The sequence below is a fragment of the Chlorocebus sabaeus genome, chromosome 26 (genome assembly GCF_047675955.1).
Source record: "Chlorocebus sabaeus isolate Y175 chromosome 26, mChlSab1.0.hap1, whole genome shotgun sequence".
Lineage (NCBI taxonomy): Eukaryota > Metazoa > Chordata > Mammalia > Primates > Cercopithecidae > Chlorocebus > Chlorocebus sabaeus.
Window position 1 is genome coordinate 4687302 of NC_132929.1, and position 72089 is coordinate 4759390.

At 42.4% G+C, this 72089-nt stretch overlaps 1 protein-coding gene and 1 non-coding gene across 2 annotated transcripts; one reads left to right on the forward strand and one right to left on the reverse strand.

The window, feature by feature from the left end:
- The first annotated feature begins 22926 nt into the window (after positions 1–22926).
- Positions 22927–27402, forward strand: MAGEL2 (MAGE family member L2). The gene is given in 3 exon segments (XM_008017382.3): positions 22927–23188; positions 23332–25206; positions 25208–27402. Coding segments are annotated over 2 exon segments (3558 nt in total). The 5' UTR covers positions 22927–23188; positions 23332–23409; the 3' UTR covers positions 26969–27402.
- Positions 27403–42160: 14758 nt separating this feature from the next.
- Positions 42161–51214, reverse strand: LOC103246045 (uncharacterized). Its single transcript, XR_012091438.1, has 3 exons — positions 44760–51214; positions 44401–44462; positions 42161–43125 (listed from the first exon to the last, which is right to left on the reverse strand). It is a non-coding gene; the product is annotated as an uncharacterized protein (transcript).
- Positions 51215–72089: the final 20875 nt, after the last annotated feature.

Sequence of the window (72089 nt, forward strand, 5' to 3'; positions counted from 1 at the left end):
TGTTAGCCAGGATGGTCTCGATCTCCTGACCTCGTGATCCGCCCGCCTCGGCCTCCCAAAGTGCTGGGATTACAGGCATAAGCCACTGCACCCGGCCATGATTACATATTTTAAGAATGACTGAATATAGCCTACAATATGTAGGTATGCAATAAGGAATTAAAATAAATTGCTGTAACAAGAAATATAAAACATTGTTATATTTTTCACATATATTGCTTGTTTATTAAGCCTATCATTAATTACTACTACTTAGCACTGTTAATTGGTCTTATTTTTGTTTTGTAAAAAAATGTCAGGAGGCTGAGGCAGGAGGATCACTTGAGGCTGGGGGTTCAAGCCCAGCCTAGGCAACATAGTGAGACCCCATCTCTACAAAAAATTTTAAAATTAGCTAAGTGTGGTGGCACATCTTTGTAGTCCCAGCTACTCCAGAGGCTGAGGTGGGCGGATCATGTAAGCTTGGGAGATTGAGGCTGCAGTGGCCTATGATGGAGCTGCTGTACTCCAGCCTAGTGACAGAGTGAGACCCTGTCTCTAAAATAAATAAATAAAGAAATGCAGTTCGTGTGACATAAAAATAAATCATATAGAATAATACTTTCAAAGAAACCTCTATTTTATATGATATACTAAAGTAATAATGTGTATAATTATTATATGTTACATTATTATGATTTATTCTGTCTGGGTTGACTCTAAAAAGTTGGCCACCTTAGATATAGACAAGCTGATTCTAAAATTTATATTGAAAAGCAAAGGAACTAGAACAGCTAAAGAAAAAATAACTTGAAAAAAGCGAATTAAGGCCAGGCGCGGTGGCTCACGCCTGTAATCCCAGCACTTTGGGAGGCCGAGGCGGGCAGATCACAAGTGCAGGAGATTGAGATCATCCTGGCAAACACGATGAACCCCGTCTCTACTAAAAAAAAAAAAAAAAAAAAAAAAAAAAAAAAAAAATTTGCCGGACGTGGTGGCGGGAACCTGTAGTCCCAGCTACTCGGGAGGCTGAGGCAGGAGAATGGCGTGAACCTGGGAGGCGGAGCTTGCAGTGAGCAGAGATGACGCCACCGCACTCCAGCCTGGGCGACAGAGCGAGACTCCGTCTCAAAAAAAAAAAAAAAGAAAAGAAAAGAAAAAAAAGTGAATTAAAAGTGTGCTCTACCAATTTTAAGGCTTAATGCACAATTTAGCAATCGAGACAGTGGTGTTTGGCAGAGGAATAGACACACAGATCACTGGAGCAGAATAGATAACTCAGAATTAGAACCACACAAGTACAGTCAACTGATTTTTGACAAAGGCGCAAAAGTAATTCAATGGAAGGATAGTCTTTCAGCAAATGATGTTGGAGCAATTAGGTATCAGCATGCACCAACAAACCCCCAAATCTTCAACATAAGCCCCACACCTTATACAAAAATAAATTCAAAGTTCTAAATGGAAAATGTGAAACTATAAAACTTTTCAAAGAAAACACAGGTGGAAAATTATCATAAAATGGTGTTAGATGGAGAGATCTTACACACCAAAACCATAATCCAGCAAAGAAAGAACCTGATCAATTTGACCTCAACAAAATTAAAAGCTATTATTCTCTTGAAGATACTGTTAAGAGAATAAAAAGACACAGACTTGGGGAATGTATTTGCAAACCTCAAGTCCACAGAAGGATTTATATCCAGAATATATAAACAACTCTCTAAACTCAACATTAAGAAAACAAATAATCCAATTAGAAAATAGTCAAAGATTGAACCAGTAGATGGATGGCAAAGAAACACATAAACAAAAAATACAATGGTCAACACCATTAGCCATTAGGAAAATGCAAACTAATGTCACAAAAATGTATCACTATACACAGAAATGTAAAATACAATAAAATATATTGTAAATTATAACAAAAGAAAATATACTATGGACCAGGTGCGGTGGCTCACGCCTGTGATCTCAGCACTTTGGGAGGCCGAGGCAGGCGGATCACAAAGTCAGGAGTTCAAGACCATCCTGGCTAACACAGTGAAACCCAGTCTCTACTAAAAATACAAAAAATTAGCCGGACGTGGTGGTGGGCGCCTGTAGTCCCAGCTACTCAGGAGGCTGAGGCAGGAGAATGGCATGAACCTGGGAGGTGGAGCTTGCAGCGAGCTGAGATCGTGCCACTGCACTCCAGCCTGGGCGACAAAGCAAGACTCTGTCTCAAAAAATAAAAATAAAAATAAGAAAAAGAAAGAAAATATATTGTCAATATCCAAGAGAGGATATGAAGTAACTGGAAGTCTCACATAGTGCAGTGAAATGTACAATCATACATACACCACTCTGCAAAATGGGTTGGCAGTTTCTTACAAAGTGATATATATCCTTAAATGTAACCCGATTATTCTATTCTGGGGTATTTACTCTACAGAAATAAAGGCATATGTTCATACCAAAACTATGTTGCAATGACCTACAATTAGAAACAAGCCATATAGTTTTCAAAATGCAAATGGATGCAAATAGATAAACTGTGGTACATATAATCAACAGAATATTACTCAGCAACAGAAAGGAACTAAATGTTGTTACACATAGCAACTTGACTGTATCTGAAAGGCCTTATATGTATTCAGAGCAAAAGAAATATCAAAGGGTTGCATACTCTACAATACCAATTTAATAACATTCTAGAAATGACAAATTTATAGCATTGAATATAACAGATAAGTGGTTTCCAAGATTAGTGGGCAGCTGTGACTGAAAAGGCGTAAGAGAGAATTTCTTTGTGAAGAGGGAACAGTTCTGTATCCTGACTATGCTGATGGTTACACAAGTCTATCCATGTAATATTTCATAGAAATACACTCCTTCAGAAATGAGTGCATTTCAAAACTGGCAAAATCTGAATAAGGTCTGTAGTTTATTTATTAGTAGTATACCAATGTTAATTTCATAGTTTTGATTATTTTTACTATGCTTATGTAAATTAGCATCACTGGGGGAAGCTGGATAAAACAGACATAGGAACTCCCCATACTATTTTTGCAACTTTCATGTACGTCTAAAATTATTCCAAAATGAAAATTTTAAATAAACAAATGCTAATAGTAGTGCCAGAGATAGAACTATATATTTCTTTTTTTTCTTTTTTTTTTCTTTTGAGATGGAGTCTTGCTCTGTTACCCAGACTGGAGTGCAGTGGCGCGATCCCAGCTCATTGCAACCTCCGCCTCCAGGGTTCAAGGGATTCTCCTGCCTCAGCCTCCCAAGTAGCTGGGACTACAGGTGCACGCCACCATACCCAGTTTATTTTCTGTGTTTTTGGTAGAGACGGAGTTTCACCGTGTTAGCCAGGATGGTCTCCACCTCCTGACCTCCTGACGTGCCTGTCTCGGCCTCCCAAAGGGCTGGGATTACAGGCATGAGCCATCACGCCTGGCCAGAACTATATTTTTTTAATAATTATTTTTAAAGAAAAAGTATGGCACTCATCCTCTTGAATACACAATGTGCCTGATAATGTGAGAAAACTAAAATCCAACATTTTACAATAAGCAGATTATAAATGGTATATCATAAAAAGAGAAAGGATGCACTTCTGTAAGTCTGTAAAATCATAACTGTCCTCATGATATGATAGCATAGTAATAATGATAACAGCCGCAATGGCTCATGCTTACAAAACACTTAATACGTGATCCTTTCAACAAGCAACAAGTACTTGTTATTATTACCAGCATTTTACAGAGGAGGGAACTGAGAAACACAGATATTAACTCATATCCTCTTGATCACTAGCTTGTTAATGACCTCACTGGGATTTTTTCATCCAAGGTGGTCTGGACCTAGAAACTGTATAGAATTTAGAAAATTCTGTAAAATAAAATTCTGAAAGGTGTAAAGAGAACCTACTTGCAGGAGAAGAAAATAGCCACTCTCAGCATGTTGGTTTTGTGTGTGTGCTTTCATGCATTCATTGATTAATCAATAAATAAAATCATGACTGAACATGTGTGTGTGCCAATATTTGTCCTAGAAACATGGGCTACAGCACTGAATGAAGGATCCAAAGTCCCTGCCAGCATGGACCATAGAGTCTAGGGGAAGAAGATAGGTAACGCACATTTTCCAAGTACAAGAAAACTTCGAGTCACAACTCTTCGAGTAGAATAAGGGACTAAGATTAACAGGGTTGTCAGGGAAGGCCTCTCTGAGGAGATGACCCTTGGGCGGAGCCCTGAAAGACACGAGGGAGTGAGCTACGGGAATTTCTTGGTGAAGGAGTAAAGCATTTAGAACAGAAGGCATTGCCTCTGCAATTGTCCAGGTGCTGGGACTGGATCCAAGGTCTGCAAGGAGACCCATGTGGATGGAATTGATTGAGGGAGATGGAATGTAGCAGAGAGCTGCCGAGGGTCACGTCCTTCTCCCCAGCCGATATGGCTCATTCAGAAACTCTCTTTACACACCCACCCGCTTCCATTTCATGTTTGTTTTATTACTTGTTTGTTTACTAAGAAATTCAATAGTCCCTTATCCAGGCAGAACCAAATGTGCAGGTGATACTGCTCTGTCCAATCCCCTTCACCTTTCACCAGGCAAATTTCCTTGGGTGTATTTGGAAGATGCATTCTCATGGGCACCCCTGCTGGAACCTCAGCCCCGCCCAGCCTTGAGGGAGCTCAGTAGAGCTGGTGTCAATCCTGATTCTCCATTCTCAGTATACCCAGCAGAACAAGAGGAACTTCAACCCCAAAACCCCCCACACTGGTTCAAGAAGAAATTGAGGTCTCGCCAGGCTGTTGGTGAAGGGTGTAGCTGAACTCTGCCACCTTGTGACTGATTCCATTTCTCCCTTCCCATCAGATGCGTGGTTCTTCAGAAACTCTTGGAATGGGAATTTAGTTTTCAGGAGATGCTCATGACAGAACCAAAGAATGTGGGGATAAGAAGCCACAAAGAACTTTTCAACATATAGTGAAGCCCAAGGATGTACTTAACAACACAATGGAGGGCAGATAGTGAGAAGCAGGCCTGAGGATACTGTATATTTCATGAGAGTCTGAGAAGTAGGGTGGCAAAGAGAAAAAAAAAAAGATTGGGTGTGGAAAGGAAGAGCTAAGGGGTTAAATCACACTTAAGAACTAAGGGGTTAAGTGGTATGCCCTACGCACCCTTCCTCCTTGTAACTCCACTTGATTGCCTGTGACTTGTATATGACACATCCCAAGCTCCCATGAGTCCAACATCTCTTTCCTTCATCTGTCCACTGAGGATCAAAACTTCTGCACATTTGTGTACTCCTAACTCATTGGGAAATGCATCTGCCAGACCCTGGTCAAATCTGCCTCCTCTTCCCAACAGCGCAATCCAATCTACCCTCATTGTCCTCAAGCTCACCCTGTCCTCATTCATGAGGAAATCTAGACAATGAGAGAAGCCGCTTCCATGCTTTGTTCTTCTACTGTTCATAGGTGGTTTCTAGATACCGTCTCTCTGTGTTTGTGCGTTTTATTAAGTAAAAATACAGCTCTTCCACCACCACACCACATCTCCTTGAAGACAGCAACTTTCTTTCAGCTCATCCAAATATCTTTCCAATTGCTCCCTCTCTCCTTTGTAGGCTCAAGCCCGCAATAGACTTAGTGATTTTCTGTGTTGGCCGTAACAACAGTGCTCTTTGTCACGCATTTCCCATTCTGTGCTGCCCTAAGTGTTTCACAACTTGGGGGACAGATACGTAGTTCTCAGACTGATAGTAGAGTGTGGTAGAGTTAAAGTGTTTTTTACACTAAAATGAAGATGGAGCCCTAATGACTCTTAGGTTAGGGCACTGGAACCTTTTTTCTTTGACCCTGTCATGTTTTGAAGTAGAGTGTCCTTTTTGGGTAAACTTTTAATACAAATCATTAGCTGTCAAGGAAATTTCAGGGGTAAGCAGGGTCATTACAGTGGTATCTCCAGTTCGATTTCACCATGATGAATCCTCTACGCCTTTTAGGGATTCTTTGGCTAAAAGGTTTGGAAAGGACTTCTAGGCTGGAAGCTAAAAGTTCCACACTAATCATAAGAGAAATATGGATAAAGTATAAAATTATCAAACAGCTGAAGACACAGAGAAACATAAATGAATTAAACTCCAGAAACAACAAGCGCTTTCTAGAAGCAAAGAGCCTCACTGCTACTTTAATCCCCTCTGGGCATAATGCAGAAATAGGAATCTGCTCCCCACGGATGGCTGCATTGAGAAAACGGCCAAACTATTAACTAATTCGTATTGACTGCGTGTTATTTAGCGCGACAGTTTAGAATTGCAAGGAGTCTGAAGGAAGTCAAAATCCACCTTGCCAAATCACTCCTTCAGGGCTTTCATTAACTGCATAAGAGGAGCACACCAATGGCTGAGAGCAGGGCTGGGGAGGTGAAGAGTCATGGACTGTTTCCTCAACGCAAGGTACTGGCTAGGAGAAGGCTGTCATGATACAGGACGCTGAGAAAGACCCTCTAGGGTGCACAGATGCTACCTGAGTGCAAGGTGGCAGCCCACAGGGATTATGTGCAGAAAAAGAGAACTGAAGCAATCCTCCCAAGGTGCACAAAATCTTCCTTGAGTTCAATGGGCTGACAAAGACTAGAAGCAGAGAATTAAGAAGAAGAGTAATATCCTACGGCTACAGGAAAAGCCAGAAATAGCGTTGGAGAGTAAAGAAAACTCCCCATTGAACAACAACAACAACAAAACTGGCAAGTAGGTTTAAAGAAAAAAAAAATACAAGCAGGAGAGAGGAGAGGACAGCAAAAGACAGAGACAGAGAGATTCCCTGTATTCATAAAACATAAAACAAGCAGCCGGGGCTAATGCAAACAGAAATATCTGAAGTCTCACTGGTCTTAAATTTGAGCTCTGCTTAGAGGAATGTCTTCCTCTCACCCTCAAAATATGTGAAATTATCGGTGTGGAGCTGAATCTTAGTTGCAAAAAAATGTCATATCTAACTCAACTGTGTATTAGATTGTTTCAGTCCCACGTATTATTGGTCTGATAGAAGAAAGAGTGCACTTTTTCTGGGAGTAAATATCACTTTCTTCAGTCTCTATTTGTTCATACACATTATCTCCTGATAAAAAATATTAAGAAACATAGGAAGAGGTAGAAAAATGTGATGCATGAACAAGCAAGGAAACAACCAGTAAAAGAAGTCTTAGAGGTAATCTAAATGTGTGAATCGGCAAGGAAAAACTTTAAAAGAACTATGATAATATGTTTAAGCATCTAGTGCAAAAGGTAGACAACATACATGAGCAAATGAGGATTACAGCAAAAAGATAACTACAAAAAGGACAAACAGGAATGTTATTAAAGAAAAATACAACATCAAAATGACGAATTCATTCAATACACTTCATAGCAGACTGAATACAGCAGCAAAAGAGACAATCAGGGAGTGTGAAGGCGGAGTGAAAAGCATCCAAATTGAAGCACAAAGGAAGAGAGAGAGAAAGAGTGAAGGCATTGAAGAGCCATGAGGCAATTTAAAAATATATTCATAACACATTTGTAATCGGAGGTTCAGGACAATAGGAGAGAAAATAAGCAAGAAGAGTTATTTGCAGTGATAATGGCCATGCATTTTGTAAAAATGATGAAATGTATTATCCTATCTACCCAATATGCTCAGTGAATCCCAGTCAGGATAAATACATAGAAATTTACACCTTTGTTTATTATTGTCCAACTGCTGAAAACCAAAGATAAAATCTTAAAAGTAGCTGGATGGGAGAGAACATTACAATACAGTGAAACAAAGAATAATGATGTCTTATTGCAATGAGACAATGACAAAATATCTCGTTCATTTTAACATTTATTCTACTTTTTAAATTGACAGATAAAATTGTATATATTTATCCTACACAGCATACTGTTTTGTTCTGCTATGTATGTCTACATATATAGATAACACTGTGGAATAGTTAAATCTAGCTAATAAAGAAGTGCATTATCTCATGTAGTTATCATTTTTGTGAGAATAGTTAATATCCACTCCCTTAAACATTTTTCAAGAAAACAATATATCAATAGTGTATATGACAATATACACTATATCATATGTCATATACAATATATCAATAGTGTATATGACAATATATCATCATCATATACACTATTTTGTACAATAGATCTCTTGAAATTATTCCTCATATCTAACTGTAAATACGTACCCTTTGACCAACATATCCCTAACCCTCCCTTTCTTCTAGCCACTCTAGCCTCTGATAATCACCATTCTACTCTCTACTTCTATGTGATCAACTTTTTAAAATTCCACGAGTGAAAACATACAGTATTTGTCTTTCTGTGTCTGCCTTATCCCATTGAACACAGTCTCCTCCAGATTCATCTGTCCTGTTGCAAATCACAGGGCTTCCTTCTTTTTATGAATGAATAGTATTCAGTTGTGTACATAAACACAGTTTATTTTTCCATTTATCCATTGATGCACACTTAGGTTGATTCTATATCTTGGCTATTGTGAATATACTGCAGTAAACATGGGAGTGCAGCTGTTACCTTGACATCTTGATTATAGTTTTAAACATAGGCTCAGTAGTGGGATTACTAGATGATATGACAGTTCAATTTTTTAATTTTTTAAGAAACCTTCATACTATCTTCATTATGGCTACAATAATTTACATTCCCACTATCAACATATAATGATTTACTTTTCTTCACATCCTTGCCAACATTTGTTGGTTTTTTGTTTGTTTTTGCAGGGGTGGATGGTCTTTTTGATAATAGCCATTCAAACTGCAGTGAAATATTTCATTGTAATTTTGGTTTGCATTCCCCGATGGTTAGTGATGTCAAGTACTTTTTCATATGCTTCTTGGCCATTCGTATATCTTCTTTTGAGAAATGTCTATGTTTGTATTTTGCCCGTTTTTAAACCTGATTATTGGGATTTTTGCTATTTAATTATTTGAGGGTTTTTTTTCGTTTTGTTTTGTTTTTAGATGGAGTCTTGCTCTGTCGCCCAGGCTGGAGTGCAGTGCTACAATCTCAACTCACTGCAACCTCCGCCTCCCGGGTTCAAGCGATTCTGCTGCCTCAGCCTCACAAGTAGCTGGGATTATAGCTATGTGCCACCATGCCCAGATAATTTTTGTATTTTTTGGTAGAGAAGGGGTTTCACCATGTTGGCAAGACTGGTCTTGAACTCCTGGCCTCAAGTGATCTGCCCACTTTGGCCTCCCAAAATGCTGGGATTACAAGCATGAGCCACTACACCAGCCTCTTTGAGGTTCTTATAAGTTCTGAATATTAACCTCCTATCAGATATATAATTTGCAGATATTTTATCCTATTCTGTAGGTTGTCTCTTCACTTTGTGGATTCTTTCCTTTGCTGTGCAGAAGCTTGTTAGTTTGATATAATCCCATTTATCTATTTTTGCTTTTGTTGCTTGTGCTTTTGAGGCTTATCCAAAAAATCAGTGCCCAAATCAATGTCATAGAGCTTTTCTGCTATGATTTCTTCTAGTAGTTTTATATTTTCAGGTCTTACATTTAAATATTTCATCCATATTGAGTCAATTTTTGTATTTGGTGAATAAGGGTCTAATTTCATTTTTTTGCACAAGAATATCCAGTTCTTCCAACAACCTTTATTGAAGAGACTGCCCATTCCTCATTGTATATTTTGGTACCTTTATTGAATATCAGTTGGCTCTAAATGAGTGGGTTAATTTGTGTGTTATTAATGCTGTTCCATTGGTCTATGTGTCTGGTTTAAGGAAAAATAAAATTGTCTGTTTATAATACTATATCCAACAAAATTTATTTACAAAATGAAAGTGAAATAAAGTCATCATCAGACAAAGACTGAGGGGATTTGTTTCATGCTGGTCTACACTATGAGAAATGCTAAGGATTGTTTTTCAGGCTGAAAGAAACTGATAGGCCAGGCACGGTGGCTCACACCTGTAATCCCAGCACTTTGGGAGGCCGAGGCGGGCAGATCACGGGGTCAGGAGATTGAGACCATCCTATCTAACATGGTGAAACCCTGTCTCTACTAAAAATACAAAAAATTAGCCGGGCGTGGTGGCAGGCGCCTGTAGTCCCAGCTACTCGGGAGGCCGAGGCAGGAGAATGGCGTGAACCCGGGAGGCAGAGCTTGCAGTGAGTCGAGATCGTGCCACTGCACTCCAGCCTGTGTGACAGAGCCAGACTCCGTCTCAAAAAAGAAAAAACAGAAACTGATAGTAGATGGAAGCCTGGATATGCAGAAGGTATGAAGGGAACCAGAAAGTACATAATGTGTGTATGTGTGTTTCTGTGTGTGTGTGTGTCTGTAATGAAACGTGCCACTCATAGGCATTTACAATTATTTAATATGCATTATACGTGTATGAAAACAAGTTATGTGCTTAGTCTAATTCTCTTCTTAAAAGCACAATATGAAAAAGAGCTGAATCTTCTCTTCATTACACCCATCTGAAATTAAAGAATGAACGAGAAACTGCCAAAAAAGCACTGAGTACCCAGGTATGAGTACAGAAACCTCACAAGCCTTTCTTTCTAATTGTCTATTATTCAAAACTTCTCCATAGGATACTGGGACACTTCCTCCAAACTAGCGAGTAGGATCTAGAGATAATCCTCAACTACCCTGCATCCGCTGTGCAAGACCATCCAGGTGAACAGAGTGCTGGGACCCAATATGTCATTTCTTAATCCATTGCCTTAATGAAGATGGCTACTTTGCTTACTTCATTTCTGCTTTGGATGTTGCCACTTGAGTTCCCTTTTCATCAAGCAGCCAGGTGCTAGTCATTGCCCAGCGAATCTCCAGTTCTCTAGGCTTCTCCTGGAGATAGCTGTAATGGATTCCTAGTCACCAATGCCTTTAATCAGATTTTCCCATATGGCAACCCACTTTTTGCCATATGCTAAACTATATCCCTCCATGAATCTTAATGTTGCATCTAGCCTGCCTCTCCTTCAAGACTTTGCAAAATGTCATATTCTCTGCGATGGCTTCCTGTTTCTTTGTCTCCATAGCTTTTATTACCTTATAGCATGTACTACAATGTGCTTACTATATTTATTGTCTCTCTCCCCATACTAGAATATGAGCTCTAGAAGGGCTGAGAGTTTTGCCTGTATGCTTCAGTGATGTATTTCCAGAACCTACAGGACTACTTGTTATATAGTAAGTGCTCAATAAATTTCATTGAATGAAAAAGTATATGCAATGTACACACAATTATGTTTATATTAGTTTAATATATTTGATATAATATGCTTTACATATAATATATCACATACAAATATTTTTGTAATTAAAATTAAACACACACACATACACACACACATAAATATAATGCAGGTAGTCCTCATTTTGCACAATAGTGTGTTGACTGCAACTCATGCATATTAAAACAGTATTTTGCTTTGCAGAATATCTCAGCTACCATAGAATTGTGCAAAGTAAGTTGCACTTTCCCTGTGCATGTAAATATCAGTTAAATATTGTTTAAAGCAAGGACTTCATATAGATAGATAGACAGATGATAGATACATAGATGGATACATAGATAGATACATAATATCTTCATATGTATATATATATATACACATAATTTTTAAAAAGATAACTGGCTATTTAAAGTAAAAGGAATAGCTACATATTGCGGGGTTTTAAAGTAAATATAGATGTAAAATAAATGACAATGAGAACACAACAGTTGTGAGAAGTTTAACTGGAATTATACATTGTAAAGCTCTTATTAATGAAGTAGATAGTATTTTTGAGGTAGACAGTACTAAATTAAAGATGCATATTATATAACATGTAGAGTAACCATTGAAAAAACAAAGAAGATATAAACCAAAAGCCAATGCAGAAGATAAAATGGAATACTAAAATATTTAATTAGCCACAAATGTGAAACAAATGATAGCATACAGATAAAAGAAGTACCAACACAGTCAACTTATACTCTACCCTGTCAGTAATTACATTAAATGTTCCATGAAAAATGGAAGACATTACTAAAATAGATTTAAAAATGATAACCTCAGTGTGATGATTAAATTTATGCGGGAATTTGACTGGGCCATGTAGTGTCCAGATATTTGGTCAAATATGATTTTGTGTGTTCCTGTGATAATATTTCAGATGCAATTAACATTCGAATTGGTAGACTGAGTAACACAGATTACCCTCATTGATGTAGGCGGGCCCCATCTAACCTGTTGAAGGCTTGAATACAACAAGAAGGTTGATTCTTCCTCAAGTAAGAGAGAATTCTTTCTGCCTAATGTCCTTTTAACTGAGACATCGGGTTTTTTCCTGTCTTTGGATTTGAACTGACACATTGATTTTTTTTATGGTTGTGAGCCTGCCAACCTTTGGACTTAAACTACACTCTCGGCTTTCCAAGTTCTTAGCTCTTGGGCACATACTGGAACTAAACCAGTGGCTGTCCTCAGTCTCCAGCTTGCTGACTCTCGTGCTGTAGATTTTGGGACTTGCCAGCCTCCATAATCACATGAGCCGATTCCTTACCATTTCTTTCTCTCCCTTTCTTTCATATATATATAGACTTGGGCAGGTTGATAGTTAAAAGGATGCAAATAAACAGAGGACATAACTACAAAGCTTAAGAAAGCTGGGGTGGCTCTGCTAGTATTAGACACAGTAGACTTCAAAACAAGGAGTATGAACAGAACTAAGGGAGATATTTTGTGAGAATGAAGAACTAATTCACTAAAAAGACATAATCACATATGTAATGTGTATGACCTAATAAAAGAGATAACACTATATTAAGTTAAATTGCCAAACTAAGGGGGGGGAAATAGACAAGTCTACAACCATATTTGGAAATGTTAACATACTTCTTTGAGTGATCAGATTTTAAAAATCAGTGAACATACTGAAGATATGAACAGTATGTTCAACCAGCTAGACCTGAACGACATTCATAGATCTAGCTCACAACAGCAGAATGCATTTGTTTTCAAGCGCTCAAAGAATATTTTAAACAGACTCAATGCTGGTCATTAAACCAAGTTGTAATGTAAAAATGACTCAAGCCAAATCGGGCATACTCTTTTATCACAATAGTATTATATTCATAATTAATATTAGTAAAATTTGTGTAAAATATCCTAATGTTTGGAAATTAAACCACAAAATTAAAAACAGCCCATGAGTCAAAGAAGAAATCACAATACAAATTATATTTTGAAATAACTGGCCAGGCATGGTGGCTCATGCCTGTAATCCCAGCACTTTGGGAGGCGGAGGTGGGTGGATCATGAGGTCAAGAGATCGAGACCATCTGGCCAACACGGTGAAACTTCGTCTCTACTAAAAATACAAAAATTAGCTGAGGGTGGCAGTGGGCACCTATAGTCCCAGCTACTCAGGAGGCTGAGGCAAGAGAATCATTTGAACCTGGGAGGCAGAGGTTGCAGTGAGCCGAGATTGCACCACTGCACTCCAACCTGGCAACAGAGTGAGACTCCGTCTCAAAAAAAAAAGAAAGAAAGAAAGTAAGAAAGAAAGAACAAAAAGAAATAAATTATAAAAAAGAAACCCAAAATGTGTAAGATGCTGCTATAATAGGGCTGAAAGATAACTTTTATAGCTTTAAATATCTGTACCACAAAAGAGAATATACTTAAAATCAATGACATAAGCTTATACATTAAGAATGCAAAAAACAGGAATAAAATAAAAAGAAAGTAGAAAAATGTACAGAATAGGCCGGGCGCAAGGTGGCTCACATCTGTATTCCCAGCACTTTGGGAGGCCGAGGCGGGCGGATCACGAGGTCAGGAGATCGAGACGATCCTGGCTAACACAGTGAAACCCCGTCTCTACTAAAAATACAAAAAATTAGCTGGGTGTGGTGGCAGGTGCCTGTAGTCCCAGCTACTCCAGCTACTCCGGAGGCTGAGACAGGAGAATGGCGTGAACTCGGGAGGCGGAGCTTGCGGTGAGCTGAGATCGCGCCACTGCACTCCAGCCTGGGCGACAGAGCAAGACTGTCTCAACAACAACAACAACAACAAATGTACAGAATAGAAATAAAGAACTGAAATAACTGAAATAGAAAACAAACAGAGAAAATTAAGCAAGTCAACAGCTGATTCTCTGGAAAGAGTAAAAAACATGGTAACTCCTAGTAATACTAGTAAAAAAAAAATGTTAAGAAAACACGAAGAGGGAAGAAATAATCACTCGTATCAGGAATGAACAAAGGGCAATATCACATATTTTACAGCTGTTAAAGGGAGATTGTGCTATCCTCCCTTTAATAAAGGGAAATTGTTAACTTTGTTATTTAATGATTGGATTTTTAATCATTAATAAAGGGAGATTGACACATTTTAGTTAATAAACTTGAAAACTTTGATGAAATTGGGAAAAAAGCCTTAAAAACAGAATTTATCCAAACTATCCATTAAGGAAATAAAGAATCTGAATACTGTGATTTCTGTTAAAATCAATAACAAAAAGACAACCAATTAAAAAGTTGGCAACAGGCCGGGCGCGGTGGCTCAAGCCTGTAATCCCAGCACTTTGGGAGGCCGAGACGGGCGGATCACGAGGTCAGGAGATCGAGACCATCCTGGCTAACACGGTGAAACCCCGTCTCTACTAAAAATACAAAAAACTAGCCGGGCGCGGTGGCGGGCGCCTGTAGTCCCAGCTACTTGGGAGGCTGAGGCAGGAGAATGGCGTAAACCCGGGAGGCGGAGCTTGCAGTGAGCTGAGATCCGGCCACTGCAGTCCAGCCCGGGCTACAGAGCAAGACTCCGTCTCAAAAAAAAAAAAAAGTTGGCAACAGAATAAAATATTCAAAAAAGGTATACAAATGGTCTTTAAGTACATTAAAAAGTTCTCATAACGAACCATTATGAAGATAAATATGAAAACTATAAATGAAAATATGTATCTGATAAAATACTAGTACCAAAAATATATAAAAATTCTTTTCAAAATCAGCAATAAAATAACAACTCAATTATAAAATGAGGGAAAGATCTGAACAGACACTGCACCAAAGAAGATATATATAGATACATATTGATATATATGATATATGATATTGATATATATGACATAGGATATATAGAGAGATATATATGACACACACTCAATGTCATGTGTCATAATGGAATTGCAAATTAAAGCAACAAAACACCACTCACTATGCACCAATGAGAATGGCTAAAATTCAAACCGCTGACACGAATATGCAGCAACAGGAAGTCTCGTTCATTGCCAGTGAGAATGCAAGACGGCACAGTCATTTCCAAAGACAGTTTTGTCAGCTTCTTGTAAAACTAAATATATTTTCAAAATACAAGCAAGCAATTGTGCTGCTTAGTATTTTCAACCAAGTAGGTTGAAAACTTCTGTCTACACAGGAATCTGTACATTTTTAATACTTTTTTGTCCATAATTGCTAAAACTTTTAAGCAACCAAAATGTCCTCCAAGAGGTAAACGGATAAATAGACTATGGCACATATATACAATAAAAGATTATTCAGTGACAAAAAGAAATTAGTAACCTGCGGCCGGGCGTGGTGGTTCACGCCTGTAATCCCAGGACTTTGGGAGGCTGAGGCGGGCAGATCACGAGTGCAGGAGATCGAGACCATCCTGGCTAACACGGTGAAACCCTGTCTCTAAAAATAAGACCAGCCGGGCGCGGTGGCTCAAGCCTGTAATCCCAGCACTTTGGGAGGTCAAGACGGGTGGATCACAAGGTCAGGAGATCGAGACCATCCTGGCTAGCATGGTGAAACCCCGTCTCTACTAAAAAAAATACAAAAAACTAGCCGGGCGCCGTGGCGGGCGCCTGTAGTCCCAGCTACTCGGGAGGCTGAGGCAGGAGAATGGCGTGAACCCGGGAGGCGGAGCTTGCAGTGAGCTGAGATCCGGCCACAGCACTCCAACCTGGGCGACAGAGCGAGACTCCGTCTCAAAAAAAAAAAAAAAAAAAAAAAAAAAAGCCAGGCGTGGTGGCGGGCGCCTGTGGTCCCAGTTACTCGGGAGGCTGAGGCAGGAGAATAGCCTGAACCTGGGAGACGGAGCTTGCAGTGAGCAGAGATCGCGCCACTGCACTCCAGCCTGGGTGATGGAGCGAGACTTGGTCTCAAAAAATAAAAATAAAAAAAAGGTAACCTGCACATGGATGTTTATAACAGGTTTGTTCATAATGGGTAAATCTTGGCAGCAACCAGGATGTCCTTCATTAGGTGAATGGGTAAATAAATTCTGGTACATCCAGACAGTGGAATATTATTCATCATTGAAAAAAATGAGCTATTAAGCTATAAAAATATCTGGAAGTAACTAAAATGCATATTATTAAGTGAAAGAAGTCAGTCTGAAAAGGATACATACTGTATGTGTCCAACTAGGTTACATTCCAGAAAAGGTAAAACTATGGAGACAGCACAAAAATCAGTAGTTGCCAGGTGTTTGTAGGGGAGAGGAGGGATAAATAGGTAGAGCACGGAGGATTTGGGAGCTAGGAGACTATCCCGTGTTGTCCTATAATGGTGGATGTACTACATTAGACATTTGTGAAAACATGGAATGTACAATAACATAATGTGAACTACAGACTTTGGGTGATAATGACATGTCAACTGATGTTCATCAGCTGGGAGAAGCATACAATTTTGCTGGAGGATCTTGATATTGAGGCAGATCGTGTGTGTGCTGGGGGAATCAAGGGGTGTATGGAAATTTGCTGTAGTTTTGGCTTAATTCTGCTGTGAACTGAAAACTGCTCTACAAAACAAGGTCTATTAGATAAGAAGAAAAACATGAGTTATCAGGCCACAAAATGAGGAATATTAAATGTGTATTGCTAAGTGAAAGAAGCCAATCTGGAAGGCTACACATTTTATGATTCTCGCTACATATATTCTGGAAAACGCACAACTACGGAGAAGGTAAAAAGATCAAAATGTGCCAGAGGTTCGGTGGGAGAAAGCACAGGTTTTTTAGGGCAGTAAAACTATTTTGTAAAATAATGCAATGGTGGACACAGACGTCTGCTATTACACAATTGTCAAAACCCATAAAATGTATACATAAAGAGTGAATACTAATGTAAACTAGGGAGTTTGATTAATGATATTGGCTCATCGACTGTAACAAATATACCACTGTAATGCAAAACATTAAAAATAGGGGGGTTGCTGGGGGAGGGGGACAGAAATGGTGGGAGAGGAGAAGGAATACATGGGAAGTCTCTGTACTTTCGTCTCATATTTTATGCAAACCTACAACTGCTTTAAAAAATAATCCATTAATTATTGGGGGACAGAGCCAGACTCAGTCTCAAAAAAAAAAAATCCATTAATTAAAAAGAAAAGACACAAACAAAACTCACAATGAACAACATACCATTTCTCATTTACTGAAATGCCTAAAATAAAAATGGCTGACTGACTTTATCAGTTTTGGCAATAATATGGCTCCATTGGAACCCTCATATTTGCTAATTGGAGTGTAAAATTGCAATCACCATTTCACATCCAGTAGAATAACAGAAATCAAAAAAGACTGACACTACAAAATTTTGCAAGGTTGTCAAGTACCTGGAATTCTTATGCATTCTTAATTCCTAACATAATTCTTACGTTAGAGTGTAAAATGGTTTAATCCAACTATAGAGAACTGTTACAGTTTCTTATAAACAGCCGTCTATCCTACGACCCAGACATTCAACTCCCAGGCATTTACCCAAGATAAATGGAAGCATATATTTATAAAAAGGCTTGTAAAATAATTTGTAAGGCAGCCTTTTTTAATAATAGCATCAGATTTTAAATGTCTCACATGCCAACAGGTGACAGATAAATTATGGAGTTATAAATACAATGGAATACTTTTCGGCATAAAAAATAGCAAACTTCCAATATTTACATTAAAAAATGTTGAACAAAGGAATATTGACCTCTCTCTGTCTGTCTGTCTGTCTCTCTCTCTCTCTCTCTTCCTCCTATGCTGATTGCATTTTATGAAATTTAAAAACAGGCAAAATAATCTAGGGTGAGAGAAATAAGGAAGTGTATGCTTTTGGAAATAGAATAATTGACTAGAAAAGGGTGCTCAGAAATTTTTTCTGATAATAAAAATATTATTGATATCGTTTTGAGTGTTGATTACTCAGTGACAAAGCTTGTTAAATTTAATACTTTAGATCTGTGCATTTTATTGCATGTTAATTATATCTAACATATTTTAAAAGGTTTTGGCAGCACTGGTGTAATGGTAAGAGTGATGGGCTGGGCACGGTGGCTGATGCCTACAGTCCCAGCACTTTGGGTGGCCAAGGTGGGAGGATCACTTAACCCCAGGAGTTTGAGGCCAGCCTGAGCAAAATAGTGAGATCCCATTGCTATGAAAAACAAACAAGCAAAAATCACTTGTGTGTGGTGTGGCCTGTCTGCAGTCTCAGCTACTCAGGAGGCTGATGCAGGAGAATCGCTTGAGCCAAGGAGTTTCAAACTGCAGTCAGCTATGACCATACTACTGCACTCCAGTCTGGGTGAGACAGCAAGACCCTGCCTGGTGGAGGGGTGGTGAAAAGGAAAAAAAAAAAGAATGCCAATTTTCACCACAAATAGACTAGGATTTAAATCTGAATTCTGCTGTGTATTGCTAGATCTTCTGAGCCTCAAATTCTTGACATGTAAAATCAAGCCAAACACTTATGGATTTTGTGAGAAATCAATGAATAGAGTCTATTATACTCTGAGGATGGTATTTTATCAAATAACAAATCATCGATAACTAGTAGTTACACTATTTTAATCCTTCTAATTCTTTTTATTCAAACCTTGTACTTATGATATCTCCTATGCTTTTTAAATAATTTTTCTGCTTAGACTGTCCATCCGGATCACATGAATCTTTCACAGCTTCAGGTTTGTTTTCTTTCTTTTCACTGCTACAATCAGCATCACAGCTTCCCTCATCCCATGTTCCAAGCAGAAGTGCGTATTTGATTATTTTCATCCTCTGTGACCAATATGAGGTTTAAACAATGCAACAACAACACCTTATTGTACTAAAAAACTATGTTAATATCCCTACGTGACCAACAATAGATTTGTGTAATGTCCCTATGTGACTAACGATAGATTAGATTAATGTCCCTATGTGACTAACAATAGATATAGGTAGGACTTGCGTCAGATTTTTCTCTGTAGTCTTATATATATAGCACAGTGATGGGCATATAGTGAATACTTAATAAAATATATTTCATAAATAAGTAATTTTAGAGTTTATGAAAATCATAACTGATTTTGTTACTTATGAATATTTACACAAAGTCTAAAAGCTACAGAAGACTGAAAGACAGGCAGCTCTGGTGCTAATCTTACCATTTCATTTCGTAGCTCGTTAGTGACCACTCAGTGTGAGCTGGGGATACCGAGGTGAGCAAAACAGGCTCCCATCTGCTCCTAGTTCTGCAATTTTCCTACTCCCATCACAATATCCTCAGTTCTCCCTTCCCTATTTTTAAAAATCATTTTATAAACTGCTGTTATATACTGATGTCAGCCATTAAAAGTCCTTTCTAATTGGGGAACAAAGACCAACATTTCTTGGATGTTTTGTATCTTTTTCCCTTTTGTTTTCTATTCACCTTTAATTTTCAAGCTGTCACATATAAAAATGAGGAAAGGGAATTTTGACAACGCTTGGTTCAAAGGTGTTGAGGAGGAAAAACATATGCACAGAAAGGGAAAGAGGGCTTCAGGAAGCTGGAAGATTTCACAGGAGTGATTTGGGAAGACCTGTCTAAGACTTGCGGTTTCATGCCTCACTAGACTCAGGGCAATATTATGTTTTGCTGTTATTAAGGCAGTCAGTTTTCACAAAGGACCCGTGTGTCCCTTGTTTCCTCAGGTGCGTTTTGCACACAAGTAATTTGTAAACACCTAGGGAGAGCCCCAGGAACTGCCTGGGTCTGAGAGCACTGACTTTCTGAAATAAGCAGATGTTTCTTCCAGGGAGAATAAATTTGGTTTACCCTCTTTACTTGCTCCTATAGAATCAATGGATACATAATCTCTAATTTTTCCCTGCCAGTTAAAGAATATTTCCAAGGAGTGGCAATGGTGCTGGTGTAGAAGTTATTAATCTTCCATTTCTAACTACTCCTACACATCTTTTTTTTCCTTTGCATAATACCTATTTTCTTTCTGGCTTCGGTGTTGCCTGTTGACATAAATCGGAGCTCTTTTCATAGAATGGACTTGGTGGGAGTTACCACTGTGTGTCAGTGCTATTCACTGACCTCCAACATCAGTGAGAACAGCCAGACTCTAATGGAAGCCATTCATTGTGTGGGATGACTAACAGCATGGTGGACTGCAGGTCACACCTGTCATAATTCGGGAAAAGAAACAGTTAGTGGGAGAACTGAATCTCTGCGTAGTTTATACATTTGAATTAGAGTGGAAAAAATGTATGCGTTAGTGAGGATAGAAATGCCCTAGGCTAAAAAATAAACTGACTTTTCCAAAGCCATTCACAGCCAGTAATGGCCATGTAGAAGAGTTGCTAATAGCAGATTGTGAGCGTTAGGTATTTAGAGTTGGTTCCTCTACAGTGTTTCCAAACCCCCATGAAACTGAGAAATCCTATGTGGATCTGGGCCATTAACTCAAGGGAGAAAGGAAAACCATGAAACATGGTAGTATCCCTTCTGCAGAAGATTTTTGTGTGCTGTGGTAGACGGCCTTCTCTCGGGGTACACAGGAGCGATGTCCAGTAGTCCACCCTTATCCTTGGGGGATATATTCTGAGACCCCCTGTGGAGGCCTGAAACTGGAAATAGTACTGAATCCTATATGTACTATGATGTTTTCATCTGACAGCCGAGACAGCTACTAAGTGAATAACAGGCAGACAGTGTATACAGCATGGATACACTAGACAAAGAGATAATTCATGCCCCAGGCAGGACAAAAGAGAACAATTTCATAATACTACTCAGATGGCATGCAATCTAAAGCTTATAAATTGTTTATTTCTGGAAATTTCCATTTAATTTTTCAGACTGCAGTTGATTACAGGTAACTGAATCCACACAATGTGGAACTGCAGGCACAGGAGTGCTACCGTATTCACCACCCACTCATTAACCACTTCGTAGCTGCTTCAGATATCAAATCCACCATCGGTTTTCCAGTGTTCATGTTCAAGGAACCCTTGTTTCACTTAATAATGGCCCCAAAATGCAAGAGTAGTGATCCTGGCAATTTAGATATGCCAAACAGAAGCTATGAAGTGCTTCCTTGAAGGAAAAAGGTGAAAGTTCTTGACTTAATAAGGAAAGAAAAAAATCACATGCTGAGATTGCTAAGCTATACGGCAGAAACAAAACTATCTGTGAAATTGTGAAGAAGGAGAATGAAAGGGATAGATGGTATATATAAGGTTTGGTGCTGTCTCCAGGTTCAGGCATCAAGAGTTTTGTATCCCCTGCAGATAAGGTGGGGGGCTACTGTATCATCGAACACCCTTAAAAATCTGACTGTTTTGCAAAGAGTTTCCTGGGAATAACAGCATCCCTTAAATGTCCAGAAAATCACTGAAACTTTACCCCCAAATTCTTCTATTATTATTTAAGGCAATAATAACATTAGGAGTGTGTACATACCTTCCCTTGGATCCATAAATTACCAAATTTGAGGACCCCTGGCTAAGGGTACCTGGGGAGGAGTGGGGTGTACCCTTCATCATCCTCATCTGCCCCCTGGTGGCACATTTTGTCACTCTGGACTCCTGCCCTAGGCTGCCAACAGCCTATTTAAACGAAACATCCTTGATATTTAGTACTTTGTATATTTCCAGAAAACTTTTCAACTACTGAGATTATCACTTCCTCTCACCATAAAGTTGTATAGCATTGTCCAATAATACTATTGTCGTCTGCTTTATCTGTTAATATTTGATTTGTCTCATATTTAAACTGATTTTTGTCACGAGTAGTTTCCCCAGAAATTTTGTTATTGTTTGCCTGTTTTTCCTATATGTCCAAATGTATCAATTTTTGATCTATTTATATACCCATTTTGTTATCTTCAGGTGCATTATTTGGTTTTCATTTTAAAAATTTCTTTCCTGTTCTGCAACTGAAAAACACTGAGAAACCTACTCTGTTCCTGCATCCGAGCCATTCCACAGGCAGTTTTCCCCATACGAAAAAGGCTGTCTTCCACTGATTTGTGGCGTGTCTCAGTTCCGTGACTTCTTTTCCTCTCTCTCTACTCGCTGCTATCCCTTTTCTCCATGTGTCTCTAACATGCCTGTGTTCTTCAAGATCTAGTGCAACCACATTCCCTCCCACAACTCTATTTTTATGAGGAATAGCCAAGCAGGACTCCCAAGACATCATACAGGAGTGCCTACAGGGCATCTCTCCTTGGCAGTCCCACAGCACCGCAAATGCCCTGTGTCTGCCAACACTCATCAGCCTCTCTTCCCGTGTGCCTCTCCTGGGACCCTGAGAGAGGAACAGTCCTGCAACTTTCCACTTTCTCCAGACAGGGACTTGTGTGCCTTTTCCATGTCTCTGACTCCTTTATTCAGTTATAATACAGGTATCTGTCTGCTATAACTCCTGAAACTCTCTTATGTAAATACACTTTTCTCATTCTCCGCCTCACATCTTAGCCCAGACCACACCATCTCCCCCCGGTCTTGGATACCTTCCATGTTTCCAGTGGTCTGCTCCCACTCCACACTGCAGTACCGTGATTTTTCTAAAACATGGATCGGTTCCTGTCACTCCCCTGTGAAAACTCATCCATGTGGAGTCTGACTGGTCTGCATTTGGGGACTGGACAGAGTGAGAAGGGATCTTGTGTCAGCCAGGACTCCGGTAGACGCCCCTATGCAATATCCACTTGTGGTGGTCGGGGGCGGGGAAGGGGCGGGCTTGAGCCCCCTTCCCCCCTCCTCCTTACTGCGGAAAGCTGCGGAGCGAGCAGCACTCACTTCCTATTCAGCATTCAGCAGGGAGGGAGCCTCTGAACAGCCACGTAGGCATTCTCTTCTCTCTGGAGGAAAAGGCCCAGCAGCTGTCCGAGGAAAAGACCCACCAGCTGTCAGCAAAGGGACATGTCGCAGCTAAGTAAGAATCTGGGTGACTCGAGTCCTCCAGCGGAGGCCCCGAAGCCGCCTGTCTATAGCCGCCCTACGGTTCTGATGCGGGCCCCGCCCGCTTCCTCCCGGGCTCCGCCAGTCCCTTGGGATCCACCTCCAATTGACTTGCAGGCTTCATTGGCCGCTTGGCAGGCACCTCAGCCTGCCTGGGAGGCCCCACAGGGCCAGCTGCCCGCCCCGGTGGTTCCGATGACCCAGCCTCCTGCCCTGGGGGGCCCGATAGTCCCGGCTCCCCCGCTGGGGGGACCGATGGGTAAGCCTCCAACTCCTGGGGTCCTGATGGTGCATCCTCCGCCTCCGGGAGCCCCGATGGCCCAGCCTCCGACCCCGGGAGTCCTGATGGTGCATCCTGCGGCTCCCGGAGCTCCCATGGCCCATCCTCCTCCTCCGGGGACCCCGATGTCCCACCCTCCCCCTCCAGGGACCCCGATGGCCCATCCTCCCCCTCCGGGGACCCCGATGGCCCATCCTCCTCCTCCGGGGACCCCGATGGCCCATCCTCCTCCTCCTGGGACCCCGATGGTTCATCCTCCTCCTCCTGGGACCCCGATGGTACATCCTCCCCCTCCGGGGACACCGATGGCTCATCCTCCCCCTCCGGGGACACCGATGGCCCAGCCTCCCCCTCCGGGGACACCGATGGCCCAGCCTCCAGCTCCGGGAGTCCTGATGGCCCAGCCTCTGACTCCGGGAGTCCTGATGGTCCAGCCTGCTGCTCCGGGAGCCCCGATGGTCCAGCCGCCTCCTGCAGCCGTGATGACCCAGCCTCCGCCTTCAGGAGCACCGATGGCCAAGCCTCCAGGTCCAGGAGTCCTGATGATTCATCCTCCAGGTGCGAGAGCTCCAATGACCCAGCCTCCAGCTTCAGGAGCACCGATGGCACAGCCAGCGGCCCCACCTGCACAGCCGATGGCCCCACCTGCACAGCCGATGGCTTCTTGGGCCCCGCAGGCTCAGCCTCTGATCCTGCAAATCCAGTCTCAAGTTATAAGGGCTCCTCCGCAGGTTCCCCAGGGCCCGCAGGCACCCCCAGCGCAGCTGGCCACACCCCCGGGCTGGCAGGCGACCTCGCCAGGATGGCAGGCCACGCCGCAAGGCTGGCAGGCCACTCCCTTGACCTGGCAGACCACGCAGGTCACCTGGCAGGCACCAGCCATTGCCTGGCAGGTGCCGCCGCCTGTGCGCCAGGGGCCCCCGCCCATCCGCCCTGGCCCACCACCCATCCGCCCTGGCCCACCACCAGTGCGCCAGGCCCCACCGGTCATCCGCCAGGCGCCGCCGGTCATCCGCCAGGCCCCACCGGTGATCCGCCAGGCGCCACCGGTCATCCGCCAGGCGCCACCGGTCATCCGCCAGGCCCCACCGGTGATCCGCCAGGCCCCACCTGTGATCCGCCAGGCTCCACCTGTGATCCGCCAGGCCCCACCTGTTATCCGCCAGGCCCCACCTGTGATCCGCCAGGCCCCACCGCTGATCCGCCAGGCGCCTCCGCCCATCCGACCTGCCCCACAGGTCCTGGCCACCCAGCCACCTCTCTGGCAGGCCCTGCCACCCCCACCTCCACTGCGGCAGGCCCCGCAGGCTAGGCTGCCGGCCCCGCAGGTGCAGGCGGCGCCGCAGGTGCCTACGGCCCCACCTGCTACGCAGGTACCCGCGGCGCCGCCCGCTGGCCCGCAGGTGCCCCAGCCTGTGCTGCCGGCCCCGCTGTCTGCCCCACTGTCTGCCCCGCAGGCTGTGCACTGCCCATCCATCATCTGGCAGGCCCCCAAAGGTCAGCCCCCAGTGCCACACGAGATACCAACGTCAATGGAGTTCCAGGAGGTGCAGCAGACACAGGCTCTGGCCTGGCAGGCCCAGAAGGCCCCCACCCACTTCTGGCAGCCCTTGCCTGCCCAGGAGGCCCAGAGGCAGGCTCCCCCCATGGTTCAGCTGGAGCAGCCCTTTCAGGGAGCCCCGCCCTCCCAAAAAGCTGTGCAAATCCAGCTACCCCCCCCAGCCGCCCCAGACCACGGGTCCGCAAGCCGAGCTGCCCACACTGCAGCTCCAGCCCTCCTGGCAGACACCGCCTGCGGTCTTGCAGGCCCAGCCCGGACCCCCCCTAGCAGCGGCAAATTTTCCCCTGGGCTCCGCTAAATCATTGATGACTCCATCAGGAGAATCCAGGGCCTCTTCTATAGACCGCAGGGCCTCCTCTAAAGAGCGCAGGACCTCCTCAAAGGAGCGCAGGGCCCCTTCAAAAGACCGCATGATCTTTGCTGCCACCTTCTGTGCTCCCAAGGCAGTGTCAGCTGCCCGAGCACACTTGCCAGCCACCTGGAAAAACTTGCCTGCCACACCGGAGACCTTTGCTCCCTCCTCAAGTGTCTTCCCAGCTACCTCCCAGTTTCAGCCTGCCTCTCTGAATGCCTTTAAAGGCCCCTCTGCTGCCTCAGAGGCCCCAAAGTCACTGCCATATGCTCTGCAGGATCCCTTTGCCTGTGTAGAGGCCCTGCCTGCAGTTCCGTGGGCCCCACAGCCCAACATGAATGCCTCAAAGGCATCCCAGGCAGTGCCCACCCTCCTGATGGCTACAGCAGCTGCCCCCCAGGCAACTGCCACCACTCAAGAGGCCTCCAAGACCTCCGTGGAGATGCCACGCCGCTCCGGCAAGGCCACCCGGAAGAAGAAACATCTGGAAGCCCGAGACGACAGCCGTGGCCACACGCTGGCCTTTCATGACTGGCAGGGCCCAAGGCCCTGGGAGAATCTGAACCTGAGTGACTGGGAGGTCCAAAGCCCTGTCCAGGTCTTGGGTGACTGGGAGCACCCAAACACCCCCCGTGGCCTGAGTGGCTGGGAGGGCCCTAGCACCTCCAGGATCCTGAGTGGCTGGGAAGGGCCCAGCACATCCTGGGCCCTGAGTGCCTGGGAGGGCCCGAGCACCTCCAGGGCTCTGGGTCTCTCTGAAAGCCCAAGGAGCCCTCTGCCCTTGGTTGTGTCTGAGGTTGCAGGTGTCTCTCCGGGATCCAGTGCCACCCAGGATAATTCCAAGGTGGAGGCGCAGTCCTTGTCTCCCTTGGATGAGAGAGCAAATGCATTGGTGCAGTTCCTCTTAGTCAAGGACCAAGCCAAGGTGCCCGTCCAGCGCTCGGAGATGGTGAAAGTCATCATCAGAGAGTATAAAGATGAGTGCTTAGATATCATCAGCCGTGCCAACAATAAGCTGGAGTGTGCCTTTGGTTATCAATTGAAAGAAATTGATACCAAAAACCACGCTTATATTATCATCAACAAGCTGGGCTACCCTACAGGGGATTTGGTGGCATCCTATTTAGACAGGCCCAAGTTCGGCCTCCTGATGGTGGTCTTGAGCCTCATCTTTATGAAAGGCAATTGTGTCAGGGAGGATTTGATCTTTAATTTTCTGTTCAAGTTAGGGTTGGATGTCCGGGAGACGAATGGTCTCTTTGGAAATACTAGGAAGCTCATCACCGAAGTGTTTGTCAGGCAGAAGTACCTAGAGTACAGGCGAATCCCCTACACTGAGCCCGCAGAGTATGAGTTCCTCTGGGGCCCTCGAGCATTCCTGGAAACGAGCAAGATGCTTGTCCTGAGGTTTTTGGCCAAGCTCCATAAGAAAGATCCACGGTGCTGGCCATTCCATTACCTTGAAGCGCTGGCAGAGTGTGAGTGGGAAGACACAGATGAGGATGAACCTGACAGCAGTGACAGTGCCCACGGCCCCACCAGCAGACCCCCTCCCCACTAATAGGTGTAGCAGAGATCTCGCTCCTGTGTTTCCCTGGCCAGAGGCCCCTGACAGGGTGGGGGGACATTTTTGTTTCTGGTGTTTGTGTTCCAGTTCCACGCGTGCAAGTTTGGATTTTCAACTTGGTTTCGTATCTGCCAAAGCTTTGTGCATTTTTCATGTGGTGTTGATTTCAATCGGCTACTGTTCTGTTCTGTATTTTGGCATCTGTATTTTTAAGTGAGATCTGTGGTTCTCTGTTTTGTGTTATAATTGTTATGTTTTGGTATCAGCTTTGTGCTGGCTTTGTGAAATGAATTGAGAAGCTATCTATCTCATTCTGGTATAGTTCATGTAGCATTGTAATCGGTTGTTCTTTGAATGTTCAAATGACTCATCAGTAAAAACTGTCTACAGAGAAGTAAATATCTATATCTATATATATAAATATACTTTCAGCATAACAGAAGTGTTTGTCTTTATTCTAATTTTTACACTAGATGGTGGAAGCCAAGTTTTGCCGTATTCTCTGAATAGACATGAATACCAAGACTGCTCTCAGTCATAGAAAAAACCACGGTGATGGAATTGTTTTCCAAGGGGAGTACTCCATTCATCTTTATAAGGATGCAGTGATTTCAGTGGGTGGTAAAACATAAGATTTCCATTAAACCAAAACAAAACTTCACAAGTCAGTGAGGCTGAATCAGGAAGGGGTTGTATACCTGGTCTCCTTCAATTCTCACAATACTCTTTCAAAGGAGACGTTATTATCTCCATTTTGTAGGTGAAGAGATAAGCCTCCAGGAGATTAATTAAAGCACAGACGTCAGTGCCCAGCCAGTAACGTTGTTATTAGAAGCAGAAATGTCCTTAAGGGTATATGGGGAAGAAGGGCCCTCTGCCTGCAGGACCACGAATAACCAGGTGGTCCGGCTGCATGGAAAAATTGGCCAAAGGGGCATTTGTCAATCATGTGTCCCGTGTGGGGATGTCCAGCAGTTCAAATTTGGGTTTCATTAACCCACTGCTACCGGGATGGAAACGTGCTCCCTGCAGGATATCCAGGCTTATAACAGGGAACAGTAAAAAAAACAGGCTTCATTGAACTAGAAACCCTGCAGATTGCCGGCAGCAGTGGCGGGGTTAGGGGAGGGCGTGGCGGGGGGATTCCTAGCAACACAGAGTTCTAGGGGAAGGTCCTGGGGGAAAGGGTCAATTCTTACATGTAGGGGAAGTCAGCCGGCAACGCCTGAAGTTGCTGAACAACCGCGGTCAGCCCTTGGCTATGAACCTGGTCTAGGCAGGAAAGGGACATGGGAATGAACTGGCCTGAGTGTTTTGAGGAAGGATATTCAAGCACACACCAGGTTGGCGTACACAAAGGGACGTTCCTGTGGTCATAGTCTCTTCCCTTGGACTGGGGACTATCAACCCTGCCTGCCACTGTCTTATCAGAAGGAAGAAATCCAATCCCGTATCCCGCTTCTAGGGTGAAGCCGAAGTCCCAGATGAGGTTAGTAGCCATGGTGGAATTCTCTTGCCACCTAGTGGCAGATCAGAGGCGCCACCACAGCTGCTGTAACAGCAGCCCCTCCCATGGTGCTTAGCTTCTTCACACCATGTATATACTTGGATTGCAGCTACTCCTTGCTTCACCACTTTTGCTCATGATTTTATCTGTATATGTGCCCAGAGATTCCTTCTTTTCTCTTACAGGCCACGGTAGCATCTGTTTTCACGTCCAATCCGCTCTTCACTCGACGATTTCTGTCCTTGGTCCTACAGCGCTGCCCCTTAGGAAGCTGACTAGGAGAGGAACCCACAAGATGCAGACTCTACTCCTAGCACCTGCAGAGCTGAGCCTTCCAGGACAGTGATCCCTGCCCCAGGACCTGCCAGGCCGCAGGAGGTCTTCCTCAAGTTGTCTAAGTGGTCAGGTACTCCAAAAACTGGGAGGCAGTTTCCTATAAACTCCTTGGGTCAGAGAGTCCCGCGCATTTGTCCATAAGCAATGTTTAGTTATTTTTACAACAGCAAATGTCTGTTGAAGGAGACAGCAATGCCCCAGCTGAGAACTGTCCCCAAAGGAGGTTTAGCTGGCCCAGTAAAGTGGCATATTGGTCTAGTATTTCTTGTTTGTGTTTAGTTCATTTATGATTGCTTATAAAGTTTTCTCCAGACCATAAACTCATGGAATGCCTGAGCAAGATGCTCTTTGTGGAACCAAATTTGGGAAGTAGCTTCATGGGACTTCGGTGCCATACCTAAGGGGGGCTGGTTCTGCTCCGTGGCAGAGAGGCTTGCTTCTCAGCCACAAACCTCACTCTCACACGTGACACACATCTAATGGCCTTCTTTAAGTAATGCCAAGGACTGAAAACCTGAATATGTTTATATTGTAATGAGATGCAAATTGTAACAATGAAAAATGTGTTCATTACCAACGAGTAAACTAGTTATTCCACTGAAAAGTTTAAGAAAGAGCAGCTAAAAGGACCGTGAAAAGCAGAAAACGAAGACCAGGAATATAGAAAAATACGGGGTAAAAAACAGTGGAAACGAATTCAAATCCCACTTATTTGAAAGTGCTAAGATGCAGAAAATTTAGGACAAATTTTTTTTACTATAAAATTGAGCAAAAAGCCCAAACCTAGTAATAGGCAAAACGTATCACATGAAAAAAAAATGGCAAATAAATGTTGAAAGTGTTACACCTCACTAATATTTAAAGATAGAGATATTAAATCTATATTCTAGTTTTCATTTATTAAATTGGCATAGATTAAAGTAAAACCTCGTGCAACATCCAACGTCAATGATATTGTTATGAAACTGGAACCGTTATACACAACCAATGAAAGTATAAGTTATTACAATTTGCCTGGAAATCAATGCAGCCAATTCTGTCTTCAAAATGCTTTAACAAATTACTACTATTTTACCTACAAATTCTTCATTTGGGAATATGTTGAATGAGAACAATCTGCAGAGAAGGCAAAGACTTCTTCATAGAGAAAGCTGTTTATGAGCATGTGGGAGATTTATCAGGGTGTGTACATGACCCCCTCCGCAATATAAACCTAGAATCAGGGAATACAGCGAGTTTCTGCTGAAAAAAACACAGCCTTCCTCAGAAAACAACTTGCAGTTGTTTCAACACACAGAAAATGAAAGGCTCAGCATCCACTATTATGGGCTGTAGAGATGTGTGCAATCTGTGCCTGAAAATTTTAAAACTAGGTGTTAGCACACTCTTGGCAAAGCCATAAATGATCCCAGCAAAACATATTATTTCTAGCAAAGAAAAAGTGCAAAATAGTTCTCAAAGTGATGAAATTCAGTGTACTCCTATGTAGAGTGTTCAACTATAAGCAAGTTAATATTTTAGGATATTTGTCTTAAGAAGATGATCTGAATTTTGGAATAATTTTACTCAAAGACATTACTCCTGAGAGCAACAGAGGAAAGGACCGGTGGTTTTTGAAAGCCACCAGTGAATCAAACTTGTCAGCAAACAAGAGTTAAGGATTGTGGCTGTGATTGACGGAGCACTTTCTAGATTCAGGTGCCAGGGCCCTGTGGCCGCAGTAATACCCATTTTACTGGGCATGTAGCCCGCATTATTGGTTTGCCCTCAGAGTTATAGGCATCCCCAGAACTCGGCAATTCACACCGAGGGTCCTGATACTCGAAAGGATACATCATTCCTGCGCCCCGCCCCTAGCTCCCCAGGCTGGAAACCTGGGCATCTTTTTCTCCCTGATTTGATCAGTTGTCAGGTCTTACCAGTTTTGCCACTTTGTACAGTCAGTGTTTTTCTCCTCTCCATCCCTGTGGACACGGTATCCTGCCTGAACTTGGCAGTTTCCTTTTTCATGGTCTCTGCCTTCAGTACTGCCCCTTCATCAAATCTCCACAGTGGCTGCTCAGTGGCCTCTGTGCCGCCGCCACACAGCTGTGCACACCTCAGAATGCCTGTCCCTGCCTAAAGCATTTCAGGGCCTTCAGTGTTCCTCAGAGTAAGGTGCCGCACCCCTCAGCTCACCTTCCACACGTGGGGGGACCAGGACCAGCTGGTTAGAGTTTACCTACAGAGAAATCTACAAACGAGGCCAGGGGTCCCTCTGCTGGACAGTTCAAAGAAGGCCACCAGGAGAGTCCTAAAGGGAAAAAGTCCCTGATACAAAGGGCCCAAGCTACATTTTCCTGTGTGCAAGCAAATTTGTTCTTTCAAATCTCCCAGAGGGTTCCATTGTGAATTCCACCTAGGGACATATACAACACTGCTAGCGCAATAGTACAATCCTCTAATCTGTCGACATTCTGAAAGTTATATCCGCCTCCTTTTGTTTAACAGATGACACTTACGACGAGCCTTCTTCATTATCCGCTTCCTCCTGCTCTTATTAGAGACACTAAGTAGATCATCCTGGCTGTGTCAGTGGCATGCCCTTCTTTGTGGAAACGGTCTGGCTCTGCAAGCCGCCCATTCACCTCCAAATGAGATTTGCTTTCTGTGCTACCTCTTGTTCTGAGTGAATTCAGCCTGTGAACTGCTGTTAACAGGATTGATGATATCCAGTCCACCAGCAATCGCCACAGAACATTTTCTAGACCCAGGAGACTTCCTGGAGCTGCTCTTCGATGGCTCAGAATCTTCCCCTGAAACAGCCCCCTGGATGAGGCCCCAAAGGTGTGGAATCGAAATATTGGCCTTGTTGGCTTCTGCGAGACAGCCTCAAAAACGTTCTATTTTGTAATAATCATAGATTCACAGGAAGTTGCAAAAACTATGCAGGGTAATCTCATGTACCCTTAATCTAGTTTCCCCCAGTGTTTAGACCCTGTAAAGCTGTAGTACAACATCAAGGACATGGACATTGTACCATCTGCACGTTCAGCTCAGCTCAATGCCATCTTATCACATGTGTAGATAGTGTAACCAGCACTGCAATCAAGATACAGCACTCTTTCACCCCCACCAAGATTTCTTCCATGCTACTCCTTTATAGCTGTGTCCATCTATTTTCCCTCCATCCTTAACCTCTGGCAATCACTACTCTGATCTGCATCTCTATCACTTTGTAATTTCAAGAATGTGCTCTAAAAGCAATAATACCTTTGAGACTGGCGTCTTTCACTGAGCATCATGCCCTTGACATCCATCCACATTTTGTCTGTGGCAAATGCCTATGGCCATACTTGCTGTATCATTTGATAGATCTATGGCTACTTATTCAAAGAGCTTTTCAAACTATTTTCCAGAGGGGCTGTAACATTTTATATTTCCACCAGCAGTGTATGAGAAATTCAATTTTTTTTTTTTTTTTTGAGACGGAGTCTCACTGTGTCGCCGAGGCTGGAGTGCAGTGGCACAATTTCGGCTCACTGCAAGCTCCACCTCCTGGGTTCACGCCATTCTTCTGCCTCAGCCTCTCGAGTAGCTGGGCCTACAAGCGCCCACCACCACGCCCAGCTGATTTTTTGTATTTTTAGTAGAGACGAGGTTTCACCATGTTAACCCAGCTAATTTTTATATTTTCAGTAGAGATGGGGTTTCACCACATTGGACAGGCTGGTGTTGAACTTCTGACTTCAGGTGATCCATCTGCCTTGGCCTCCCAAAGTGCTGGGATTACAGGTGTGAGCCACCATGCCAGGCCCTATATTATATTTTAAATTTTAGTTTCCACCTATTCAACTTAAAACTCAAAATGGTTGAGTTTTGTATGTTGATCTTGTAGCTTTCACTAATATGTAGCAAACTCACATATTAGTTCTAGGATTTTTCATATATCCTTTGGAATTTTCTTTGCAGACCATTGTGTCATCTGCAAATAGAGACAGTTTTATTTCTTCCTTTCCTATTTGTATACTTTTTAAAGTAAAAAGTTCGTTATAGTGCTGGATTCCCTGTGATATGTTGAATAGGTGTGGTGAGAGCAGATATGCATTCCTTGCTCCTGATGTTAGGAAGAAAATATTCAGTTGTTTGCTGTGAAGTACAATGTTAGCTGTAGGTTTTGTGTAGGTACCCTATATCAAGTTGAGAAAGTTCCCTTCTATTTTTATTTTTCTTAGAGGTATTTTTTTTTTCTTTTTGTCGTGAATGGGTATGAAGTTTTGTCAAATGTATTTTCTGCATTGATTGCTATGATGATGTGATATTTTTCTCTTTAGCCTATCAATATGGTGGATTACTTTCATTTATCTTTTAGCATTGAATCATCCTTTTATTTCTAGAATAAACACAATCTGATAATTTTATATGTATGTAATTGCTGAATCCTCTTTACTAATATTTCGTTAGGATTTTTACGTCCACATTCATAAAGAATATTTGTTCATAGTTTGCCTTTTTTTGGCATTGTTTTTGTCTGATTTTGGTATCTGGGCACTACTAATTTTATAAAATAAACTGTTCCCTTCTTTTCTGTTTTCTGAAAGAGATTGTGTAAAGTTGGTGCTAATTCCTTTTTAAACATTTGGTAGAATTCTCCAGTGAAACCGTCTGGGCATGGAGATTTCTGTTCTTCAGAAAGCATGTGTATAATTTCTCAGTGAAGCACATTTGCATCATTTCAGCATTTGTTTCTGATGATTTCTTTTCTCATTCAAGTTGAGATTTTTCTAGTTCTTGGTGTGAAAAGTGACTTTTTATTGTATCCTAAATATTTGGGGTATTGTGCTATGAGACTCTGGATCTAATTACAATCTTCTCTTTCAACAGACTTTCCTTTCTAGGAGACTGTATGGGTGGGAAATCAGGACCCCGCCTCAGTAGTGCCTGGTAGGGGAACCAGTCCAGGACCCCTAGGTGGACTCCATGGACACCCAGTGTGCGGAGGGTGTGCTCTCTAGCACAGAGCTGGGGTAAAAGTTCAGCTTCTGCACTCTGCCTTTGCTGACACCACCCTGCTCAGAGGGGAAGAGCCCCCTTTTCATTGCTCCCCTGTGAACTCCAAGGACAGAAAATGGGGAGGCAGGCCTCATTAGCATGGGAAGTCTTCTCACTTGGCATCCCTTAACAGCACCCCAGCAGGGAAGGTGCAGGAAGGTCAAAGTTCAAGCTCCCCAGGTTGTCTCCATGGACACCACACCGCGGAGGCTTGTTACTGCCCGGTGAAGGTGAAAGTTCCAGATTCTCACCCCGACACCATCCCAGCAGGGGAGGGCTTCCTCGGCCTCACCAGGACAGGGTGGAAGTCTAGGCCCTCCCCTCTGGCCTGCTGAGTGGGTCGAGGGTGGGGCCACAAGTTTTCCTGTGGGGGTTTGTCTTCAGTAGGGAAACTAGCCTCCAAAAATTTTCTGTCTTTCTTTCTCCTTTCATGGTCTTTTGGCTGGTGATTGTAGGTTATTCAGCGGCTTTTTGTGTGTGGTCTCATAGGAGGGGATATTGATGGATTGGGAAGACGACAATTTTAAGTGTGCCCGGAACAGAGTGAATATCAGAGTTGAATAGGCTGGAATAAGGCTGCAGGTATAAAAATCCAGAAAGCCACAGCCTGCCTACAAAATTCCCTTAAACAGTCCAATCTAGCTGATGCCTTTTCTACTGAGCTTAGTCTGCCTCCCCACGCATTTCTGTAAAGTAGGCAATGACCACTATTGTCGTTACTCAGGCTTTTCTCTTTTGGGTAACTGCTTTATCCAATCTCCTATTCTCCAATTCACAGCTGAATTGGAAACTGAGCGTGATCATCTGTAGAGGGTGTATTGGGGAAAAATATTCCATGCAGATATTGCATAAATAATCTTAAAATTTATTTTGCTGGTACTCAGACACTCATGCTTGTCAATTTCATGTTAGGAGACTAAACTTTATCTTTTAGACAGAATCCAACTCTATCCTTCCCAATACCCCATTAATGAGAAATGGGGCTTGGTGGCTCACGCCTGTAATCCCAGCACTTTGGGAGGCCAAGGCAGGTGGATCACTTGAGGTCAGGAGTTCGAGACCAGCCTGGTCAACATGGCCAAACCTTGTCTCTACGAAAAATACAAAAAAATTAGCCAGGTGTGGCGGCAAGTGCCTATACACCCAGCTACTTGAGAGGCTGAAGCAGGAGAATCACTCGAACCTGGTAAGCAGGGGTTGCAGTGAGCTGAGATGGCGCCACATGCCACTGTGCTCCCGTCTGGGCAATAGAGCAAGACTCTGTCTCAAAAAAAAGGCATTAAGTGTGTGTAGCATTCTCTGTTGCCTCCTGTTTCCACTCTTTCCTCTCGATCCAATCTCCTTTGCTGATAGAGACTTGATTTTGTAAGGATGTTTACTGTCCAATTTATTCATTAAAGTTAATCTCTTCCTTCATCCAGGGTCAGTTTAATCACAATAAATTCAAGTATCATCCTCCATTCACGCACATGTGGCAAAATCTAGTCGGAAGGGTTTGGAGATATTTTCCTCCATAATAAAAGCATTGTTTTAAAAAGAGATGGCCGGGCATGGTGGCTCACACCTGTAATCCCAGCACTTTGTGTGGCCAAAACGGGCAGATTACCTGAAGTCAGGAGTCCGAGACCAGTCTGGCCAACACAGTGAAACCTTGTCTTTACTAAAAATACAAAAAATTTGCCAAGCGTGGTGGTGGACGCCTGCAAACCCAGCTACTGTGGAGGCTGAGGCAGGAAAATCGCTTGAACCTGAAAGGCGGAGGTTGCATTGAGCCGAGATTGTGCCAGTCACTACATTCCAGCCTTGGTGACAGAGCGAGACTCCGCCAAAAAAAAAGAGAGAGAGAGAGATTTGAAAATAGCTTGTCTTCAGCACTGAATGCTCTAATATCTGCATGGGATTCCTGGAACTGCTCTAGTAACACACAGTCATGAAAGAAACATCACCAAAGATCTCAGGAACAAAGGCAGAAAGCACCCATGGCTTCAGTGATCTGGTTGAGCCACTGTATCAAGAAATCCTGGAATACCCTACCTGTAGGGCATTTAAAAAGTAATTTTAGTTGAGTTTTATTTTACTTATAGCTACAAGCATCTTAATTGATCCTAATTATTCCACAGTCTGATTTGGGCAAAAAGTTACGTGCTTCTCCTCCAAGTAGCCGTGGATTCCTGGTTTCACGCACCAGCACCACTTCTTTGACTTTGGTAGAGTCCCTAGGTCAGGTGGGTGCTGGGGAGGCTCCAAGTAACCTCAAGACAAACATGAGCTGGAGTATCTCATCTCCCTAGTCAATTTTACTCGAATAGAAATTTTTTGAATGCAAAATACCATGCAGAAACATTATTTTTATTTATTTATTTATTTTTTTTTTTTTTTTTTTTTTTTGAGACGGAGTCTCGCTCTGTCACCCAGGCTGGAGTGCAGTGGCGCAATCTCGGCTCACTGCAAGCTCCGCCTCCCGGGTTCACGCCATTCTCCTACCTCAGCCTCCCCAGTAGCTGGGACTACAGGCGCCCGCCACTGCGCCCGGCTAATTTTTTTTCTATTTTTTTAGTAGAGACGGGGTTTCACCATGGTCTCGATCTCCTGACCTTGTGATCCGCCCGCCTCGGCCTCCCAAAGTGCTGGGATTACAGGCGTGAGCCACCGCGCCCGGCCAACCAACGACCATAAATTACAACGAAGCTTGATTCACTTCTGAATCACTGTTTACTTTCAGCCCTTGTTTTTTTACATAGTATGTGGGACTCAGAGGCTTAATGGTTGCAGCAGGTGTAAGCGTGCACATAGGATTCCTTCCACCTCCCCTGAGAGTGAGGGTGTGGTACCTTACCCGAGGGTGCGCCAGCCATGCTCCTTTGTGAGCCTGCATATCCTCATTTTGTGTGACAGTGTTTTATACTGGGGGATAGTGGCATGCATTGCGTTTCTCTACGGCTGAGGAACATCCTCTTTACTCCCACCGTGCAGTTGTGCTGAGATCTTTCTCCCCCCGCCCCCCTCCCACCCCTATCCCCCGCCCCAGAGATGGAGTCTTGCTCTGTCACACAGGCTGGACTGCAGTGGGCTCCCTGCAACCTCCGCCTCCCTGGTTCAAGTAATTCCCCTGCCTTAGCCTCCCAAGTAGCTGGGATGACAGGCATGCACCACCATGCCTGGCTCATTTTTTTGTATATTTAGTAGAGATGGGGTTTCACCATGTTGGCCAGGCTTGTCTCGAACTCCTGACCTCATGATCCATCTGCCTTGGCCTCCCAAAGTGCTGGGATTACAGGTGTGAGCTACCGCACCCGGCCCATGCTCAGGCTCTTTCTGTCATGCTCTGCAATTGCATGCTCGGAGTTCTGGCACCGAGTTACTGAGTTCAATCCCCACCTTAGGGTGCACATTTCCAATCTGCCTAGTGCAGGGTGTGAGAGCGGAGTCAGTCATAGCTGTGGGCTTCCCATGTCAGGCCAAGAACTTGGGAGAGTCCCACAGCCTGAAAGCAGTATCTCTGAAAATCCAAAAGTGGTAGAGAATGAAGGAAAATAATTGCAGCCACTATAAATGCAAAACAGTTTACAAATCTTCCAAACATATGAACCCCAGACTCATTTTCTCACGCACGTTTATCATACTCGTATTGCATGGCAACACATGGTAGACATATTTCATGGAGTATCACATTCAATCTTCTCAAAAACCCTGGAAGGTGTTTGTTCCCATTTTATAAATGATGCCAAAGCTTGTGAGTTGAGTGCATTTCTGCAGGTCACTTAACCGGCGATGCTGGAATCTAAAGCCAGCTGGAACCACTTTGGAGCCAGTGTTAAGAACACCGGTGCTGCTGTTCTCTGCTTCTCGTGATCTGTCTCCCGGGCCTCTGCTCCAGTGTGACTGTGACTTCTCTGAGAGTGGTTTCAAAAGTCTGGCATTGCCTCTTGCCGCTGCTTTTCTGTGGTTCTCTCCCCTTGGACATGCCACTCACTGTTTAGGCTTCTGGGACGACAGGACTTTGATTTGGAAAACCAGTCTTGTCAAAGGTTGGGATAAATGACTGGCTTGTTTGGGGAGATTAATTTGAGTTAAATGAATAGAGTAAAGAGCAAGGAATTGGAGACTTAATTTGCTTTGTTGTCCTTTTAACTGATTATGGGTTAGTGTAAAATACGTTTGCTTATGGCTTCCAGGAAGGATCCCTCAGGAAGCTCAGCAGGTGGTTATGAGCAGGCTGAACAGCGAGTGAACCCAGGTTGATGCAGCTAGTCAGTGCTGCTGGGGCCAGCTGTCCTTAGCACCGTATTGACCACTTTTCCCATACCTTAGCAGAGAAGGAAGTGACCGTCACCCTATTTCTAGGATAATGTGATATTCTTAGAAGTTTTTGGACCTCATAAGAAAAGATACACCTAAGGGATGTGTTTTCCTTAAAATCATTAAGAAAAACCATTATTCAAAATTAGTAGTCGTCTTATTTCATCTTATTTTATTTTGTTTCACTTTTTATTTTATGTTCAGGGGGTACATGTGCATGTTTGTTACGTGGGTAAGGTGCATGACACTAAGGTTTGGGGTATGGATGATCCTGTCACGAATGTAGTGAGCACAGCACCCAAAAGGTAGTGTATTAACCCTTGCTCCTTCTCTCCCCCTCTAGTCATCACCAGTGTCCATTGTTCCCATCATATGTCCATGCACACTCAGTGTTTAGCTCCCACTTAGAAGGTGTCTGGCTGGTTATTCCTGCATTAGTTCGCTTAGGATGATGGTCTCCAGCTCCATCCATGTTGCTGTAAAGGACAAGATTTTGTTCTTTTTATGATTGCATGGTATCCCATGGTTATATGTACTTTATTTTCTTTATCCAGTCCACCTTTAATGGGCATCTAGGTTGTCTCCATGTCTTTGCTGTTGTGAATAGTGCTGTGATGAACATACAAGTACATGTGTCTTTCTGGTAGATGATGTATTTTCCTTTGGGTATACACGCAGTAATGAGATTTCTGGATGAAATGGTAACTCTGTTTTAAGTTCTTTGAGAAATCTCCAAACTGCTTTCCACAGTGACTGAACTAATTTCTATTCCCACTAGTAGTGTATACGTGTTCCCTATTCTCCACAACTTCTCCAGCATCTGTTATTTTTTGACTTTTTAATATGGTTTTTGCCATTTAAAGTAATGACAAAACCCACAATTACTTTTGGACCAACCTAATAGTAGCCATTCTGACGGATTTGAGATGGAATCTCATTGTGGTTTTGAGTTGCATTTTTCTGATGATTAGTGATGTTGAGCATTTTTTCATACGTCTTCCTTTGAGAATTGTCTGTTCATGACCTTTGCCCACTTTATAATGGCATTGTTTGTTGCTTTTTGAGTTATTTAAGCTCAATTCAACAAGCAACTGAACTTAAACTGTCCGAAATAAACTGTATGAAATCAAGATTTGTATAGATTCTCAATATTAGACTTCTGTCAGATGCATAGTTTGTGAATATTCTCCCCCATTCTGGAGGCTGTAATTTGTCTGTTTATTCTGTTGACAGTTTCTTTCCCTATGCAGAAGCTCTTTTGTTTAATTATATCCCAGTTGTCGATTTTTGTTTTTGTTAAAATTGTTTTAGCCTACGGCCATACCACCTTAAAAACACCCGATTTTGTCTGATACTGGAGACAGCTATTTCAAGGTATGGGGGGGAAATCTTTGGATGCATTTAAATAATTCTGAAAAAGCAGGTGAGCCACTTGTCTTTACAGTAGAGTTTGTATGGACTGATTCTACGAAACAGGTGCCAAAATGAATCAGATCTGGATTATAGAATTTCCTGAAAGGTTTATGTGATGTTTCATGAAAGGGTAGCTAGTGCTAGTTGCATTCCTAAGCCTGGAAGGTGTGTACAGAGTATAGTGCTGACTGAAATAAACTCATGGGCTCTAGGCGAGTAGGAGCCACCAGATCGCAGGGTGCCCTTCCTAGGGGTGTGTGCTGAGGCCTAGAAAGATAAGTTTGTCAGAGACATGGTCCATCGTCACTGCTCATGTTGAATCCTGAGAGAACACTTTTGCAACTCCACTGCTGTACTGAAGTCTGTAAGCTTCGATTGTGAGACTTCTGATAACCAGGAAGTACAAAGAAATGCTATAAGGAAACTCATAGTCACATAGTGACGCTGATAACTCCCTGATCTTTTCAGAAGATGTTAAGGTGAAATATCCTGTCTGAAACCAAGGTCTCGTGAAAGGCTTCTTAGCAATATCTTACATTTTCAATTCGGGTTTTATGCATCCCTATCGTATTAATTAAAAAATCAACTTATTTAATCTGACACGTAAAGGGCATGAAAATATCATTTCTGTCTTTAAATGAAGAAAAATATGGTTGAATAGAAATTTAATGAGTTTTTTTTTTAACCCATCAGGGAACTAAGGTTACAGGGCAACCTGCCATCCTGAAATCCAGGGAGAAGGTTACTCCAGGGAGATACAGGATGTAAGATACAGAACAGAAGCCACTGGGCACCTTAGGCTAGAGGAAGCCCTGAGAGCAAGCTTTAGACAGGAATACCGAAATCTCATCCCATCTTGGGGGAGGGAAGTGCACCCAGTCCAATGTCACTCCAGCCTTCTTGTGTCCTAAACTTGATGATCTAGATGAAATGAGGTCATTCTTTGAAAGGCACCAACTACCAAAACTCACTCAAGGAGAAATGTCTTCCTAAAACACCAGCCCCAGATGAATTCCACCAATATTTTTGTTGCTGTTGTTGTTGAGACGGAGTCTCTCTCTGTCGCCCAGGCTGGAGTGCAGTGGTGTGATTTCAGCTCACTGCAAGCTCCGCCTCCCAGGTTCCTGCCATTCTCCTGCCTCAGCCTCCCGAGTAGCTGGGACTGCAGGCACCCGCCACCACGCCCGGCTAATTTTTTCTGTATTTTTAGTAGAGACGAGGTTTCACCATGTTAGCCAGGATGGTCTCGATCTCCTGACCTCGTGATCCCCCTGCCTTGGCCTCCCAAAGTGCTGGGATTACAGGCATGAGCCACTGCGCCCAGCCTCTACCAAGTTTTTAAAAAGAACTAGTACAAATTAACACATTTTTTTTTTCTGGAAAGTATGAGGTTGGAATACTACTTAACTCATTTTATGAAGCTAGCATATTCATATGAACACTACCTGATTCATTTATAAAGCTAGCATTAACCAAAACCATATAAAGACATTACCAAAAAAGGAGACTGTGGAGCAATACCTCTGATTAATTGAGACACAAATCTCCTTAACATATTTTAACAAATCAAATCCAGCGATATATATGAGGAAAAATATAATGCGACCAAATGGGGTTCATTCCCGGAAGGCAAGGCTGATTCAACATTTATAAATACTGATGTATATAATTCATCCTATTAACAGTATAAATAAGAAAAAATATGATCATGTCAATAGATGTAGAAGATACACTCCACTCAACAAAATTCAACACCCATTCATGATATACAGACTTGAAAACCAGAAATAGCAGGGATCTTCCTTAACCTAATAAAGTGTTTATATGAAAAATGCACAGTTAATTTTATTCTAAATGATTAGAGAAAGAATGCTTTCCCTCTAAAATCAAGACAGCATGACGCTGGTGAAAGAGTAGCCACATAGATCAATGGAGCACAATAGAAAACCCATAAATGAATGAACACAAATACTGTCAATGGATTTGTGGCAAAGGTGCAAAGGCAATTCAGTGGTGAAATAATACTTTTTTGCCAGGCACGGTGGCTCATGCCTGTAATCCCAGCACTTTGGGAGGCAGAGGCGGGTAGATTACGAGGTCAGGAGATCGAGACCATCCTGGCTAACATGGTGAAACCCTGTCTCTACTAAAAATACAAAAAATTAGCCGGGCGTGGTGGCAGTGCCTGTAGTCCCAGCTATTCGGGAGGCTGAGGCAGAAGAATGGCATGAACCCGGGAGGCGGATCTTGCAGTGAGCCGAGATGGCGCCACTGCACTCCAGCCTGGGTGATGGAGCAAGACTCCGTATAAAAAAGAAAAAAAAGAGAATACTTTTTTAACAAACGATGGTGGAAAAATCGGATGTCCATATTCAAAAAGTGAACTTTCACACAGATCTCACATCTTACACAAAAAGTGACTCAAAGTGGATTATAGAACTAAATATAAAATGCAAAAGTATAAAACTCTTAGAGGAAAACAGGGGAGAAATTTGCATGGCTTTGAGTTTGTTGATGAATTTTTAGATACTATAAAAAACACAACCCATAAAAAATTGATAAATTGAACTTTATTAAAATTATTTTTTCCATCTGTGAAATTAACTCTTGAGGGAATGAAGAGACAAGCTTCAGCCTTGGAGTATATATTTGCACATCACATATCTGATAAAGGACTTGTATCCAAATACACAAAGAACTCTTACAATTCAGCAAATAAAAACAAATAACCAAGCTCATAAGTAAGCAAAAGAATATCTCATAAAACATGTTCAAGAACCTGTGAATAGTGTACAGCAAGTCCTTGTTTTAGACTTTTTTCTTCATTATATTATTCACTATTTACACAGTTTGAAATATAAGTGTCTAGGAGTTGTCTTTTCTCACGAAAAAGAGGGAAGTGATCTAAAATCACAAAACTGAAGCCCGAGAGTAAGATTACACATTTTGCACACATGCATATCACTATTTTTCATTCTAAAATGAGTGTTTTTCTAGATCAGAGAAATTTTATTTAATTCCATTTTGTAGGACTCTATAGCAGAGCCTCTTCGATATGAACCTGTTTAATTTGTATAATGTTGATAATCATTTTCCACTCACAATAACAACAACAAAGGTATTTTGTACTATATAGTCTTCAGAAACAAACTGCAGTCACTTGAGTCTCTAACTCCAAGGTCTGTGAAGTACAGTTTATCGGGCCATCTAGTGGCCACTACATCAATCAACAGCTTTTTGTATTTTCTACTACTGTGAACAACTACAGGCGTCACTACATTGATACTAAGTCTACAAAAGCTAAAACTAGGCCTCCCTGCAGACTGTCTATAACTGTCCTGAACATAACAGAATTCATGACCCATATGTTTTGTTAACGTAACCATTGTACTGTATCTTTGTGGTTCTGCGCCTTACACGGGGCCTCGGTGGAGCTGTGGCGTCTTAGCAGAGGGCATTAGCTGCGGAAGTTCGCCCGCACACCCTGACTCAAACGACGGATGAATAAAACGTACATTTCCATACAGACATTTTGTTTTGCCAGTCCAGCTGAGTGTCCGACTGCCTGCACACCAAGAGAGGTTTGTCACTGCTGCTGGTCCTGAGCGGCTTGCACTTCAGGCATTTATTTAGTATACAATTAACAACAGAAGCTTTGAGTAAACACACTGGAGGATAATTAACATGGTTAAGAGAGTAGTTTTACGAGCTTAGGTACCATGGTTTAAAGTAAATACCATTAGGGGGCAATTTCCCTGGTTGACCTCCCCCCATTCCCCCCACCCCCCCCCCCCCCCGCCCGGTACCCCAACACTTCCACGCTCCCCCCCACAGAGGGCCATTTGGCTTAAAGATTAGTTAATGGAGGTACCGTAAACACACTTAACTGGGGAACCCTCTATTGTTCCTAGTATTTACCCTATGACTTAATGCTCTAAAGAAAGAACCGGCTGCCTTTAGCCTGTTCAATTGCAACAAGTTATGTAATCTTTTGGCCTTTCAAAAGGTTTGTGATTATTTCCTATAACTTTCCCTAATATTCCCCTTTAATATTTTTGCTATCATCTTAAGTGAATCACAACATATCTTAATATAATTATTACATGAATGTATAGTCCGTATTATTTTTAGACCTGATTAATTGAATGTTTCAGTGGGATGTATCAATTTTTCCTCTTTCCATTATAATAATCTTGTTTAAGTCACTAACATGTCTTGCCTGGAAGATTATTATCTCCTAACTGGTCCCTTGTCATCCTCTCCGTATCCTTAAAATTCTTTCTCCAAAGAGTAACTCAATTAATCTTTTAAAAAAACATGTGTATCATAGTAAGATCATGGATTTTCTCTACTTAAAATGTTCCAATGAGGTTCCATCACAATTTTAATGAAATGTGAACTCTTCTTCACTGTCTATACAGTCCTATGGGATCTGGTCTCCACATTCCTCTTTTAAACTTCATTTCCTACCACTCTCCCCTCCATTCACTAGAAACCAGGTATATTATTTTTTTGTCATTGTTGTGTATTTGTTTCTTAAACACATTCTCCCAGACGTTGGGCTTTGGGTACGTTGTTTGTCTAACTGGAATAATTGGTTCCCACATACTCCCACATGAGTTGCTTCTTCTCTAAAACCATGGGTGGTTGCAGATCAAATACCATGCCCTCAAAAATGTATTCCTTCTTAGTTACTCAGAAATTAAACACCAGCTGCAATCAAAGAAACTCCCAAATCTCAGTGGCTTAGTTATATATTAATTAACCATGTACACTTCAGTATGGATAATGGGGAGTGAAGACTGAGAAGTTCTGTTCCATGAGCTATTCAAGGACTCACTTGGGCATCAATCCTTTTACGACTTGGCTCTCCTCCTGGTTCTCAGAATCCATGCCGTTCACCTGTCAGAGAAAGTAAAAGAGTGTGGAGGATTATGTCAGAGATTTTTATAAACTGTATTTGGGAGTGGAGTACTTGATTTCTACCTATATTAGCTGGAATTCAGTCGCATGACCACAACTAACTGCAGCTATGGATGGTAAATGTAGGGCAGCTGTGTGCCCAAGGGAAAACAGGATTTGATGCAATCACAGCGTTTCCCTCTGCCACGTTAGCCCTTGTGTTTATCAAATATCCACTTTACCCTTCCTTTTAAATGTTGAACACACTCTCCCTAGAGGAGACAATCCAAAATTCACCTATGTATTGAATCCAGCTCAAAGTTCAGGATTTCAGAATTACACTCGGTCTTCTCCACCAAGTCCTGCTGTGGTTTGTCGAGGTCAGGGACCCAGGAACTAAAAAGATAAATTATGTTTCAAACAGCCAATAGGGGGGAGGCGAGAAATAACCATAGTGAAAATTCTCATTCGGAAAGGAAAAGGAGGCACTTTACCGTTATGGACTCATAGGAATTATGGAATCTTGCTGGTACTTGATGATGTGTCTGTGAAGCAAGTGGGAATTAGTATTCCAGTGTAGCAAATATATGGCACAGAATTGTAGTTGCTACCTTTTCAGGTGAGATGGGATAGAAATGGAGTCCCTGAAATAAGAAGTATGTTTCTGTACATTTCAATGCTGAACCAAGAAAGGACACATGGCTTGATGATACATTGAAATATTTATCTGGGTTTTTCACATTTTTTCCTCTCCCTCTCTCCCATGTGTACTCTGAGGATCAGCGCACTTGTAGACATGAGTCACCTACTTTGAAGGAGCAACCAGAACTCTGACTCCAAAGAGTAAAACTTGGTATCTGAAAAGACAATGAAAAGAAATATTCGGTTTCACACTTACAGAGTTAGTTTTAAAATGGCCCTAAGAGGTGAAGAGAACATGCTGATGGAAGAAAGAAAGGAATGGATAAAATTTGATCTTGAGACATGAGGATAAAGCTGAGGTTGATGATAGGATACAAATGGATGTTCTTTTACAACACAAACCTTTTTTCTTTCTTTCTTTCTTTCTTTTCTTTTTCTTTTTTTTTTTTTTCGAGATAGAGTCTCGCTCAGTCGCCCAGGCTGGAGTGCAGTGGCGCAGTCTGGGCTCACTGCAAGCTCCGCCTCTCGGGTTCACGCCATTCTCCTGCCTCAGCCTCCCCCCGAGTAGCTGGGAAGAGGTGCCTGCCACCACACCCGGTTAATTTTTTTGTATTTTTAGTAGAGACGGGGTTTCACCATGTTAGCCAGGGTCATCTCGCTCTCCTGACCTCGTGATCCACCTGCCTTGGCCTCCCAAAGTGCTGGGATTACAGGCGTGAGCCTCTGCGCCCGGCCACACAAATCATTTTTATAGCAGGATCCTGACTCAGTGCTCAGGTCTGTTTCTCCTGGGACTTTCTCTTGGGACAAGTCAGCCCATCAGTCATTGAGCATCTTGTGCTTATCTGTCCTTCCTTGTTTTGTATCCAGTGATTCTGGACACTTGTAGATAATTCTAGGACCAAGGGTGAGTTATCTGAATACAGTGGGAAATGGTAGCAGAATAAGCACCTAGTCACAGTCAGTTTAGAGCGACTCTTACAGAAAGTAGCCTCTGATTCAGCATGAAGAAAAATCTATAAAGCAAATGAAAACAAAAAAAGGGGCAGAGGTTGCTATTCTTTCAGATAAAACAGTCTTTAAACCAACAATGATCACGAAACACAAAGAAGAGCATTACATAATAATAAAGAGTTCAATTCAACAAGAAGATTTAACTGTCTTAAATATATATGCAACCAACACTGGAGCACCCGATTAAAAAAAAACATTTTGTTAGAGACCTAAAAGACAATTCGATATCCACACAATAACAGTGGGAGACGTCAACGCCCCACTGACGGTATTAGATAGATTATAGAAGCAGAAAATTCACAAAGTTATTCAGGACCTAAAACTCGACACTTGGCCAAACAGACCTAACAGAACAACAATAGAATATACATTTTTCTCGGTCGCCCGTGGCATATACTGTATAATCAATCACACACTAAGCTACAAAGCAATTCTCAACAAATTCAAAATAAATGAAATCATCCCAACTACCTGGTCAGACACAGTGCGGTAAAAACAGAAATCAATACCAAGAAGACCTCTCCAAACCACACAATCACATGGAAATTAAACAATCTACTCCTGAATTTGGGTCAACAATAAAATTAAGGCAAAAATCAAGACTTTTTTGAGACTAATGAAAACACAGATACAACATACCGGAATCTCTGGGACACAGCTAAACAGTATTAAGAGGAAAGTTTACAGTGCTAAATGACTACATGTAAAAGTTAGAAATATCTCAAATTAACAAACTAAAATCACGCCTAAGGGAACAGAAAAGCAAGGGCAAGCTGATGACAAAGGTAACAGAGGAAAATAAATAACCCAAATCAGAACTGACCTGAATGAAACGTAGATGAGAAAAACCATATAAAATATCAAAGATACCAAAAGCTTATTCGTTAAAACAATAAATAAGATTGGTAGACTGCTAGCTAGACAAAGAAAGTAAAAAGATTCAAATAAACACAATCAGAAATGACAAAGGGGACATTACTACTAATCCCAAAGAAATACAAAAAAATCCTCAAAGACTATTATGAACACCTCTATGTACACAAACTAGAAAACCTAGAGGAAATGGTTAAATTCCTGGAATTGAGTCTGAAAGAAATTGAAAACTTGAACATACCAATAATAAGTTTCAAAATTGAATCAGTAATAAAAAAACACACCAACCCAAAAAGTCCTGGACCAGAGAGATTCACAGCTGAATTCTATCAGACATATAAAGAAATTCAGTAGTACCAATACTACTGAAACTATTCCAAAAAATAGAGGAGGAGGGACTCCTCCCTAATTCATTCTGTGATGCCAGCATTATTTTGATACCACAATCTAGTAGAGACACAATGAAAAAAGAAAACTTCAGGCCAATATCTCTGATAAACATGAATGTAAAAATCCTCAACAAAATATAAGCAAAATATGAATCCAGCAGCACATCAAAAAGCTAATCCACCACATTCAAGTACGCTTTATTCCTGGGACGCAAAGTTGGTTCAACAGATGCAAATTTTTAAAAATGTGATTAATCACATAACCAACTAGAAACAAAAAAAACATGATTATTTCAACAGATGCCGAAAAGACTCTCAGTAAAATTCAACATCCCTTTATGTTAAAAGCCCTCAATAAATAAGTATTGAAGGAACATACCTCAAAATAATAAGAGCCATCTGTGACAAACCCACAGTGAACATCATACTGAATGGGCAAAAGCTGGAAGCATTCTCCTTGAGAACTGAAACAAAACAAGGATGCCCACTCTCACCATTTCTATTCAACATAGTACTGGAAGTCCCGGCCAGAGCTATTAGGAAAGAGAAAGCAATAAAAGGCTCCAATAGGAAGAGAAGTTAAACTATCTTCTCTTCACAGATTGTATGATTCTATACCTAAAGAAACTCCATGTTATCTGTCCAAAACTTCCTAGGTCTCATAAACAACTTAAAGTTTTAGGATACAAAATCAATGTACAAAAATCAGTAGTATTTTTATATATCAATAACATCCAAGCTGAGAGTCAAATCAACATACAAAAAAACATAATATACGTAGAAATCCAGCTAACCAGGGAGGTGAAGGACCTTTACAACATGAATTACAAAACACTGCTGAAAGAAATCAGAGACAACACAAATGGAAAAACATTTCACGCTCATGGGTAGGAAGAATCATTATTGTTAAAATGGCCATACTACCCAAAGCAATTTATAGATTCAATGCTTTTCCTATCAAACTACCACGGACATTTTTCACAGAATTAGAAAAAAAAACTATTCCAAAATTCATATGGAACAGAAAAGAACCCAAATAGCCAAGGCAATCCCAAGCAAAAAGAACAAAGCCAGAGGCATTACTCTACCCAACTTCAAACTATACTACAAGGCTACAGTAACCAAAACAGCATGGTACTGACACAAAAATAGATACAAAGACCAACAGAACAGGTTAGGGAATCCAGAAATAAAGCCACATATTTATTTTTACAAATGTGAGAAAATATTTACAAAATATGCATCCAATAAAGGCCCAATATCCAGAGTCTGTAAGGAACTTAAACAAATCAACAAGTTAAAAAACAAGCAATCTCATTTAAAAATGGTCAGAGAACGTGAACAGACATTTCTCAAAATAAGACATTCATGTGGCCAGCAAGGATATAAAAAAATGCTCAACATCACTAATCATCAAAGAAATACAAATTAAAACATCAATGACATACTATCTTATACCAGCCAGAATGGCTATTATTAAAAAGTAAAAATTAATAATAATAATAACACATGTTGGTGATGTTGCAGAGAAAAGGCAATGCTGTTGAGAATATAAATTAGTTCAGCCATTGTGGAAAGCAGTTTGAAGATTTCTCAAAAAACTTTGAACAGAGCTACCATTGGATCCAGCAATCCCATTACTGAGTATATACCCAAAAGAATGTAATTTATTTTACCATAAAGGCATATGCATGTGTATGTTCATCATAACACTATTCACAATACAAAAACATGGAATCAACCTAGATGCCCATCAACTGTTGACTGGATAAAGAAAATATGGTACATATACACTGTGGAATACTATGCAGCCATAAAAAAGAACAACATAATGCCCTTTGCATGGAGGGTGCTGGAGGTCATTATCCTAAGAAGACTAACACATGAACAGAAAATGAAATAGCTTATGCTCTCACTTACAAATGGTAGCTAAATATTTAGTACATAAGGACACTAAAAAGGGAACAATAGACATCAGGACCCACTTAAAAGTGGAGGGTGAGAGGAGAGTGAGAACTGAAAAACTACTTATCAGTTACTATGCTCATTAATTGGGTTTCAAAGTAATCTGTACACCAAACCCCTGTTACACATTATTCACCCATTCAACAAATCTGCACAAACCCTTGAACCTAAAATAAAAGTTGGAAAGAGAAAAAAAAGGACCCTCTGATTCAGGAAAGGGGTGCATACATGGTCCATGCTATATAGGACATGCCATAACTGTTGGAGTTCTCTGATAAGTAGTTGTCTTTCCTACTAGGCTATAAAGCTCTATGATGGCAAAAGTAGTGTCTCCTTTCCACATTATTTATGCCTCGGCTCTTAGTGCAGTGCGTGACTTATAGTAAGTTCTCAGTAAAATGTGTTGAATAAATGAATAACTTTTCAGTAGCCATTTATTGTTCAACTCGATGAGAGTCAGGCATCAAAGCCTGTACATTTTCTATGTTTGTACCAGGTCAGAGACAAATGTTTATAAAACATAGATGAAGTCCCTAGAACCTTCTTCAGAAACAATGAGTTGTGTTAAAATTTTTGTGCCCCAGATCTTCCAATTGACCATAAAGATGCCACTGTGTCTAACAATGAAGCCAATGTCACCATCTAGAATAGACCATTTGGTGGTTAGAGGGTGGTGGGTATCGATTCTTGGGAACCAAAGCCTAAAGTTTATGCCTCAACTGAGCTTTGAGGGAGCAAATTACATGGTATAGACTTACGTATTATGCCTTAATCCTTTGTATTGGCAGCAATCCTTAGATAAGCGAGATGGCTTTTAAGTGAAAAGTCACCTAAGACATGGATAGCATAAGGTATATGGTGAGCAAAACGACTTGATCTATGTATTTTGGAGTTCCCAGACTAGTAGGGGTGGGAGGGAAGATAGAGTAAGTAATAGGTAGGTAGACAATATAATGCCATCATACTATGACATAAGTTTAATGATAGTGGAAGTACAATGGATTATAGAATCACAAATCAGCGACAGTTAATCAATTTAAGAAGGTTAGGAAATGCTATCTGTCAGAAATGTCACTAAAATGGAAACTTGGCCAAATGAATGTTACAATAATGGAGATGAGATGTTCCAAACAGAAGCAGAGCGTGGATGTAGGCCCAGAGAAAAGAAAGATCACAGTGCATGGGGTGGGAGGAAATGGGGGAGAGGAGAAGGCAGGGAAGGATCAAGAATGATAGGAAAGATGTATTCTGGTGAAAGTATGGTGCATTTAAAGAACTGAGAGAAGATCATTGTTGCTAAAGCTTCACGTGTGCTTGCATTCGTGTGTGTGCATATGTACGTGTTCATGAGAAGGGGTTGGAAATAGAGAATAGTACATCTGGAAACACGAAGAAATAATACAATGAAAGAGAACATGCATTATAGTAATAGGTTTGGCCTTTATTCATTCTAGTAGCAACTGGAGGTCTCTGAATGTTTTAATCAAATTTACTTTTTGGAAGAGATAAAATAACAACCTTCTCTTCATTCTCCTAAATCCTTCCATCTTTTAGTGCTCTGGTTAAAAACTGTAGGGCGTAAGTGTAACTGATTTGGAAAAATCACCAACCAGTGTCAGTGTCTTCTGGGGCTTTGAAAGTAACCAAGGGCTTGCATGCATAGCATCGTAAGACCATTTGCACTAGGCTGGGTTGCCTTTGATGCCTTTGTATGGGTTCAGATTCTTAGAGAGAAAACCATCTATATCATTCATAAAGGAGACCCTTTCCTTCACTATCCTTAGGGTGAAAATGCATTCCTCCCCTTCCCTTCCAGAGCTAGCAGACAATTAGGAAAACAAATTAACCATTCTTTCCACCAACTGCTAAATCAGCTTAAACTGAGCTGAAGCAAAAGTGACTAAGAAGCCGTGGTCATAAGAGGTGGTATAAAAGCCGCTTGGTGCCCAGGATCCCATTATACAACAAGGGGAAGTGGGGGCAGACAAGGAGAGGGCAGGCACCCTGGATACAGCATTTCGAGGGAGATGACTGTGGCAAGGGACAGAGAAAATGCAAGTTACGAGATGATGAAATCTTCCCATGAGACTGCCTCTCAGATATGGGACATGGGCGTGTGCTAATGAGATCGAAACGCACAACCCATAGTTTCTGTCCCAGATTCCAAATTTTACATCTCTCTGTGGTAACTGGCACAACTCTACAGAAAATCAAAGTGGAAATATTCTTTGTGGTTTATTAGCTATTTGGTTTGTAGAGGGAAGGTGAGACATTATCAGTACCTGTAATGGGAAAGGTGAGCTCCACTCCATGGCTGTTGCATGGCGGGAGGCTACATCCAAACCATGTCCTTCTGGGCAGTGAGAAGGCGGGCACCCTGGATACAGCATTTCAGTGGAGAGGACTGTGGCAAGGGACAATGGTTAATTTTCCACCTGGATACTGTACGGTTACTCCAAAACTTTCTAATCCTACATACTCAGGACAGAGAGTCCTTCTCTTTAGGTTACAAAAATCATCCTGACTTAGGTAAAGTGAATGAATTGTCATGGGGATAATTAAGATGGCAGGGGAGCCAGACACAAGCTGTTGCAACAATCCAGTAGAGAGCAGAAACCAACTAAATGAAGACAGTGGCAGTGGGTTGGAGAAAAAAGACAGAATTGGAGAATTCAAGGAGTCAGAACTTGCTAATTACCTTGCACTCCAGGTCAAGGGGGACATAGGAAGATGATGATAGAGCCAAGTTTTCTGGCTTGAGGAACTGGATGAGAGATGGATGTTTTTAAGTGGAAAAGTGAAGAAAGAAAGGGAGATCTTGAGATGGCACAGAAGTGATAAATTCCATTTGTGATAGTGACATTTGCATTACACGTCCAGGAAATAATGTCACACAGGTAGATGTGGTTGTCCTTTGCTGTTGTTATTTATTTGTTTATTGCTTCATTCTGGACAGTATTTTTGGATGTTCCAGAAAGCATTCATACATATGGTTGTGTTTAGCTCCAAATGTGAGTGGACAGAAAAATGTGGGAGTCAGCACAGACGGTGGATGAAACCCTGAATGGGACTGAGACGCTGAAGGCTGAGTAGACAGACGAGAAAGGAGCCAGGGATGAGGACTCTGGAAAGCATCCCAGTTCAGGCAGGCAGTGGAAGAAAGACCTACAACAGAGAAAATTCAAAAACAAGATTCAAAAGAACCACAGAGGCACTGGGAAAACATGATGGAAAGGAATCCAGCCAAGAGACGATCAAGCACTGCACACAGATTTAGAGGGTGACAGAAAATCATGAATCGGGTTTAGCAGAAATAAGGACTAAGAAGAGGAATTTGATAAGAGTGGTGTAAGAAAAAGAAAAAATGAAGAAATGGAAGCGAGGGTCTAGAAATTAATTCTGAATAGAGGACTGGTAGAGGGTAATCGTGGGAAATAGATGGAAGACAAGCAGAAGTGGGTGCGTGTGTATGAGAAAGAATTGTATGTGTTTGTGTTTGTGTGTGTGTAAAACTGTCTGGTTAAAAACTCTAGGGCTTAAGTGTAATTGATTTGGAAAAGTCACTAATCAGTGTCAGTGTCATTTGGGGGCTTGCATGCATAGCATCATAAGACCATTTGCACTAGCGAAATTGTGTTCACTTGCGTGCAAGTGTGTTCACACATGTTTATGTAAGTTTAAATGTGTGTGTGTGCATGTGTCAATGTGTGTGTTTGTGTTTTTATGTGTGTATTTAAGTGTGTGTGACTTGTGACTGTGTATCTGTGTGTACACGTGTGTATATAGCTGTGTGTGTGTATGTACACGTTAATGCGTTTGTATGCGAAACTGTGCGCACTTGTGTTAGTTTGTGTGTTTTGTTTTGTGTTTGTGAGTTGTGGCTTATGTGTTTGTGTGACAGGGTGACTTTTGGTGTGTCTCTGTATTTGAAAGGGTGTTTTTCTTTTCTTTTCGAGACAGTCTCACTCTGTCGCCCAGGCTGGAATGCAGTGGCGCAATCTCAGCTCACTGCAAGCTCCGCCTCCCGGGTTCACGCCATTCTCCTGCCTCAGCCTCCAGAGTAGCTGGGACTACAGGCGCCCACCACCACGCCCGGCTAATTTTTTGTATTTTTAGTAGAGACGGGGTTTCACCATATTAGCCAGGATGGTCTCGATCTCCTGACCTCGTGATCCGCCTGCCTTGGCCTTCCAAAGTGCTGGGATTACAGGCGTGAGCCACCACGCCCAGCCGAAAGGGTGTTTTTTGTATGCACAGTGAATGTGTATTTTGTGTGTGTGCATATGTATACGTGTGTGAGTATGTGAAAGTATGTAACTGTGTGTGACTATGCATTTGTGTATGTATTCATGTTAATGTGTGTTGTGTGTGAAAATGTGAGCACTTTGTGGTTCTGTTTGTGTGTGTCTATGTTTCTGTGAGTGTGTTCGTGTTTTGTATAATGTGGGTGGCTGTGCGTGAATTTTTGTCTGTGTGTGAAAGAGCGTTTTGTGTGAGAGTGTACATGTATGCCAATGTGTATTTGTATGTTTATGTGATAAAATGTGAGTGTGTAACTGTGTGTGACTATATGTGTGTGAGTGCACATGTGTTAGTGTGTGTGTTTCTGGGTAAAAGTGTGCACTTGTTTGTGTGTTAGTTTGTGCTTGTGTGTGAATGTGTGTTAGCATGTTGGTGTATGTGACTGGGTGACTGTGTGAAATGGTGTTTTGTGCATGTACACTGCATGGATTGGTGTGTTTGTGTGTGAATGTTTTTGAGTGTGGTGTACTTTTGTGTTTGTGTGGGCGTATGTATATGTTTGACTGTATGAGTGTTGGTGTGTGTGACTGTGTGTCTGTGCATGTGAAAGGGTTTTCCTGTATCTGTGTGTGTGTTTGTGAATGTGTATGTGGTGCCTTTTTGTATTTGTGTTTATGTGTGTTTTGTGTATATGTTTGTGTGTGAAAGTGTTTTTGTGTCAGTGTGTACACATATGTGAGTGCGTGTTTGTGTGGGTGTGTGTTTTTGTGTGTGTCTGTGTGTGCTCACACAGGCACTTGGAGTAAATGTACAGGTCATGTGCTTGAATCTTGCTCTACCACTCATCAGTGACATTGCAGCAATGGGGACTTAAACTTTTTTTCACTTTATTTTTTTTTTAATTTTAGGTCCAAGGTTATTAATATATGTACAGGTTTGTTATATAGATAAGCTTGTATCACAAGGGTTTGTTGTACAGATTATTTCATAGTCCAGCTACTAAACCTAGTAAAAGTTACTTTTTCTGATCCCTTCCATCCTCTCACCTTCCCCACTCAAGTAGGCCCCAGTGTCTGCTGTTCCCCTCTTTCTGTCCATGTGTCATCATCATTTAGCTCTCACTTGTAAGTGAGAACATATGGTACTTGGATTTCTGTTTCTGCATTAATTCACAAAGGATGATGGTCTCCATCTCCATCCATATTCCTGCAATGGTCATGATCTTGTTCTTTTTTATAGCTGTGTAGTATTCCATGGTATATATGTACCATGTTCTCTCTATTGGGGACTTAAATTTATTTACAATTATGTCATAAATTAAATTAATCTGATGACAGTTACCTCACTATGATGATTTTAAGAGTTACAGCCTAGAGTTTCTAAAATTCTACTGCATTTTGTGTTTTTTCAATTCTGCTAAAATTAAGAACTTTCTACCATTTCAAGGTAAGATCCTTGTTAAGATTCTTTGAAATAGCTGAGAACTATTTCAGGAAAGCAAGGGTTAGGGGCCATACAAGAGGGCTTTATTCTCCTTGATTCTCTTCAAAATGCAGTCCCATACGACTCATTCATTCAAGTACTCATTTATTAAGTAAATTTTTGAATATTTTTGCTGTGTTCTGGGAACTACTCCAGGAACTTTTGATATATAAAATGATCAAAATATAAAACGTAGTGCCCGCATGGAGCTTACATTCTACTAGAAAAGCCAAAAAAAATCAGCAATATAGATAAACATACAAATTATATACTATTTGTATATAAAGTAATAATGCACTATAGAAAAAGAAAAAGCTAGATCAAGGCAAAGTAGATCAAGGTTTCAGGAAGAGCTGCAATTTTATGTGGAACGGCCAGGGAAGGCTTGAATGACATCAAATCATTTCAACAACGACCCCAAGACGGTGAGGTCATTAACAATATGCGCTGTGCAGAGGGAAAGCCAGTGTACATGCCCGAAGGCTGAAGAATGTCCGGTGTTCAAAGAACAACAGAAGGCCAGCGCGACTGAAGTGCTTTCTTTTTTCTTTTTTCTTTTTTTTTTTTTGAGACGGAGTCTTTTTTGAGACAGTCTCGCTCTGTCGCCCAGGCCGGAGTGCAGTGGTGAGATCTCGGCTCACTGCAAGCTCCGCCTCCCGGGTTCCCGCCATTCTCCCGCCTCCGCCTCCCGAGTAGCTGGGACTACAGGCGCCGCCACCGCGCACAGCTAATTGTTTGTATTTTTAGTACAGACGGGGTTTCACCCAGTTAGCCAGGATGGTCTCGATCCCCTGACCTCGTGATCCACCTGCCTCGGCCTCCCAAAGTGCTGGGATTACAGGCGTGAGGCACGGCGACCGGCCATGACTTGGGTTTTGAAATAATCGCTATGCTTGCCCCACTGGTGATAGGCTGTAAGAGCACAATGGTGGAAGTAGAGAAATTTCTTTAAAAACTACTGCAATGATCTAGGCTAGAAATGATGGTGGCTTTTTCCCAGAGTGACGGGAATGAAGGTTTTGAGAAAGTGGCTATATATATTAGATGTGTGTATTTAGATATATATGTATACATAATGTAGAGCCTACAAAATTTCCCACCAGGCTCCACAGATTATGCACACAAAAATAAATCACCTCACGACAAATGCAAGGGTCTGAGCAATTGGGAAGGCTGGATTTGTCACCAATTAGATGCGGAAAGTTATTGCTGATGGAACCGTTTTTGAGGGACTCATGGGGCACCAAGTGTTCTTTGGACTTTTAAAAGCATCAGACATCCGTTAGACATGTGAATAGAGATGCTGAATGGACAGTTGGGCATATAAGTGAAACAGAGGAGGAAGGTTTGTACTACAGATATAAATGTTGGTGTCATCGACATATAGATGCTATTTAAAACCGTATAACTCGATGAGGTCATCAGGGGAGTGAGTGTCGGCAGAGCAGAGCAACAGGGATGAAACCCTGGATGCACTTTTCATTAGGAAGTTAACTTACAGAGGAGATATCTAGAAAAAAGGAGGAAGGAGGAACCAGAGGTAAGAGAAGCACTAAGGGGATGAGGGGTTTCTGGAAGCCAAAGGAAGAGGTATGCCATTGAAGAGGACACCATCAGATGTGTCACATACTGTGGGTAGTAGAGCAAGATGAAGACTGAGAATGGACCATTGGATTCAGCAACATGGAGGTCATCCATGAATTTTGTAAGGGAAGCTCCAACAGAGGTGAGTGGTGAAAGCCAGAGTGGAGTGGCTTTAAGAGAGAACAGAGGCTGGGCACGGTGGCTCACGCCTGTAATCCCAGCACTTTTCGAGGTCGAGGTGGGTGGATCCCGTGATCAGGAGATCGAGACTCTCCTGGCTAACACGGTGAAACCCCGTCTCTACTAAAAATACAAAAAAAAAAAAAAAAAAAATAGCCTGACATATTGGCGGGCACCTTTAGTCCCAGCTACTTGGGAGGCTGAGGCAGGAGAATGGCGGCAACCCGGGAGGCGGAGCTTGCAGTGAGCCGATATCGCACCACTGCACTCCAGCCTGGGTGGCAGAGCGAGACTCTGTCTCAAATAAATAAATAAATAAATAAATAAATAAATAAATAGAGAGAAGACAAAGCTGAATTGGAGATAGTGAGTATACACAATGTTTTGGAGAGTTTCACTTTAAAGAGAATCAAAGATATGGGGCAATGACTGATACAAGACTATGGGTAAGGAGTTTTTCCTGTTGAGATAATAAAAATACCAGCACAAGCACTACTTACAATAGCAAAGCATTGGAACCAACCTAAATGCCTGTCAGTGATAGATTGGATAAAGAAAATGTGGCACACATACACTATGGAATACTATGCAGCCATAACAAAGAATGAGTTCACCAGGTGCTGTGGCTTATGCCTGTAATCTCAGCACTTTGAGAGGCTGAGGTGGGTGGATCACGAGGTCAGGAGTTTGAGACCAGCCTGGTCAGTATAGTGAAACCCCGTCTTTACTAAAAATACAAAAATTAGCCGAGTGTCGTGGTGTGTGCCTGTAGTCCCAGCTACTCAGGAGGCTGGGGCAAAAAAATCACTTGAACACATGAGGAGGACGTTGCAGTGAGCCGAGATCATGCCACTATATGCCAGCCTGGGCGGCAGAGCAAGACTGTCTCAAAAAAAAAAAAAAAAAAAAAGAAAAGAAAAGTATAAGTTTATGTCCTTTGCAGGGACATGGATGAAGCTGGAAACTATCATTCTCAGCAGATTAACACAGGAACAGAAAACCAAACACTGCATGTTCTCACTCATAAGCGGGAGTTGAACAATGAGACCACATGGACACAGGGAGGGGAACATCACACACCAGGGCCTGTTGCGGAGTGGAGGACAAGGGGAGGGAGAGCATTAGGACAAATACCTAATGCATGCAGGGCTTAAAACCTAGATGACGGGTTGACAGGTGCAGCAAACCACCACGGCACATGTATACCTACGTAACAAACCTGCACGCTCTGCGCATGTATCCCAGAACCTAAAGTAAAGTTAAGAAAAAAAGAAATTCCAGCAGAGTTTTATGTTCATGAGAATATTTTAATTGTGATACATTAATAATATATAGAAAGAGGGGAGAATTACTGAAGGATACCACTGGATATGCGAGAAGGGTTGGGAATGAATAGACCAGTGCAGGAAATGGCATTAAATAAAAATTTTTACAGTGTATCTGTGTCCTCAACCTGTGGTGTGGGTATCACTGCAGTCTGTGAACCCTTCCCTCTAATCAATCTGTTGATATTTAGGTGTAAGTAATGCTTTATAAAGTTCCTGAAAGTGATTTATTCTGCTCTATGGGATCTCCTTTAGTTCTTGTCTTAGTCCATTCAGGTTGCTATAACAGAATACTACAGACTGGGTGGTTTATAAGCAACAGACATTCAGTTCTCATAGATTCGTATTCTGGGAAATCCAAGGTCAAGGTGCTGACAGACTTGGTGTCTGTCGAGGACCTGCTTCCTGGTTCACCGATGGCTGTTTTTACGCCGTGTCCTCACGTGGAGGAAAGGGTGAAAGAGCTCCCCAAGGTTCCTTTTATAAGGGCACTAATCCCATTCATGAGGCTTCACCCTCATGGCCTAATCACCAGCAAAAAGCTCCCCACCTTCTAGTACCATCACCTTGGGGTTAGGTTTCAACAAATCAGTTTTGGGAAAACACAAAGATTCTGACCATAGCAGTTCTCTTGTTTGGCCTATTTGTGTGTGTACATATATTTACTTCCAACCTCCATCTGTTTCCTGGAAAGTTTCCATTCCATTATGAGATGTCGTTATAATCATCATCCTCGCTCGTCATTGTGGTGGCATCATTTCCACCATGATCACCTTTCACCCTCTCTCTGTGCACCAGCTCTCTCACCTTACGGTGGTTCCCCCAAAACACCACGTGTCCTTCAGTCACAGACACTTTTCCCATGCTGCTCTTATCCTGGCTAATGCCTTCATAGCCTTGAGATCTGAAGTGATCTGCTCAGGGAAGCTTTCCTCATCTGTCTGGTGAAAATAAGTCACCCTGTGTTGACTATTTATTGTTCTTGTTGTTGTAAAGATTTATTTTTATTGTTTAACTGTAAATGGACAAATTATAGTTATATATATTTATGGAATACAAAGCAGTGCCATGACGCTTAAATACAATGTGAAATAATTAGATCGAGCTTAATAACATGTATATCAGCCCACATACCCATTTTTTTTTTGTGGGGAGAGCATTTGAAATTTACTCTCAATGATTTTGAAATGTACAATACATTTTCATTTGCTGTATTCACCATGCTGTGCAATACATTCCAAAGAAAATAAAATTTACTTGTCCTGTCTAAATGAGGTTTGATACCCTTTGACCATTATCTCCCCACTAACTCTATCCCTGCATCCTCTGGTTACCACCATTCTTCTCTCTACTTCTTTGAGTTGGATTGTTTTATATTCCACATATGAGTGAGGTCACACAGTATTTGTCTTTCTTCTTGGCTTACTTCATCTAGTAAAACGGTCTCCAATTCCAACTATGTTGTCACAAATGACAGAACTTCTTTCTTAAGGTTTAATAGTGTTCTATTGGGTATATATATCACATTTTCTTTTTTCCCACATTTTCTTTATTCATTCATCTGGTGATGGCCCCTTAGGTTGATTTCATAACTTGGCTTTGGGAAATAGTGCTGCGACAAACATGAAAGTGCACATACCTCTTTTTTTTTTTTTTTTTTTTCTTGAGACGGAGTCTCGCTCTGTTGCCCAGACTGGAGTGTAGTGGTGCGATCTCAGCTCACTGCAAGCTCCGCCTCCCGGGTTCACACCATTCTCCTGCCTCAGCCTCTCAAGTAGCTGGGACTGCAGGCGCCCACCAACACGCCCGGCTAATTTTTTATATTTTTAGTAGAGATGGGATTTCACCGTGTTAGCCAGAATGGTCTTGATCTCCTGACCTCCTGATCCACCTGTCTTGGCCTCCCAAAGTGCTGGGTTTACAGGCATGAGCCACCTCGCCCGGCCACATACCTCTTTAACACACTGATTTTAAATTTTGGGGGTAAATATCCAGAAGTGAGATTGCTGGATCCTATGATAATTCTATTTTTAGTTTGTTGAGGACCTCCATACATTTTTCCATAATGGCTGCACTAACTTGCATTCCCACCAGCAGTGCACCAGGTTCCCTTTCCTCAACACCCTCCCCAACACGAATTGTTCATTTTTTTTGACAATAACGATTTTAACAGGTGTGAGGTGATACGTCATTGGAGATTTTATTTGCATTTCTCTGATGATTAGTGATGTCAGACATTTTTTCATATATCTGTTGACCATTTTTATGTCTTCTCTTGAGAAATGTCTATTTAAGTAATTTCTCTATGTTTAATAGGGTTATTTGTTTGTTTGTTTCTCTGCAGAGTTGAGTTCCTTATATATTTTGGATATTAACCCCTTATCAGATGTATGGCTTTTAAGTATTTTCTCCCAAACAGTAGGTTGTTTTTTCACTCTATTAATTGTTTCCTTTGTTTTGCAAAATCTTTTTATTTTGATATAATGACATTTGTCTATTTTTGCTTTTGTGGCCTGTGATTTTGGGGTCAAATCCAAAAACTCATTGCCCAGACCAATGTTGTATAGTTTTTCCCATATGTTTTCTCTTAGTAGTTTTAGAGTTTCAGGTCTTATACTTAAGTATTTAATCCAGTTTGAGTATATTTTTGTACATGGTATGAGATAAGGATCCAATTTCATTCTTCTGCATGTGAATATACACTTTTCCCAACACTGCTTATTGAAGAGACTGTTCCTTTTCCAATATGTATACTTGGCACTTTTGTTAAAAATTTATTGACTATATATGCATGTATTCTTTTCTGGGTTTTATTTTCTGTTCTATTGGTTGGTGAGTCTGTTTTCTTTTTCTTTTCTTTCTTTCTTTTTTTGAGATGGTGTCTTGCTCTGTCACCCAGGCTGGAGTGCAGTGGTATAATCTCGACTCACTGCAGCCTCTACCTCCTGGGGTCAAGCAATTCTCCTGCCTCAGTCGCCTGAGTAGCTCGGATTACAGGCACATGCCACCACGCCCAGCTAATTTTTGTATTTTTTGTAGAGATGGGAGTTTCACCACGTTGGTCAGGCTGGTCTTGAATTCCTAACCTCACGATCTTCCTGCCTCAGCCTCCCAAAGTGCTGGGATTACAGGCGTGAGCCACTGCACCCAGCTGATGAGTCTATTTTCATGCCAGTATCACATTGTTTTAATTACTATTGCTTTGTAGTGTAGTTTTAAATCTCACGTACGTGGTGCCTACATCTTTGATCTTCTTACTCATGATTCCTTTGGCTATTCAGAGTTTGTTGTGGTTCCACATTAATTCTGTGTTTTTTCTGTTACTATGAATAATTACATTACAATTTTGTTAGAAATTGCATTGAGTCTATAGGTCATTTTGGGTAGTATGGACATTTTAACAATATTATTCTTCCAATCCATGAACACAGAATATCTTCCAATTTATTTGTGTCTTCCATAATTTCTACTATTCACATTTTTCAGTGTATGGGGCTTTCACCTTCTTGGTTAAGTGTATTTCTAAATATTTTATTTTTTGAAGCTGTTGTAAATAAGATTGTTCTCTTGTTTGTTTTTAGAATGTTTGTTGTTACTATGTGGAAATACTGAGCTCCTTAGTCTCCTCTGCCACCAGATCTAGCTTCAGAATGTAGACAATGTCTTCAGGGAGAAATTAGCTGCAACAATTCATTTCCAACTTTATCTTTCTAAATCCATTCATGTGACTGCCAAATTCTGTGGGGAATTCTCTGATCCCTGTCAGTGGCTCACCACTTCCAGCCTGAAACATCACTCAACAAATACTTCTGAAAAAAGAGCAACAGTAGATCATTAATACGTCTTTGCAAGTTGTTTTTGTCTTCAGAATTTTAACTCCTACAGTTTTTGTTGCTTCCAAAACTCTCTGTTGACACCAAAAATAAAGACTTTTATAATTTATCCCACTTTTCTGGTATGATTTACACATACATACATAGAATATAAATAGCATATTAGTATTCATATAGAAAACTTGGATTTATGTAGAATGTGTAATATGAAATATATTGGAATAATATAAAATATAATTCTAGCAGGTACCTAGACTAATGTATGTATGTATGCATGTAAATATAGTACATGTACATATGTGTGTGTAAATGATACTGTTATATTTTATATTATGCATATTTTATGTACCATTTACACACACACACGCGCGCACACACACACACACACACACATATAAACATACACATATTTGTAAAAGAAATTATGACACGTAGCTGGGGGAACCTGAAAACTGTCCAGGCTCAGCCAATATGCCCCTTATTTAAGAGATTTTCCCCAACTTCCCAAGCCTGCTATATTGCCCTGACTTTTCTGAAGCATTTTTATTCTGCTTTTTTATTATTACAGAGTCTCAGAGAACATAACGCCTGGCCTATTCTCTACTTGTTTAGCAAATTTAGTCCCTAAGATAGACACTCTATTAGGAGTTTGAGCATCTCAAAGGCAGGGTCATGGTTGAGATCTCATTATCCATCCATCACTGTGATAGCTAAGTTAATGTGTCAACTTGACTTGCCCAGAGTGCCCAATTTTGATGACCTCTCTGGCTGGGGCACTGTAATCTCAGCCAATGTCATCTTTGCAGATGCATGTCACCCTGGAGAAGAAAATCCCTCCCAGGTGGAAATCCATGAAGGATAAGTGTCTGATAGGGTGGTCCAGAGGTCTTATATAATTTGGAGGCTTGGGTAAGGATAGCTGTGTGGGCGTCATAGTGGCTGCTAGGACTACAGATCTCTGTCACCTCCAGAAGCTCATTGTGAGAGCACAAAGTTCTTTACTGCCTTCAGCCTAGATGAGCCTGTAGCGTCCATCTACAGGAGATAAACACTTTGGCCACAATTGTATGCCAATTGAAGGACTATCTTCTGGTGTCCCTCTCAGCAGTCAAAGGTTTTGTCCTGTGGCTGCTGTTTGAATGAGCTGGGATGTTTGTTCCGGGCTGGGATGTTTGAACAGTGTTAAGCCAAGAAAGTTTAATTTGATTATATTTGGAAGGCCATTCTCATTTTAGAAGAATGGCTTGTAGATTATGTGATGGAATGGAATCATGCACTGTTGACATCTGTCCCATGTGATATAGAAGGCAGATAACTTAGCCAGTTGTGGTGGCAAGCTGGCTGGAAAAAAATGAGCAGGGGCCGGCCTGGCACGGTGGCTCACGCCTGTAATCCCAGCACTTTGGGAGGCCGAGGCAGGAGGATCACGAGGTCAGGAGATCAAGACCGTCCTGGTTAACACAGTGAAACTCTGTCTCTACTAAAAATACAAAAAAAAAAAAAAAAAAAAAAAAAATTAGCCAAGCATGGTGGCCTGTGCCTGTAGTCTCAGCTACTCAGGAGGCAGGAGAATGGCATGACCCTGGGAAGCAAAGCTTGCAGTGAGCCAACATGGCGCCACTGCACTCCAGCCTGGGAGACAGAGCGAGACTCCGTCTCAAAAATAAATAAATAAATAAATAATAAATAAAAATAAAATAAAATGAGGAGGGGCCTCCAACATTCTGTTTTGTCACCCAGTGGTTCAACTGTTTGCAAAAAGTGTGTTGTTGGCATGTTCCACTGTACTCAGGAGCAAGCCCTGAGGGTAGGTGAGTAACCCCAGCACCCATGAAGCGAACAAGACGAAAACACAAAACAAAGCTGAACACAGGCAATGGAGAAGTCTCCCTGGCTTTTGTTTGGGAGGGGAAACTTGAATGATGACTGCAGGCATCTGCACGTTCTCCCAATGGATTGCTTTAGACATATTTCCAGGGCCTGTTTGATCATAGGTGCTTCCCATACGGAGTGTTGGGCCTTGTATTGATCACAGGCCAACATGATAAGTCAGATGGTAGTCATTTTCTAAAGTGACTGGCGTGCACTAGCTGTGATTTTTTTGCCTCCAAAGTTGTGACCAGACCATGCTGCTGCTGGGACCAGGAACAATGACCTCTGTGAGGCATAGAGCATAGATTTATTAACTAGTTTTCAGATCCTTAAAACTTGAGTAAAGTCTTGGGCTTAGCTCTAGCTGGTTCTGGGTATGAATGGTCAAGCAGCAAGCATGAGGGACACACAGTTTTTCTTTCAATTGTTGGGAGTCAGACTTTGTTATCAACCCACATTGGTCCAGCAATGTAGGAAATTTGGCAGATGATTGAAAAATGAAAAGTGTGTGGTGAGTTTCATTGAGGAATGAATGTGGATGCAGTCCTCTCCCACAATGAAGTGAGCGAGGGGAGTCTCCTGATGATATCAGAGCCGTGGGAAAGGGTTTGAAGTACTTGGTGCATGATATGTGGAAACCTGTAGTGCCAGAGTTAAGGAGCATGAGAGCTTGTATAAATGTGGCCACCCATTGAGGGTTCAAGAACTCACTGTGATTTGAGTAATAGGTCTTTGAAAAAGCCATGATGTCTTTCAGTTAGGCCTGGTGCCTGAGGTCTGCAGGCTAAGTGAAAGTTCTACTGTATGCCTTGGTCTTTGACCCATTGTTGAACAGCAGGTGCTAAGAGATGAATGCCCTGGTTTGAGTCAAGGACCTGTAGGCACCTAAATGCAATAAGATGGAATTGGTGAGTCTGGCCACAGTTGTGGAAGCAGCAGTGTGTCTGCTGGGATAGGCTAAAAGTAACTCTGTGAACCAGTCAATCACAGTGAGAGCATTCTTTGTGACTACTTTGCTAGGAGGAAGTGAACCAATGTGGTGAATGTGCCAGTGTGAACAAGGTCAATCCACTCCAGGAATGCAGTCCCAGCAGGAAAACATCCAAAGCTTAGTGTTGGCATACATGGTGCAGTCGTAAGTGACCATTTTGGCTGAAGAGGGAGTTAATGGAATGCCCCAGTGATAGGTCCAGTCCACCAGTGTAGAGGTGCCTCAGTGTCCCTACTTAGCATGTGCCCATCCTGCTGGAAGATAGAGAATGCCTGGAAAGATGGTACAGACTTCCTGTTTTGTAAGCATGTCTGCAATATTTTTGAAATGAGCTACGGGTTAGTGGCATTGGTTTGGGCCCACGTATGTGAGACGAAATGGAGGTGTGTGATGGTGGCCATTTCTTTCCAGATTGCAGGTGCTCCAATGGGGTTTATTGTGTATAATAAGGTTATTTAATGTCCACTGTCCCACCTAGATAGCCAAGCAGTTGGCCACAGTTTGTGAGTCAGTAAAAATGTAAAACTCTAGTAGTCCCCGCTTTTGGGCATCTCTTGTAGCCAAGGGAACTGCAACAAGTTCTTTTGATTGGTTGGATCCAAGGATGCCAATGCCGTCCTCTAGTAGTGGGTGTTTACGACTGGGTGGTTTGCTGCTGCCCTTTAAGAGGCTGTGTTGTGTACAATGGTGGCAGTGCCATTGACGTGTAGGCATGCATTACTGAACCATGGGGTATGTTCTCAGAAATGGGTTGTTAGGTGATTTCATCATTATTTGAACATCTTAGAGAGTACTTACAGAAACCTAGATGGCTTTCTATATCTGCTCCATTAGTCTTATGGGACCCCTGTTGTATATGCAGTCTGTTGTTGGCCTAAATGTCATGCAGTGCATGATGGTACCCTGACTCTCTTTCTGTATCAGACCAAGGGGTACCCTACTTGGCAAAAGGAGGAAGCAGTGGAGGTGCCCTCCCCCATTCCCCAACTGCAGTAGGCACCGGGTTGAGTGTGGGGGAAGCTACATTCTCCTGTAATTTGGAAATCCCTTGAATGTCAGGTTTTGTCCTTTCTTGCAGGGACCATTTTTATTGTAACAAGGAGGTGTCAATGGCTGTGCCAAGCCACTGTTGGGAAACATCTGCACCAAAGGCAGAAAGGGAATTTGTGTTTGCAGCACCACAGGCTGTGCGAGCACCTCAGTCTTCACAGGATCTGGTGTTCTAAGGCTGCACAGTGGTTAGTGACTGATGGTAGCTTCTTGGTTCAAAAGTTCATGAACAGCCAGGTATAATCATTTTTAGTGTAGAGACTCCACGATATATACTCTAAGGTGGCCAAGGACTGGATCCAGAGGCTGATCCTGGAGAACAGATGGTAAAACCTGTTGTGCTCATTGTAAAGCTGCTCGTTGGGGTCCCTCCCAGTGGACGGAAGTGGGCTTTCGTGTAGAGGCATAGATAGGCGTAAGTAGAAGAGACTTAAATAGAAGATGTAGGCTTAAGTACAAGTGACAGGTGAGGGCATGTCCTTCAGGGCAGGAAAAGCCCCAAGAGATGTTGAGCGTGTTTGAGTGCCCTGGGGATGTATCCTGTGAGAATGAGGTGCTTCACTGTCATGAGAACACCTTGACCATTGGAGACCACATGATCTCCAAGAATTTAACAGTGGTCAAAAGCCCTCGTCTTTTATGGGGAGCTATGACCCATCCCCCTACCTTCTGAGAATTTTAAGTTCTGTTCATACTGTCTCCTGGGAGGCTCCCATTAGTAAAATAACATCAATGCCATGCCAGCAATGGCGATGAAAAAAAGTATCTCTGTAAATCCTGTTGGCATAGATTACATGCAAAGGCAGGACTATTTAAGTATCCCAGAGGTAACCACGTGAACTTATGTATATTGGGCATCTTTGAAAGTGAAAGCAGCTGGGTGTCGTGGCTCACGCCTGTAATCCCAGCACTTTGGGAGGCTGAGGCAGGCGGATCACAAGGTCAGGAGATCGAGACCATCCTGGCTAACATGGTGAAACCCCCGTCTCTACTAAAACTACAAAAAATTAGCCGGGCGTGGTGGTGGGCGCCTGTAGTCCCAGCTACTCGGGAGGCTGAGGCAGGAGAGTGGCATGAACCCAGGAGGCAGAGCTTGCAGTGAGCCGAGATCACACCACTGCACTCCAGCCTGGGCGACAGAGCGAGACTCTGTCTCAAAAAAAAAAAAAGAAAACAAAACAAAAAATAAAAAACAAAAAACCAGAAAGTGAAAGCAACCTGGCTCTGAGGATTCTTTACAATAGGATTGAGTAAAACATGTTGGCCAAGTCATTGGCTGTGAAAAATGCACCGGTATTATCAGTTGCAATGTTTGCGGTTAAAGCCTTTATTGGACGGACCTGAGTGATTAAATTGTGGCAGCCTGGGGCTAATCTCCATTCGCTTATAGAGGCCTGAGGGGGCCACTAAATGGTGAAATTTGCAGAAACAATGACACCCCCCTTGAGGAGGTCAGTAATGACAGTAACCATGTAGCCCTCAGTACCCCATTTTATTTGATATTGGGGTTATGTACCATCTCTATTGGTATGGGACAGTGCACTGGTTCCCATTTCTCCTACCAGTAGCACTAAGGATTTGACTTGATTCTAACATGTATCCATTCCTACAATAGAGAAAGTGACAGCCAGTGGGGCCACAGCCACTGGGAGTTACTTAATACAAATAGAGTCAATGCTTACATCAAAGGTCACTTGTTTACCAGAGATTGCTTTGCTGGCAATCCCCTGTCAGTCACAGGGTGTTCCTTCATTATAATTATTAGGATTTTTCAGAAGTACTGTGAATTGGGCACCTATATCTAATAATGTCAGAAAGGTCTGAGTTTTTCGTATTCCAGTGAACCACCAGAGGGCAATTGTCTCCGGGTGGTGGGGCAAGACCTGCAGAGCCAACAGATCCCTATGGTAGAGCTTGAGAGGCAGCTCTTCTTGTGCAGGTCAGGAATGGCATGGCACGAGTTAGGCTATTGGCTATTGTCTTGAACAGCAGAGGGCTTTTGCGCAGATGTTTTCAAACTGACTAGGTTGAAATTGTGCCTGTAATTGTATTAGAGCATCTTTAGTTGAAGTTTGGATGCCAGCTGTCCTGAAATTACCTAGCTTGGCACTCTGTCTCCCTTAATTGCCAATGTAAGGGGTGATTAGGAGCTCGGGGGTGCTCATGGGCTGTGCGGCAGTTGAGGTGACTGTGGTGGTGGCACTGGTGTGGTTTGTCCAAGCCTCCTATAAAAGGCAAGTCTCCCTTGTTATACTATTATTTGAGAATATACTAACATTTTATTATTATTAATGTATTTATTTATTTATTTTTGAGACAGAGTCCCCACTCTGTTGCCCAGGCTGGAGTACAGTTGTGCCATCTCAGCTCCCTGCAACCTCTGCCTCCTGGGTTCAAACAATTCTCCTGCCTCAGTCTCCTGAGTAGCTGGGATTACAGGCACACGCCACCAAACTTGGCTTTTTTTTTTTTTTTTTCCTTTTCCTTTAGTAGAGAGGGGGCTTCACCATGTTGGTGGGGCTGGCCTTGAACTCCTGACCTCAGGTGATCTGCCAGCCTCGGCCTCCCAAAGTGCTGGGATTACGCCGCACCTGGCTGAGAATACACTAACATTTGAGAATCGGTACTTATGCTTTCCTCATGGCCAGCCAGTAAATCAATTCCATCTAAGCCTTATAGATAGTGTGAGCTGCCCTCACCAAACTGAGAACTGTTTATGGTAGCTGGACAATACCCCTTGGGAAAAAAAAAAATTTTTCTTGACTCGGGGTCAAAAGGGGCCTCCTCTGAGTAAGAAATATATTCATTATCATTTTTATTTGGGTGTTCAGAGAAATGACATACACACTAAACCATATGCCAATTTCACCTCAAAGGGACCAAGTGTCCTTGGTGGTTTCCCATTGTCCCTGTGCCTCAGCAGCAATGTCTGCTCTTAGGGGATGAGCCTCTTCCAGGCTTAAAAGCCCAAGTAAGCAAGGGCCATGCTCATTCCTCCTCTTCTCCTTTTTGGATTGAAGGTCAGTACTCATCATCTGAGTATTCTATAACCCTCCCTTCTATTTTGGAAGTTCAGCTTCTCTAGATTTAGTGTGACCCCTCGGAGGGCCCTGACAATCATGTCAGAATCTGGCTCATAATATACAAGACCCTTTAATAAGTGACAGGTTTGGAAGTCTTTGCTTATACCTAATTGTGAGATTATGCCTCACCCCAGAGTCCCTTAGTAGTAACTTGACCCTATATTAAACATACGTAACAACAAACCTGTTCCCTCTTGTATTGTGATTTTTCTCTAAGTTGGTCTTGAGGTCTCTCTCTCTCGGGAGAGTGGATATAAACTTTAGCCATATCCTGCTGGGGCTCCAGGGGAGGTGGTTGTAGATGTTGACAATATTCCTTTATGGAATACCTCTTTATGTTGGTGTACAGCTGAATCCCTGAAACTCTGACAAGTGACAGCAGCTATCTCTCTCACCTGAAACTTGTTTGTCCTGGCAAATGCCGTGGAGGTTCCTGACTGTGTCCACTCTATTCCTACCAAGATAACCACTCTCTGGGAGATTCCTGACCAGAAGGAGAGTCAGGTTTGGGTGTGTGAGTCAGGTAAGACACAGAGGAGGCAGTACAGCAAAACACATGAAATAGCAGAAGCAGCAAATTCCTTACAGGTCCCATTGAGAAGAGGGCAGCTCGTGTCTGAGTGCCGACGGGAAGGGTGGGGGCATCTGGGACATGCACGTTTGTGTGAGAAGCAAGAGGTAATGATCAAAGGGCCTGAAAGTAAAAGTGCCTATTGAGATCCAAGGCATTACCCAGGCAGGTTTCCTGTGGGAAGTTTTAACTGGTACTTGTAGGGCAAGTAGGTTTGAGTTCCAGGAAGTCACGCCATGACTGAGAGGCAGTCGCTGTGACACATCTAAGCATTCCACATGAGCTGTGAAGGTCAGTGGGACCAATCAAGTAGGTTGTATCTAGCTATCCCATAGGGAGGCTGTACAATGCAGATATCTGGATTGACCGCACTGAGTAAATGGGGAAGACATGGGGAACTGGAAACTGTGTTGAGGTCAATATAAAATTATATGAATAGCATTACATTCTTGTTACAGTAGGCAGACGGGCATGAGTGGGGCAGGATAGGGCTCTCACCCACCCACTAGGTGATGGTAAGGCAGTTATCACACTGCCTCTTGAAAAGTGATAAACTGGCAGCGGGCACCAGGGCAAGGTCATATCCTGATGGTCCACACCTGTTGCATTAAAGTGTTAATTGAATGCAGGTGCCAGGGAGAGGCAAAAGAGGCTTCCAATAAAATCTCAGGTATTGGGCGAGTGAGCCTGGGCATGCGCACTAAGAGATAAAATGGCAGGAGTATGACCTTCTGGGGGCGCTTCACCGGAAAAGGGAAGACAGTCTCAGATGGGCATTCGTGCAACTTCCTAAACACACCGTGTTCTCACCTCCCAAGCGTAAGGAGGGCACTGCACACGTGGGCAGCGCACCCTAAGGGAAGAATCATGGGAAACCGGCCAGCCTAGAAAGTCCTAGGATCAAGGTTAAACACCGCACTTGACTTTCACATGCCCGCCTGGGTTTCTTCCAAGCATACTTTCCTTTCTTTCCTGTTCTAAAGCCTTTTTAAAAGAACTTCCACTCCTGCTCTAAAACTTGCCTTGGTCTCTTTTTCCGTCTTACGCCCCTCAGTCGAATTCTTTCTTCTGAGGAGGCAAGAATTGAGGTTGCTGCAGACCTGTAGGGATTCCCCACTGGTAACTTGGATACCTTCTGCCAGTAACATATTTGGTGCTTTGAGAGTTTGATATTTGCCACCTATAACATTCTTATCATCCCTTTGTACAAAATCTTTAAGACAGGCAGATCACGAGGTCAGGAGATCGAGACCATCCTGGCTAACACAGTGAAACCCCGTCTCTACTAAAAAAATACAAAGAAACTAGCCGGGCGAGGTGGCGGGCGCCTGTAGTTCCAGCTACTCGAGAGGCTGAGGCAGGAGAATGGCGTGAAACCGGGAGGCGGAGGTTGCAATGAGCCAAGATCCGGCCACTGCACTACAGCCTGAACGACAGAGCGAGACTCCGTCTCAAAAAAAAAAAAATAATAATAATAATAATAATAATTTGAACGTCTAATTGGATAAAATTTCTGGTCTTGTTTTCTAGGTCCTATTGTTCACCCTTAAGTTTGACCTTGCCAGTGGCCTCTGGGAAAATTTGTGATTTTCATTGGTTCTGTTTGTAGGTAGCTGCCTGCCTCTTTTGGATGTTCTAATTGACTTCATCTGGGTTTGGACTAGTTCCCACTAGTGCAACAGTGGCAGGATCATCTGGCAAGGCCCCAACCTCTGAGGCTGAAACCAAGGCTTTAGCATGTTGATGGGCTGCAGCCCCCAGCAGAGCCCAGGTGCACTGGATGGGCATTTTTAAATTTCTGGGTTTTTTTTTTTTTTTTTGAGACGGAGTCTCACTCTGTCGCCCAGGCTGGAGTGCAGTGGTGCGATCTCGGCTCACTGCAAGCTCCGCCTCCCGGGTTCATGCCATTCTCCTGCCTCAGCCTCCCAAGTAGCTGGGACTACAGGCGCCCGCCACCATGCACGGCTAATTTTTTGTATTTTTAACAGAGACGGGGTTTCACCATGTTAGCCAGGAGGGTCTCAATCTCCTGACCTCATGATCCGCCTGCCTTAGCCTCCCAAAGTGCTGGGATTACAGGCGTGAGCCACTGCACCTGGCCTTCAATTTCTTTAATAGTTTGCTGATTTCCTCAGGGATCTTGCAATGGATGGGAATGAGATGTTCCAGCCCTTTAATCTGACTCATTAAGTCATTTGCCACTGAGCATCAGGAGTTAGACCCTTAGTAACCCATAGAGTTAGGGAGCAAAGAACAATAGCAACAAAAAAGGCAGCAGCAGTGGGATGGCAGATCCCGACAGCACTACCCTGTATGAGGTATCATGACTCCCTAGTTAGTGGGGACACCCCTCTTTCTAAGTAGGGCCTTTATAAATTGTTCCCAATACCATCCACAGATACAGCAGAATAGGGGGTAAAGGAGTTGTCCCCTCCATATATTCCTTTTTTTTTTCTTTTTTTTTTTTTTTTTTTTGAGACAAAGTCTCGCTCTGTCATCCAGGTTGGAGTCCAGTGGCGTGATCTCAGCTC